The 72089-nt window shown below is 33.9% G+C and overlaps 1 protein-coding gene and 1 non-coding gene across 2 annotated transcripts; both read left to right on the forward strand.

The window, feature by feature from the left end:
- Positions 1-16358: 16358 nt before the first annotated feature.
- Positions 16359-30404, forward strand: LOC131609125 (uncharacterized protein At5g03900, chloroplastic-like). Its single transcript, XM_058880784.1, has 13 exons — positions 16359-16834; positions 18347-18454; positions 18527-18630; positions 18718-18801; positions 18983-19055; positions 19145-19210; positions 19510-19599; positions 21647-21712; positions 22031-22170; positions 22254-22340; positions 22432-22495; positions 26865-27008; positions 29871-30404. Exons 1-13 carry the CDS (start codon positions 16472-16474, stop codon positions 30012-30014), a joined length of 1533 nt encoding a protein of 510 aa, XP_058736767.1. The 5' UTR covers positions 16359-16471; the 3' UTR covers positions 30015-30404.
- Positions 30405-33834: 3430 nt separating this feature from the next.
- TRNAE-UUC (transfer RNA glutamic acid (anticodon UUC)) lies at positions 33835-33906 on the forward strand. The gene has a single exon. It is a non-coding gene; the product is annotated as a tRNA-Glu (tRNA).
- The last annotated feature ends 38183 nt before the right edge of the window (positions 33907-72089 follow it).

Below are 72089 nucleotides of genomic sequence, written 5' to 3' on the forward strand. Positions count from 1 at the left end.
TTTGCGAAAATATTAAAGTCAGTTCTTCCACCGTATTACAAAACTGACGACTCTGCTGGGGATATTTTAAAAAGAGGGGTTACCTTAGAGTTTTAGTTCACTTCTACTTTTGTAATTTGTTTGATTTGATTGCTTTATTTTTAAAGGCACTGCTTGGGAATGTTCTTGTGTGAAAGATCCTACACCCAGATCTAGTGTATCTTAGGTAAGTGACTATAGACTAAGGAGACTGTATGGCTCGTCTCGATATGGTTGATCTGGTGGCCACCATTAGTGTGACACTTTGGTTTATTCTGATGGCCTTTGAACGTTATCGAGGAGACATTAGGCTGCCATGTAGTGTCATTAAGGACTAATTTGCCCTTAAAACCCTAGCTGAACTTGACCTTGGCCTATTAGAAAGTAGTGAGATGGCTGGCTTTACCGAAGCTGGTCGATACTCGAAGCTACACTCATTGAGATCAATCTTTCAAGATGTTTTTGATCAGTCGTTCGAGCGTTGACTGGGATAATGCTTTAAAGAAAGATCCGTGATATGAGCTCCCTAGAACCCAGTTACTATTGTAAGACAGGTTGAACCAACTTAACTTCTATGGGGAGGGTACTCGGCCTATGGACTATGCAAGCCTTTAAGGACACTTGTGTGAGTTGCTTGTGTATGCTACTAACCCTTTGGTTTCTTGCAGGTTTTGTTTGTAGGACTTGTTTGTCCTTACTATCTTACGCTTTGCCCGACGCATTGTATCTGCATGATGTCATGACATCATGACATCATAACATAGCATGTTAACTAACCCTTTCAAGGATCTTAGGGATTTAGGGCGCACAATTTCAGGTGCTCTTATCAAGGACCAAATTCCTATCAAGGGGCAAGAGGATTTATTTTCCTCTAGCCATATGTCTTCCAGTTTAGAGGCACCATACCTATCAAGGGGCAAGAGGATTTATTTTCCTCTAGCCATATGCTTTCAAACTCAATACCAAGTATCCTGAATTAGAGGCTATGACCCACTGGATATGGTGAGCTTGATTCTTATAGAAGGATATCTAAAATGAAGGATCTTCAGTCAAAGAGGCAACCAACTCATTTTCTAATGTTGCGAACTAAATTCCCTAAAGATCCTTGAAGACATTGCATTTGCATTCATAACATCGCATAGCAGGTTTCTACCACATGTTTCTCACTTCCTCGCTGTTTATTTCAGCATAAATGGATCTCGAACAATCAGTCAAAGACCTCAAGCCCAGAATGCCCTGTTTCAAGATCTGATCCTGAACTTGTCCAAGGGGAAAGATGAGATGAAAGCACTCCTGACTAAGAAAGAGAAAAAGCCCAGAAGATCTGTGAGTGTCCTTAACATGGGAAGAAGATTCAGAGGCCCTGCTAGAAAAGCAAAAGAAGTCAGTGGTGATAGTGTCCTATGAAAACTTCTTAGATAAATAGCTTTCAATTTTAATTGGCATATAATTTATTTAAATGCAATTATATAATATGCAATTATATAATTTAATAACAAATATCACTAATAACTATAAATATTTACAAATATTTGGTTGGTTAAAATAAATATAAAAAGATATTGTGGTGATAGTGACCTGTGAGATAAATAAAATTTTAATTAATTAAAATTAAAATATAAATTATTTATAATTTTAGTAATAATAAATAAATAGAGACAATACCAATGACTTGGAATGTGAAACCAAACATATTATTAAGGTTTAAGTATTTTTTTATCTAAAAAGTATTTGTTTAGTCATAATTTGTCTTCTAACATTTCACTTCCAGTGCATCATGTTCACAAAGGACATGTTCACAATAAGAATTGTGAACTCAAAAAATGATAAGAAAATATTTGTTAATGTCATTATACAAAATGAAGTTGTAAACTTGTTAAAGAAGCTTAAAGATCCATAATAAGTAGCAAAAGAAGAATGAAAATACAAGATGTGTTAAAATGATTTATAGTATGTGTCAAAGAGTTAAAATTCCTTATACAATTCATATAAATGGAAAAAAAAACTCTAGCTGTATGTGAATCCAAATATTTGGGGCAGAAGTGGTATTGATTTGCTCATATGCATATATGTCCATAGGTCTAACCATAACACCAAGAGTGACATTCTGCCATTTTATGATTTACCAGTTTAGAAAAAGTGAAACTTTAGAAAATCTAAAATCTTAAAAAACCATAAACTATTTAGAAAAACTTAACAGTTTAGAAAAACTGAAACTTTAGAAAAACTTATAACTTAGAGAAACTAAAACTTTAACTAAAGAATATTCAAAACTTAGAGAATACATTTCAACTTTTAATAAAGTGTATTCTACTAATTGCACTAACTTTATGACAAATTTCAATTGTGAAAATCTTAAATTTCATCATAAGAGCCACTAAGTTCAGAATCTGCTTGGTAGTACACAATATCACCAGTATCACTAACAAAATGATCTTTCTTCAAGCTCCTTATAAATTCTCCAATAAGGTGAAATGGATGAGGATCAGATTTCTTTGGCTCTATAATATTTTTCAAACACATACCTAGTTACCTCTCTGTAATATCTTCAATCAAAGAAAATCAACAATCACATGTATCTCCAAACACATGCCTAGTTGTCTCTCTATAATATATTTCTTTGGTACCTTTTGCATTGTAACAAATAAATATATTGCAAATAGTAGGATCAGTATAAACTGACATGAGAAGCATAAAAAACAACCATAGTTTGAAATAAAGAATACCTCAATTCATGCAAAATGTAACATCAGGCTTTGAACTTTGATTAAGGTAGCAGGTTGTATTTATTGATGAGTTGACCCCTTGTCAATATCAACCATAATGCACACTCTGCAGCCAGGCTGGAATAAAGCAAAAATCCTACACAGTAGAAAAGCACAAATAACATGAAAATATGCAGAATTCAAGTAAGAAAAAAATAATTTATACGGTTGAGTGTGAAACCGTCCTAGGTGATGCTAGAATCTGAGCCGTGGATGTTGTGATATAACACACATATTTTAAACCTATTCTATGTACTTTATTTTGTGGAATTGTACAACATATTAATTTCTAGACTATTTAATTTGAAATCTCCTACAGATTTTTGTGAGGTTGAGTTCTACAATTAACCATAATCCTATCAATTAGAACAATAAGATAGAGTGCAATAACCATAATCCTATCAATTAGAACAATAAGATAATCAATAAATCTGCAAGCATCATTAAAAATCACTAAACACATTAGTTTAGTAGTTATAGTTATCATGGAAAAAGCATTAGGTGATTAGCATTTAGAACATGCACTTGGTTGTTCTTGAATTTCACCTCCAAAGTTTGTATAGATAAATTACTTAGCAATTTCCACAAACTGTAATCTCAGCAACAAAATTAAAAACCACAATTTTTTTTTGACAAAATTACTAAGAGATGTATAAGAAATATTTAGCTGCAAAAACCAGTTTATGTAATCAAGACCTATGTCTATAATATTTACCTGCTTTATGATTAACACATGACAAGTGATTCGCATTGGTACTTTTTAAAGAGGAGATAAAGTATAATTCGAAAACCAACTTGATAGAATTAGAATAGTTCACGGACTATTTAATATTTACTATACTTTTATAGTTTATGGAACAAACTTGATAGAATGAGAATAGTTCAAGGGCTAATTAATATTATTGAACAAACTAATGATTATTCACTTGCTATAGAGGGAATTTGTGCTTACCACAACAGTCTTGACACAGATGAGTAGAGCAATTGCAAAATTAAAAATATACAAAACTTCGAACAAAATCTGGTATGAGAAAAGAGAAAAGGGTTTCATTACAGCCTCTACTTAACAACTCTAACAAAACAAAATTTATATAAAACCAACAACACCCCTCCAGAAAAAAAATAGAAACATATAATAGTAATACCTTTTCAGAATACTCTTCAATACTCATCAAGCATGTGAGGTTTCAATTTCATGTTTTTAAACAGTGTCCCCAACAACAACACACTCCTTGCCCTCTTCCAGTCCCAACATCGTGCATACTGTCTAAATCACCACAAACTCAAGCAATTAACAAACTTTCAAGTAATCAAACACAAGCAATCATAAAATTTATCATATTAAAATGCCCCTATTGACTTAAAGCAAAACCCTATGTTGATAAAAACAGGTGAGATATAAATATGAGGGAAAGGGAAATTACGAACCAAACAGTTATGCAATGAAACCGTTGAGGAAAACAAAATCGCCACCAAACAATTGGGGGGAAACGAAATCACGGTGGAACCTGGATCCAAGCCAATGAGAAGCTCCAATTCGAAGGAGTGGGTTTACATGTCACTGTTGCAATGCTGCCAATACTGTTGCAATATCATTTATTGACAAAAATTAAGGAAGAAGATGATAGCTAAATACATTTAAAACAAAAACAATGACATAAAGAAAACGAAAAGGAAGCATTACATGGTACAACCCACTTCGTTGAAACTTGTGGCGATGAACTTTTGCTTCTTTCCTATAGTTTTTGGCGGAGATCAAAAGGTTCTTCGGTTAGGTCGGTGACAAGGATTGAAGAATGAGAAGATAACGGTTGATTAGGTTTTTATGGAGAAAATGAAAAGATTTTAAAAAGGAGGAGATGGACTTATTGGTGGAGATCGAGCTTGATCGGTGGAGATTGATGAAAGGAGGAGATTGGTGAAAGGAATAAGAAGAAGAAGAAAGAGGAGGGAAGAGTTAGGTCTGAAAAAAAGGAGAGATGTGAATGAGAAAATGTTGGAGACAGATGATGTGTTACGAAATGAGAGAGAGTGGGCATTGTTACTGGGTTTAAGAAATGTCCCAAAAACATAATATTAGGAAAGAATCAATAGGAAAAATGGAAAAAGGGTGTCATTTAGAAGAATGATGAAATCTGATTGGTGTAAATAAAATTTGAATTAGCAAATTACCATTATGATCATTTCTTAGTGCAAAGTTAAATTAAAGAAGGGAAATTTAGGGTGTTAATAGGCATGTTTTATTATTAGATAGGTAGTTGATTACCAATAGTTAGTTGGTTTAGTGGTGATTGACGTTGAACTTGGTAGGGAGGACCACAATTCGATCCCCCGCAACTACGATCGGGAGGGGACTGGAACCACTTGATGTTAGAACTGACCCTCGAACCGGACTAAACTGGTGGTGATAAACATACAAAAAAACTATGATATAATTTTATAATTGATAAATTTTGGAGTAAAATAAATTATTGTATTTTAAATATAATTTATTTCAAAAAGAAAAATACGTGTCAAATTCAAGAAATATAAAATTCATTCTTTATATCGCTTTCGTGTTTTACAGATTAGAGTCGTTGATTTTTATGATACATTGACTTTATAGTTTTTTTAAAATTATTATAAATTAATAGTGCATAAAGTATTTCCTATTCATTGCACTGCATCAAAATATTATGTTAATGGATATACATTCAATTATCAATAAATATAATATTATAAAATTAATATAATCATTTATTTATTTATTTTCCAAATATGTATAATATAGTCAAGTATGGTTAATTAGAAATAAAGAATAGATTTATCAATTTCAAGTATTTTAATAATAATATAATGAACACAAAATATAACATGCCCAATACAAAATCAAGAAGAATAAGTAGTAGAAATAGAGTCCAGATTAATAAAATTAGCGGAAAAGAGAGTATGAATCAAAATGATGATATAATAAGTGCAAGAACAAGTAAAGGTGAGGAAATGGCCCAAATATCTCTATTTCTGATAGAAACAATCGCCTCTTAATAATTGTTGAGCATCTTAGTAACTCTGCAAAAAATGAAGATGAGGTAATTTATTTTATAAATTCATGTTACATGTCAATTATATTTGGGGGGTTTAAATAATATTTTGTGACTAAAATCTGAGGTATAGCAAGATAATTTTTTTATGTTGTCTCAAAACATAAATTGAGTTTGTATTGTACAAACTATAATTTTCTAAAGATTGACATATAATATGCATCAAAATTAGAGTCTCTAATAGGCCTTTTTTAATTAAATCACAAATATATTTAATTTGTTGATTGATCTTTCAATAATATAATATTGAATTCTTCATTGATCGTTGTAAATTTTAAGCATTGATACGAGTCTATTAAATTAATAGTATGAAATAAAACTATAATATTTTTTCCTTCTATTACTTTTTATTAATCATATTCTTTATTCGACAATTTTTCCAATTACAACAAATATCTTTTTTCTTTTTTTGAGTAAGAGTTTTGTTTTTTCTTTAGTTAGATATTTTTATCAAGCTTTTTTCTTTGGAAGAGGTTAGAGTCTCAAATTTGAGGAGACCATACCTTATTTGTACGCCTACAATATCAATCGGACAACTTCGTCAGGTTTCTTTCATTTCTTAACATTATTTTTTTGAGACATTTTATTTTAATATAATTTCTTAAATATAATGTAGTTTTTCTATTTTCAGTATATTGCATTAGAGACCTCATTGCAAACAGAAGAAATTGAATTGTATGTAGTTAAGAAGTGTGAACCCTTAATTATATTTGGTGATGCCACATTCGGTCCAAATAATATTAAGTCTGAATTCTTGGCAAGAGAGGAAGAAAATTCGGGTGAACTGATTCCAGAAAATCTCATTCATGTTTATTTGGTAATTTATTGATTTTTCAAAAATAGCTCACATATAGTGTATTATGAAATTATATATTTTGATAGCAAAGATTGCAATTTAAAACTATGTTGTATGCATTGAATAAATATTTATTCTTTTATATTTATTATCATTTATATATTTCTAATATTTATGTATGTTATTTTTATGTTAATATTCAATATTGTGATCAATAACTTCATGTTCCCGATAACATTCAATATTTTGATAAGTAACAAGATAGCATTTGTTTCTATACACGTTGATATTCAAAAATATATTTGTGATACGTAAACTTGATTTGTATGTAAATAACGAGTAACAAACTCGTTCGTTCGTACGAGTTCTAGTACGGAACGCACATTTATTTTAGATGTATATTTTTTAATAGAAAAAAATATTAAAAGTAAGTATCATTTTGTGAAAAAAATAAGAGTTAATATTAACATTAAATTGTGTCTAAAAAAATCAAGAACAAAATTGAAAGCACCAAAATTAAATTGCGTCTAAACAATTATTTGTAACTTCATGTTCCAGTTAATATTCAATATTTTAATCAGTAACTTCAAGTTCCCGTTAATATTCAATATTGTGATCAGTAACTTCATGTTTCCGTTAATATTCAATATTATGATCAATAACTTCATGTTCCAATGAATATTCATTATTTTGATTAGTAATTTCATGTTCCCGTTAATATTCAATATTTCAATCAGTAACTTTAGGTTTCCGTTAATTTCAAAATATTTTTATCAGTAACTTCAGGTTCCCGTTAATATTCAATATTATGATCAGTAACTTCAGGTTCCCGCTAATATTCAATATTGTGATCAATAACTTCATGTTCCCGATAACAATTCAATATTTTAATAAGCTACTTCAGGTTCCCATTAATATTCAATATTGTAATTAGTAACTTCATGATTGATCAGTGGTTTTTACACGTTTATTTACCATTGATTTTAGTCGTCTTTGCTTTATATTGTCAAGCGTTTTACTTCATTCTTCTACATTTTATGCTTTGGTTGTGTATTTTACTGTTTGCAGGCTCAAAGGAATAAATCGAGACAAATCAATGCGAAAAAGTACAAAAAGGGGAGTTTCGAAGGAAGTGAAAAATCAAGCTACATGAGGTCTGACACGACTACTTGTGTCACCTGAAACTGGCCGTGTTAGGATGAAGCGTGGCCAAGAAAATGCAATAGAGATGAAAGTCACGGGGCTGACACGACTCGTGTTAGCAAGTGTGAGATCTGCAAATTTTTAGCATGTTTCTCATCGTGACAGGTGTGTAGTATTTTGATCATAACTAGAGCTTCGTAACTCCGATTGACGCGGTTCCGGTGGCAAAATTTCGCTGACGAAAAGGGCTACAACTTTGATGAAGAACTCAAAGCCAAAATATGAAGTTATGGGCTGACACGGGTGCCCGTGTTGGCTGACACGGCCCGTGTCAGCATGTGACGCTGATTTTATGATTTTTTCATATTTTTTCCATGGGTTAAGCTGTGGGGGCATTTTGGGTACTTCCAACCAACCTAAGTGAGTATGCACTATATAGAAGAGTTTTAATGATGAAAAAGGGGACTTTTGGCTAGGAGAAGACACGATTGAAGATTGGAGAAAACAAGGGTTTGGGAGAGAAGAAGGTCTTCATAAACGGAAGCAATTGAAGATTAACTTTCATCTCAATTCTTGTAATGTATCTATTTTATAATTTGTTTTCTTTGAACAATATGAGTAACTAAACCCTAATGCTAGGGGGTGTCCCTGATTTGACTCTGTAATGATTTTGAATTCCTGAGTTCATCAATAGATTTGTTTTCTTATTTAATTTAATTGTACAAGGTTTTTATGCTTTCTTTGTCGGACCAACAAGATTGATTTACGGTTAACAACCAGCTGGACAGCGGTTGTTAAGGTTTTTGTACGATTAGACTATAGTAGATATCACCTAGGACTAGGGATACCCTATAGTTACCGGTTAACTCTTGATAACATAAAGGCTTGATTTCATCATAATTCTCTAAGGACTTAGGAGTTAGGATGAATGTTCAAAGGTTTTCCCACTAAGGACTTAGGGGAAAATAATCTAAAGGGCGGTAATTAAAGGTTATGAACTTGTTGAAGAGATCTAAATCCAAGGTTATTACAGGAACAATCACACACTATACCCCTAGCATAATACTCATATTTGTCAAAAAGCCAATTTACTTTTCTGCTTATTTTAATTATTGTTTAGTGACAATTTGCAAACAAAACCCCAATATTAGTTTTTGTTTAATTGATCTATAATTTGAACTCGATATTACTACGCAGTCCTTGAGATCGACATTCGGGAAATTTCCCTATTATTACTACAGAGGCAAAATAATACACTTGCTATTTTACCGATCAAGTTTTTGGCGCCGTTGCCGGGGACTGCTAAAATATATAGTTTTGATTTTAGTTCAATTGAAATTTTGTTGCTCGTCAACTAAAATTTTGTTTTTGTTTTTGTTTATTTGAGTTTGATTTTAATATAAAAAAAGAAAAAAATAGCTAATTATTTTTGCTTCATGAATTCTTCTATACTTTGCTACTAACAAATTGTCTGAGTTTTTTTAGCTATGTATTGTTTTGATACATTGCCACCTGTATCTCCTGCATGTTGGTCGCCTGATTCAGGAGTCACCTTAGAAGAGGCGACTAAAATTTTCAAAGCATATAAGAGGGAGGTAAGAATCCTTATGAATGAATGTAAGGAAGCTAACTTTTATCCAGATAGGTTTATATGGAGAAAGTTACAGTTGGAAGAAGAGTATGTGGAACCAGAAGAAAAATGCTTAACATCAGATGAAGAGGATGCAATAAGAATAGAAGAATTTGAGGTAAAAAAGAAATATGGGGAAGAAGAAATAAGGAAACTTGAAGATGATTGAGTTTTGGATAAAACCATAAATTTAACAATTTGTGAAGAGGTGGACATCCAACAAGAAAATTTTCAACAAAAGAGTATTCCCAAAAACTATTTTTACAACAACGCAGATGAGAGACAAGAAATTGACAAAGTATTGGAAGACATTTATGCCTTGTTTAATAAAATTAATCTGAAAAGGATTTGGCAGCAACATCATCGGTACTTTAAGTTCATGGGATTGCTACCAAACAAAAGAAAGAAAAAAGATGACGTGTTCGTTGTGTCATATATGCCACCCTAACAAGGGGAATAGACCGTCGAGCCATGCGACGTTAAATGAAGCGCTTCGTGGGAGGCAACCCACGGTTTTAATAATTAATTTCTTTGTTTGTTTGTTTGTTTTATTTTCAGGAAATAAAAGAGGGCATCTCTAGTGAAATCTCGGAAGTGATCATTGGAGTGCAATACCCTCTGTGAGTCACCTCTCTCGAACTCGTTATGAAACATTGAGGCTAATGTTTAGTTCAAGTTTGGGGGAGGCTCTTCTCTTTGCATTTTATAATTTTTATGTTATGGGTATGATGTGAAACCATGAAGTGAATTCTGCCCAAATTTTGACCGAAATTTTAATTTTTGTTGAAGAGTTTTGATCTTAAAAAGCGATTGGGAATAGTATATAGAGATGAAGGGAGGATTGTTTAAGGACAGGAAGTTTGGAATAATGTGACAAGAAGAGGTTTGGTAAACACCCTTGGTTCCCTAAAAGAAATACGAGTCTAACGTGTAGATTTGCACCATAGTACTTGTCTCCTGAGAAGTACTCCTCGAGTAGTTTATTGATACTGTCTGGCATAATTCAAATTCACTTGCATGATGACTGATTGAAATAAAGAGATATAAAGCTGGCACCAAATGATGGAAAGGCGGTAAAAGGCAATCGGCTCGCTAAGTTGGGTAACCCTCACCCGGTCATTCAGCCCAAAGGAGATTGATCCCCAAACATCGTCCAAAAGGACAATATATAACTGCAAAGTTTGAAAATTTCATCGGTAATTAAAAGTAGCAAATGCTGCTAGTTTGGTGCCAGGAAAAGAAAATAAGAAGCCTTGATTCGTCTCATGCAGGTGATGATTATTCTTAAAAATGCAGTGCCTTAATATGATTGTCTGAATGAAAAAGAAGGAAAATCGGAAAGAGACTTAAGTGCAAAGCATAGTTGGAGAGGTATCCGAAAGGGGAGCTTGAGGTTTAATGTTTTAACAGAAACTCGTCGCGTCATGTGAATGCCGAACCAACTGTCTCTTGAGCAATACAAACGGATATCTCACGTATGAACACCGGTGTGCCTGGAAGGTCATTTTCTCTTGTAATTGTCGCTTGAGGTCAAGCAACGGTATAAGTTTGGGGGAGTTTGACCAGTGGTTTTTACACGTTTATTTACCATTGATTTTAGTCGTCTTTGCTTTATATTGTCAAGCGTTTTACTTCATTCTTCTACATTTTATGCTTTGGTTGTGTATTTTACTGTTTGCAGGCTCAAAGGAATAAATCGAGACAAATCAATGCGAAAAAGTACAAAAAGGGGAGTTTCGAAGGAAGTGAAAAATCAAGCTACATGAGGTCTGACACGACCACTTGTGTCACCTGAAACTGGCCGTGTTAGGATGAAGCGTGGCCAAGAAAATGCAATAGAGATGAAAGTCACGGGGCTGACACGACTCGTGTTAGCAAGTGTGAGATCTGGAAATTTTCAGCATGTTTCTCATCGTGACAGGTGTGTAGTATTTTGATCATAACTAGAGCTTCGTAACTCCGATTGACGCGGTTCCGGTGGCAAAATTTTGCTGACGAAAAGGGCTACAACTTTGATGAAGAACTCAAAGCCAAAATATGAAGTTATGGGCTAACACGGGCCGTGTTACCTGACACGGGCACCCGTGTCAGGAGGCCTGGGAGAAAAAAAAGTAAGTTTTAAGATGACAGAAGTCTGACACGGGTGCCCGTGTTGGCTGACACGACCCGTGTCAGCATGTGACGCTGATTTTATGATTTTTTCATATTTTTTCCATGGGTTAAGCTGTGGGGGCATTTTGGGTACTTCCAACCAACCTAAGTGAGTATGCACTATATAGAAGAGTTTTAATGATGAAAAAGGGGACTTTTGGCTAGGAGAAGACACGATTGAAGAATGGAGAAAACAAGGGTTTGGGAGAATAGAAGGTCTTCATAAACGGAAGCGATTGAAGATCAACTTTCATCTCAATTCTTGTAATGTATCTATTTTATAATTTATTTTCTTTGAACAATATGAGTAACTAAACCCTAATGTTAGGGGTGTCCCTGATTTGACTCTGTAATGATTTTGAATTCCTGAGTTCATCAATAGATTTGTTTTCTTATTTAATTTAATTGTACAAGGTTTTTATGGTTTCTTTGTCGGACCAACAAGATTGATTTACGGTTAACAACCAGCTGGACAACGGTTGTTAAGGTTTTTGTACGATTAGACTATAGTAGATATCACCTAGGACTAGGGATACCCTATAGTTACCGGTTAACTCTTGATAACATAAAGGCTTGATTTCATCATAATTCTCTAAGGACTTAGGAGTTAGGATGAATGTTCAAAGGTTTTCCCACTAAGGACTTAGGGGAAAATAATCTAAAGGGCGGTAATTAAAGGTTATGAACTTGTTGAAGAGATCTAAATCCAAGGTTATTACAGGAACAATCACACACTATACCCCTAGCATAATACTCATATTTGTCAAAAAGCCAATTTACTTTTCTGCTTATTTTAATTATTGTTTAGTGACAATTTGCAAACAAAACCCCAATATTAGTTTTTGTTTAATTGATCTATAATTTGAACTCGATATTACTACGCAGTCCTTGAGATCGACATTCGGGAAATTTCCCTATTATTACTACAGAGGCAAAATAGTACACTTTTTATTTTACCGATCAATGATCCCGTGAATATTCACTATTTTGATCCATATTTTCATGTTCCCGTTAATATTCAATATTTTAATCAGTAACTTCAAGTTCTCGTTAATTTCAAAATATTTTCATCAGTAATTTCATGTTCCCGTTAATATTCAATATTTTTATCGGTAACTTCAATATTTTGAATAATATAATATTATTATTGTTAATTTATATAAATATTAAATTTCAAATATTTACTTTTACATTTAAAATATGAAGTAACAAAAAATAGTTGATTAATTTTCATATTTAAATATTTGGGTCAACAATGGGTTTTTTTTATATATATAAACATTATTTTTATTTTAGCATCGTTCATAAAAATATTTAGACCCGTTTGATAATTAGTGTATAATATTCATTACTTCCTATTATATAATTAGTGTATTTAATTTTATTAGACCCGTTTGACAAAAATTGAGATAAATATTAAGATAAAAATTAAAATATTGAAAAAGATGTAATTTTATATAAAATTTCTATTATTGAAATATATATTTTCTCTATTTCTTTTTAATTACTTTTTTTTTGTTGAAAAATAAAATATTTAAATAATTGTCAATTTTAGAGTTTAACGCAAGAATATTATTATTTTATAAATAACACTCTTAATTATTTGAGTAGTGATAATACACTCCATTAAACACTCATACAAAATTTACTATTAAATAATGTGCCAATGCATAATTCATATATGAAAGGGACACTTTTCATAAGAAAATATGAGATGAATTTGTGTTGTACATGTCCAAATTCTATAGATTCCACCAAACTCATAGTCATAACATAGAGGACAACATAATATTTAATATGAAAGAGAATGCTTGATCTATAAGAGGAACATTGTGAAGTTATTAACCATAAACAAAGGAAGGGTAAAATACCATAAACAAAGGCCTATCTCTATTCTTTTCAAGAATAGATAAACTTACCAACACAGGCAAACGAGAAAAAGAATGCTTATGACTGAGAGGAAAATGACTTTCCTTTGACTTTTTCTATCTACATAGAGATATTTAATCCATGAGAGAGAAAGTGTCCGCACTATTATGAATGTTTATATGAAGTTTTTCACCATTTGGGAATATTTTCTAAGTATGATCATTGCAATAAATGTGTGTGTATGAAGGTGGATCTATTTTCAATAAATATTATTTTTTATGGATTTGAACACAGTGGAGTAATTCTTGCAACTCTTTCAAAAAAATAAATTGAATGACATGATTTTAATGATAAAATAGAGTGAGGTCGTTAGCAAATAAAAACATGGTTTTATCTAACCTTGTATGGTTAATACCTTATCATGGGTTCAAAACCACAATGTTTCCCTCCTAATAAAGAAAGTTACAGGTAACTACAACTTTTATTGTACTGTATTGGATAGGAATTTGTTTATGACATTATGTACTATAGTCTCTTTTATACTTTGAAATTGACTGAAATTAACCTCATATTAGTCTGTATGTGTCTGTTGGTTTTCAAAGGAGTTGAACATACTGGAGTAATTTTTCAAAGCCAAAAAGTGTTTTAAAAAGTTTTTTGTTTTAAATTCTAATGAAAGAATGCAACTAAAAAATCATTTAAAATGAATGCAAACCACATATATTGATACCAAACAAAGAATTTAAATATGTAATACTCTAGTTGATTTAGATAATTAATTAGGTTTTTCATTATTTGATAGAATCAACAAAAAGATAAAATTATGATAAATTGAGTAAAATTAACCAAAATTTTACTGCACAAAAATACAACGAAGAAAGTTAAATATACAGAATTCAATATTTGTGATTATGCATAATTTTTTTGCTCAATATAACTTAATAAAGTTGGAACTTAGTTTAAATATTATGCATAGAAAATATTGTTCCCAGAGCAAAATTTAGGTAAAGTTGCATAATTGTTTTTAGTGCACAGAGATAGGGCCGACCCAAGGGTAAGGCGGGCTAGGCCCTTGCCTTGGGCCTCAGTTTTTTTCTTAAAGGTATTTTAGGCCTCAAAAATTAAAATTCAGTATATTTTTTCGAAAACGAAAAATTGTGTATAGATGCTTCCTTAATTCAGTTGGTAAGGAAATAATATTTTATTTGGAAGCTCCCGTGTTCAAAACAGGCAGGGCAAAAAAGTTATTTCTCTAGAGTAATTTGATTACATAAATTATTATTAATAATTATAAAATTTATTAATTATATAATTTTATTTTTTACAAATTCATTTTTACTTTTGTTACTCTTACTTATATAAAATCTTTAAAAAATACAATAATTATTGTTTGATCAACATAATATGTGAGAGTTGACAAAATGACTCACTGTAAAAAATACAAAGATTTTTGTTTAATCTTGGAACTTCTTCTAAAAATCAAATATTTAATTATAGTAGATAAACAAAAAAAAAAACTTCATTTTAATAGTCGCTTTAGGCCTCACATTGCGTTGGGTCGGCCCTACAAAGAGAATTTTGTACCTCTTGAGTCATGATTTTATGTATCTCTTTTGAGAAAGATGAATCTTTACTCAAGATTTTTAAGGTTAAAAATGATGCATGAATTCTTTTCCAAGGAGATGGAACTTCTTTACAAATAACAATAACAACAAAAAAATCAAGCCTTATCCTACTAAATGAGGTCCTCTACATGGATCAACTTTTGCCATAATGTTCTATCTAGGGCCATGCTTCTATCTAAATCGTTAATCTTGAGATATTTCTTAATAATTTTTCTTATAGTTTTTATAGGTCTTTTCTATACCTCTAGTTGTTTGACTTCTCTCTATATGATGTACTCTCACTATAAAATCTACAAGTCTTCTCTGTACATGCCTAAACCACTTAAGTTTATTTTCAACCATCTTTTCTACTATAGATGGTACCTTAACACTCTCTCTAGTATTTTCATTTATAATCTTATCCTGTCTAGTCTTATCACACATGCACCACAACATTCTCATCTCTATTACACTCACTTTATTCTCTTGTTAATTCTTAACCGCCTAACATTTTGTCTCTTAAAACATCGCATGTCTTAGCGTAGTCTGGTAACATTTTCTCTTTAGCTTGAACGGTACCTTTGTGTAACATAAAACCCCCAAATCCCTCATTCATTTCAGCCACACAACTTGAGTTCGATAATTTATATCCCTTTATTTTTCTCCATCATTTTGCATTACATACCTAAGATATTTAAACGACATGACCCGTGAGGTGATATAGTCTCTAACTTTCACCTCTAACTTATAAATGCTATGCTTATCCTATTTTTGTACATATACCTCGTCTTACTTCTGTTAGGTTCCGTGAGTACATCCAAAATAAAAATAAAAAAGTAGAGGCTTATGGTTGAACCTTGATGTCAACCTATTATTTTAATATGGAAATCACTTATCCCTCCACTCTGTGTGTGCACACTCGTCAATACCCCTTCATACATATCTTTGATAGCTCGAATATATGCAATTCTAATCCATTTCTTCTATAGGACATTCCACAAAATCTCTAGACACTTTATCACTCGACTTCTCCAAGTCAATAAAATTAAGTGCAACTCTTGTTGATCCATCTGATATTATTCGATCACACGTCGTAGTAGATAAATTATGGGTTATTAGAGGAATCGATGTAAATGTAGTATGACGAACTTAGGTTGATGAGAAGTTTCTTATTTATTTATTTATTTATTATGATTTTTATGATATTTATTATTGATTATTTTATTAATTATTAATTAATTATGATTAAATATTTAATTACCTTGATAATATCTAAGATTTTATACATAGTTGATGATTGATGCTAGACCATATGATACATTCTAAAATCCACAACTCATCTGAATGAGTAAGAAAAGGCCTACTGTGTCAACACACAGGCCTCATCCTCCCGCCTTCTTTCCATCCCTCCACAAATGGCGACAATCTCCACATGCTTCACCATCACACCCACATCCCGTCTCCTCACCTTCACTTCCTCAACCTTCCACAAACCCTTCCCCAAACCCTTCCCTTTCCACCCGAACCGGAGAGTCAATTTAAGGACTTCGGCGTTTGTACCCAAGGCCGCCGTCGATGTCAGTCAAGCGATCAGGCCGGGCGGCGTTGTGGAAACGGATAAGATTCCTACTGATGTTAGGAAGCGGACTATGGACGCGGTTGATGCTTCGGGAGGGAGGGTGACGATTGGGGACGTGGCGAGTTTGGCGGGGTTGAAGTTGAATGAAGCTCAGAAAGCACTTCAAGCTCTTGCTGCTGATACTGATGGGTTCTTAGAGGTAGGGTTCGTTTTTGGTGGATTTTGAATTTGGTTTTTGATAATTGAATTTTGAATTAGTTTTTCTAATTAGCTTATTGTGTGTGTATTTTATGGTGTTCATGGTGTAATTTTTGGTTTAATTTATAGAAATGTTACTATTTCTTTAAGAGGAAAATGTTACGTTGAAAACAACAATGTGGGATACCAAAATTTGAGAGGTTTTAAATGGTTTAAGTGGTTCAGACGTAGCTAGTAGATATATTAATCATCTGATGAACATTATTCACTACAAAACTAAACGTGATTAAACTATATTTTCGACTATTCAACTTTACACGTAGTTGAAAGCTATGAAGCACAAATGCCTCTAGGAATAGGCGTGTCGCGACACGTCAGTGTCCAACACTTGTATGACACATATACGACACATGTTGGTGTCTAGCACTTGTATGACGCTCATACGACCCTTATGACACTCATACAACACGTGTCAGACATTTCAGACAAGTTTTTAAGTCATTGTCTGACACCCGTATCATACAACTGTTAGACAATTCAGACAAGTATTTCAAAAAGAATTTATTTATTTTCTTTGCTTTAACATATCTTATACATTTTTTTTTTTGACAAATATCACACATCTAAAAGAGTTGAACATCTCTTGAAGTAATGTTATCAATAAATAATTAAAAATATTATTTTGATTATAATATTTTTAACTCTTTTAATATAAGATGGATAAATGAAGCTCAAATACTATTATATATGTAGCGATGTTGGTGTCCTATGATTTTGAAATTATTGGTGTCGAAGTGTCCGTGTCCACGTCGTCTCCTGGTGTCCGTGTTGTTGGACTCCGTGCTTCATAGGTTGAAACTCTTGAATTGTGGTGACGCAGTCGGAAGCCGCCTAAAGGAATAGCAAGCGCTAAACCTTGAATGAAAACAGGGTTGCAAGCGCAAACCCTATAGATAAGCTCTGGAGTCCACCAGGAATAAAGAAAACTTTGGATTCTATATAATAAAAGAGATAATCCTTATGGCCATGCCAAAGGTCTTTAAATACAGAAAACAAATAAACCCTACTGGGCCTTATGGGCCTTTAATCCAAAACAAAATTAAATAACACAAATAAAATAGAAATTGCCTAAATATTAAAACTAAAATTGCTTAAATATTAAAATGTTTTTCGACGTGCGATTTCTTCTTTGATACGCACAATTCTCCTACATCAGTCTCCTTCACTTCATAATACTAAATTTGTGCTTTATTAAGTCATGTTGATGATTAATGTTATGCAATCCAATCTTGATATACTCATTAACCACTCATTGAAACATGTCAATGGGTGTGAACTGCACTCGCCATTTAAAAAGTTTTCGATTTTTTGTCCCAAATTGTTGTTCAAATAGCATTTTTGTTTAGTTTAATTTGCTTCTGCTTATTTGTTACTTTTAGGCATGTAGTTTGTCTGCGTTGAGTTTTTGTTTATTGAAGTAAGTTAAGTTGGGCCAATATGGTGTTTCCTGCAGGTTTCTGAGGAAGGTGACATTTTATATGTGTTTCCCAAAGATTATCGGCTAAAACTTGGTGCCAAGTCATTTAAGATTAAAGCTGAACCTTTTTTTGAAAAGGCTAAGGTATTGAGGATTGTCGTTAATGATGTTTTGATGTGATTGTTTGTTGTATTATGATGACATTGACTTTGTTAGGGTGCTGGAGAATACTTGATAAGGGTTTCTTTTGGGACAGCACTTATTGCATCCATTGTAATTGTTTACACTGCAATAATTGCTCTTTTAACTAGCAGCCAAAGGTACTTCATAACTGAGATATCTCAAATAGCAGTTTATCCTGAAAACTTTTGTAGTCTCATTGCGCTCATAATTTTTATTATTTACAGCGAGGAGGACAATCGCGGAAGACGTCGGGGCAGATCATATGATTCAGGATTCATTTCCTTCTTTAGTCCAACAGATTTATTCTGGTAATTATTTACTTCAATATTTGTGTTGTTTTTACAGGGGGAGATACTTATCTATGCATTTAAATATTACTTCAATATAGTTTCACTATGTAGCATACTTATCTAGTTTCATTCAAATTAAAAAGATATGGTTATTTAGAGAAATATTTGGTGACATATAATCTATTTTATATCATGGAAGGTACTGGGACCCATATTACTATAGGAGGCGAAGGGTACAAGTTGATGATAACAAGACGAACTTCATTGAATCAGTATGTGATGCAAATGAATTACGTCTTCTGTTCTTATTTTCCCCCCTGTTTCTAACAAAAACCAGTATTTTGATATGGTTTCTTGATAGGTCTTCTCCTTTGTGTTTGGAGATGGTGATCCCAATCAAGGAATTGAAGAAGAAAGATGGAAGTTGGTAATAATTGTGGACTGAATTTCGTGGTCCGTTGCCTTTGTTTTTTTATGGGATACATTTTTCCACTTTATTATGTTAAATCTCACTGATCAGCTTTAATTAAACATTTTAATACTACAATGATTATCTTAATATAGTAACCAATGATATGCGATGCTCAAATATTTTGCCAGCGCACGTATATGTGTATAAGAAAAACCACTTTATATTCTTTTTTGTTATTTCCTTTATCTTTTTATGAGCCACCTGAGCATGATTATTTCCCCTGTTTGCTTCATTTTTTTTTGTCTTATGCACAGATTGGGCAATACATAGCATCTAATGGTGGTGTTGTTGCAGCTGAAGAACTTGCTCCATATCTTGATATAGATTCTACGGAAAGAATTAAGGTGATTTAACAAGGATGTTATAATAAATAATTTAACTTTTTTGTTGTTCTGTGCCCATAGTTTCCAACCTACTTATCTTGGGCACATTTGACTAAGAAATGCAAATGATAACTTTGAGGATATTTGATTTACATTTTCTTTGGATTTCACTCTCTTGTTTCTTCATTTTAGATCCTTATGTCCTCCTCAGATGTAGAAACATTTCGATATCTTTTAGCTTGTCTATACTAATTTGTTGCTTTCTTATTGATGTTGACATGAACAATTCTTGAATTCTCGTATTATTATTTTGCAATTCTCTGCTGCCTGTATACAGTAGTGGTTTCTTAATTCTGATGTTATTTTATGCAGTGAATATTCCTCTCTGTTTTCATTTTTAAGTTTAACTTACGATAAATTGCATTTGCCTCCCTTGAGGTATTGCATTATCAGATTTCATGACATTTATCAGTATTACACTGCAATTAAAGTTCAAACTCCTCTCTGTTGCCCTCTCTTTTCCCCCCTCTACACTCACTAACCAGAAAGGATGACTCCATTAGTCGAATGAACCATGGACATATAATTTCAAGTCTGTTTTTGTTTGTAGGCCTCCTGTTAGGTAGCCTTACGTAAGGCACAGACCTAATATAAGTGGCTCAGCCTAGTTTAGATGTATGCTGCATTTGAATAAATAGAATAGGAGAGGGAAATGGGAGGCTTTCGGTTAATTTCTAGGCAGAAGGTAGTTGGGAGAGAAGATGGGTTCTCAATCCTATCTATTTTATAACTACTGCCAGTTGTAACTACCCATATCCTTCTATGTTATTCTACTCAGAAGAAACCATTAGTTCCTGAGTGTTTATCAATAGTCCGTCTCACTAATTCACCACCGACATTCACAGTACTGATGAATGTCATGTTGCAGTCTTAAGAAAATTTACCTTTGTGTTTTTTTATGATGTTTTGATGAGGAAGAACATAAGACATTTACAGGCTGTCTTGGCTTTATTAGAGGTGCATAAAGTGTTTGCCAATAAAAAGAAATGTAGTTTTAGGCAACACCAATTGGAATATTTAGGCTATATAATTTTCACACAAGGAGTAGCAGCAGATCCAAAGAAACTTGAATTGATGATGAATTGGCCCGTAGCAAAAGATATCAAGGCTTTGAGAGGCTATTTGGGCTTCACTAGGTATTGTAGAAGATTTGTGATAGATTAAGGTAAGATTGCTAGATCACTGACCCAAGTGCTACAGAAAAGACAACTTTCTTTGGAATGGTGAAGCATAGACAGTCTTGGATACATTAAAAAAGCCATGGATTCACAGTTCACGACTTTAATCAAACCTCCCAAAAATAATCAAATGGTCAACTGATTACTTCCTCTCACTCCTCTTTTTATATTGCTCGTAGTTTTTTAATAGTGAGAGCCGAATTCAGTTGCCCATCGTCAGTAGTAGAGTTGTTCTCCTACAACATCTTTCTCTGACTTTCTTCTATTCTAACCATGGCAAAGGCTTCTTTGAGTGGTGGTAGAGGTTGAAGGCCAAGGATCTTAACTTCTTCTAATTCTTTTTTAGTGTCCCGAAGAAATCAAATTCTATCTCTTTTTCCTTAATTTGGTCACACTTTTATCTTCAGAACATTTCCATGGAACAATATAAAATAAGCCTATTTCTTGCCGTCACTTGGCTGACATATTAAATTACTCGGTGATAGATTTGTTAGCATGCCGAATATTGTGCTAAACATTATTTTCTTTTAAAATGAGCTATTTTGCTTGTAAATTGCCCACAATGCATCTCTCGTTAATTGTTGATCAACTTAGTTTTGCATGAGGGTGGCAAGATCCTTTATTGTGTTTAGGTAAGTTGATTTTTAGAAAGGGACACATTATTGACATTGTAGCGCCTAACATATTTACTTTCTTTTTTTTATTGCTACGGAGTTTTCATTTTTTAAATTGTATTTATTTCTGTATTGTTACCAAATACTTCTCTAATTTTATATACTTCGCACTTATATCGCCAAACATTTTAACCTTTTGTCTTTGCATGTTTCCAGGATGACGAATCCTATATATTACCAGTGCTTTTACGATTTGATGGTCAGCCTGTAGTTGATGAAGAGGTATATTGACAATGTAATAAATTAAAAGACTAAAACTTGTACCCTTCATTTTTTCTATCTGATGGTGATTACAAGAGGACTGTTTTTAACTTGTCATTAAAAATCCTACTTTTTGACCTGTATTTGGTATAAATTATTTAATTTCTTTAAGGATGCACAGATGATTGCTACTATATATTTTGTTTTAATATAAAGTGTTAATTTCTAGCACTTCAGCAGTATACCTTTTGTCACTCGTATTTACTTTGGTTTCTGCTGAGTGATTTTTCCCGCTTTTTATCCTGTTTTATGTATGCTCGCATATTGCTTGTTATGCAGGGAAACATTCTATACAGGTTTCCATCTCTTCAGAAGACAGCTTCTCAAACGAGTAAGAGAAAAGAATATGTTGGAAAAAGATGGGCAGGTTGGGTTGGAGGAGTTGAGAAATTTTTCGAGGAGAAAAAATGGCAATTCAGGTTCTTTATTGTGTTTTTTCATACCAATTTATCGTTATTACCCTCTTGTTATTTAAACATAACATGGGTGAATGTTCTTTCAGCAAAACTACGTCGTCAGAGAGAGCAATGGTCGTTGGTTTGGGGGGCCTTAATCTCTTTGGGGTTATTGTTCTCGGAACTATGTTGAAGTATGGCTCTTCACACGACTTATTAGTCAACTTTTCTCATATATATATTTTTATTTCTGTATCCTGACTTTGGCTTTTCCTTGATCCAAAGAGAAGTGGCAGTTAGACCTGATAGCTTCATTAAATTTGTAGCCGACATATTTCCTCTGCTTCAGGTATGACAAGTATTTTCATTTCCAAACAATTAAGTTGTTCAATATTGAAAATGAATTGCAAATTATCTTTCTGAAGGAACATCTTAATGTAGGTAATTGTATGTTGTGTAGTATCATGTAATTACTATGGTAACTAGGAAGTTTGTGATTTTTTTATAGTCTATACGCCCTCTGATCCTGATTAAAAGCAAAAAACTGTCATATCTTTTTACTCAGAATATATGCAAGATTGTTTCTAGTTATACCACTGATAGGATCAATTTAATATCTAAATAGGGAAATAACAGAAACAGGATAATATAAGAAAAGACTGACTTTTATTTGAATTTCTCTAGAGTTCAAATGGGATCTAGGGTTACAAATAAAAGTAGAAAGCTGTAGAAAAAATGCAGAAAAGATAGAAAGAAAAAGGAGGCTCTTAGAGAGGCCTAGTCTCTCCCATGTGGTATATCCACTACTAATTTCTGCGTACCCTAATGATTGCTGCAGCCAATCATTAAATACTAAAACCTAGGAATTATTCTCCATTCATCTACTGCCAGCTGGCAGGCCCATGTGCAGCACCCACTATAAAAGATTCTGCTCTCTCTCCTTGCCCTTTTGTCTTTTTCTCACATAAACCTTACCATACCTATCAACTCTCCCCCCTTCAAAACTATCCTTGACCTCAAGGATGAAATCTGGAAATTCAGCCTGCATTCTATCAACTAATTCCCAAGAATTCTCAAATTCAGGAAGTTTCTCCCATTTCACCAGAACTTCCAACTCTCCCTGTTCATTCCTTCTTTCACTGATCACCTTTTCAGGCTTAGGTTCCAGCTGCCACTCTTCATTCATGCATGCTGGCAGGGGCTGTGATTCCAGAGAAGATGAGACAGTTTTCTTCAATAAAGAAGCATGGAGAACTGGGCGTGCCCTAGTGTCTTCAAGTAGCTTCAGTTTATAAGCTACTGCCCCTATCCTTTGCAACATTCCATAAGGGCCATAGTACCTAGGGCTTAGTTTTTGATTCACTCTCTTAGCTAACTTCTTCATCTTATAAGGTTGTATCTTCAAGGACACCTTTTCTCCTACTTCATACTCAACCTCCCTTCTATGCTTATTGGCTTGGCGTCTCATCACATCTTGAGCTCTAAGCAACTGATCTTTTAACTCCTTCAGCATAACATTTCTTTCAACTGTCAATTTGTTAAATTCATCCACAGCATAAAAAGGTGTGTCTCCTCTTATTAACATAGGTGGTGCCCTACCATATAAGGCATCAAAAGGTGTAGTCATCAAAAAGGCATGGTAATTGGTATGATACCAATATTCAGCCCAAGCTAGCCATTTAGACCATTGTTTAGGCTTCAGACCAGTTACACATCTCAAATAGGTTTCTAAACATCTGTTCACCACCTCTGACTGAGGGTGATATGCACTGCTGTATTTCAACTGAGTCCCAGCCTGCTTCATTTCACCCACAATCTTCTCTATCTCATTTGTTTGGTAGAAGGGATATCTATAGGGTCTCAGATTAGGAATAGTTGCTCCAGGCTTTAGGATGATAGCATGATCATGCTCCCTAATAGGTGGTAGCCCATTAGGTAGATGGAATACTTCTTCAAACCTGTCCAGTAATGTCTTCCATTCATCATCCTCTACTGCTGCATTTTCTCCTTCAGCTTGCACAGATTCTACCAGCATTCCTCTTCCTTCATCATTCAAGGCTTTCAACATTTCTTTCATAGAAGCTTGTTTGGTACTTAGTACAGGGTCACCAAAAATACAATGTTCAATCTCCTCCTGCTTCCATTTCAGACATAACACGCCAAAATTTGCTTCAATGCTGCCCAAACTGGCCAACCAATCCATCCCCAACACCAATTCAGCTCCACCTAACTCCATTAAGAAAAAATGTTGATTAAAGTCAACCCCTTGCACATTGAAACTCAGCCCTTCACAAACACCTTGATATTTAACCCTCTCTCCATTTCCCACCTCTATGACATAGGGAGGAGTCTCCATCAACTGTATGCCCATTCTCTCTACCAGCCTAGCATCAATGAAATTACTAGTTGCCCCTGAATCAATGAGGGTTATCAACTTCTGTCCTTGTACAGTAGCCCAAACCTTGAAGGATTTATTAGAAGTGAACCCTTGTTTGCTCTGCAGTGACAAATGTAAGGTTTTGAGTTCTGTCACTAATTCCTCCACTGCCTCAGTTTGAGTACTAACTCCCCAATTCCCCTCTTCTTCCTCACTACTAATCTCACACAGCTTGAAACTCATATGCTTAAATTTGCATATGTGCTCCCGATTCCATTTGTCACCACACTTAAAGCACAATCCCTTCTTGCTCCTCTCCTCTAACTCAGCAGGATTCAATCTCCTTCCTTTGTGTCTCTCATTTGCTCCTCCACTGATCTTCTCACCATCCTTCTTAGAGCCACCTGTTTCTGCAGTGTCTTTGCCTTTGAGCAACCCTCCTCTATCCCTCCACAAGCTACCCTTCTTTTGGCAAACTTCATTCTTCTCCTCAATTAATAGGGCTCTATCCATGAGGTCAGATAAACCTTGACTCTCATAGAGCTTTAGTTCAGCCTGAATCTCCTCCTTCAAACCATTCAAAAAAATGGAATCTAACATTATTCTTTCCTCTCTTCTTAAAGGAGCTACTAACCTCTCAAACTTCTCCATATACTCCACAACAGTCCCTTTTTGTTTCAAACTCAGCAGGGGGGCCATCGGGTTTTGCATCATACCCGGTTGAAATCTTCTCATCACCGCCATCTTAAATTCTTCCCAAGTCCTTAATGGTGCTTGTTCTTCCCACCATTGATACCAGTTCAAAGCCCTTTCTTCCATGGCTAGTACCACTGCATCTAGCTTGTCGCGTACTCGCACTCCATTCAAATGGAAATACCTCTCTACGCGAACCAGCCACCCAAACGCGTCATCTCCCTTAAAGATTGGGATCTCCAACCTTCGTCTGCTTCCTAGAAACCGAGACCCATTTCCGCCGCCGTGACGATGGTTCCTGTGTCGAGAATCACGTGACACAGTGCTTCTCTCACTTCCTTCCTCATCGTCGTACTCGTGCTCGCTCCCATATCTATGTGTCCTTCGTGGTCGATCCTGAAGCAGTTGGCGTATCTGCTCCATTGTGACTTGGGGTTTCGCTTGTTGTTCCAGAACCAGCAGTCTGATTTGATCTAAGGTTCCTTCGAAATTGTTCATTCTCTCTTCAATCATGTCAACTCTGTTTTCCATGATGCTTCTAGTAATGACCATTCACTGTGTAATGAAACCAAGGCTCTAGATACCAAATTGATAGGATCAATTTAATATCTAAATAGGGAAATAACAGAAACAGGATAATATAAGAAAAGACTGACTTTTATTTGAATTTCTCTAGAGTTCAAATGGGATCTAGGGTTACAAATAAAAGTAGAAAGCTGTAGAAAAAATGCAGAAAAGATAGAAAGAAAAAGGAGGCTCTTAGAGAGGCCTAGTCTCTCCCATGTGGTATATCCACTACTAATTTCTGCCTGCCCTAATGATTGCTGCAGCCAATCATTAAATACTGAAACCTAGGAATTATTCTCCACTCATCTACTGCCAGCTGGCAGGCCCATGTGCAGCACCCACTATAAAAGATTCTGCTCTCTCTCCTTGCCCTTTTGTCTTTTTCTCACATAAACCTTACCATACCTATCAACCACGTGAATTTCCTGTTAGACAAAAATATCCTCTATTCTTTTTCAAAATTTCCACCATCACTCTTTTCTAATTTAACTTCATATTCCTTTTCTCTTATTTCTTCCTCCTCTTTCCTTGTCCGCCCTTCCTCACTTTTCTCTTTGTATTTCTCTACCTCTCATTTTTGAGGTTGAACCCATTTTTTCTGCAAATTTTATGCGTTCCATTTTTGACTTTTGTACACTGACTCTGTATATATGAATTTAATCCTTAAATTAAATGTGAGATAAGATGAAAGTGATGAGAAAATTAAAATTATAGTATAAATAATATGCTCATAGCTTGGCAACCCATCTGCACTTATGCTGCACTAAGGCCAAGTTTGGATTAACTTCTACTTTATACAATTAAGTTGAGTTAAATGGGTGTAAGGTGCTGGTCCAGGGTTCAGCAACTATTTTTATAAAAAAAGTGATATTCTATTTTATACAATAACTCGTTTAAAAAACTTGTAGTTAATTGCAAGATTCTTTTGATAATTATTTTTCCTTGCGTGCTTCATGAGAATTTATCGAATTGGGGAGTCCCAAGATTAAAAAATTCTCTATATAGAGAGGAGTCTTTGTTATTGTTATTATCTGCAATGGTTTCACTTTTGTCTCCATGCACTGAATGATAATATATGCAGATTTATGCTGGTTCCTTCTTTGCAATTCCTTTGGTTCGGTGGTTTTTTGTTCGGAAAAGGAATTCTAACATTGAAAAGAGAAACAAAGCTAGGCAGCAGTGTGCACGAGTACTTGAATTGCCTGACATTTCATTGACGCAGAAGGTATGCTCATGTATTTTCCCTGCAAAATTAGAAAATTATGAGCATAAAATTCAAAACTTTCGTCTGTGCTAGATATCATGGATAGCATATTAGCACCGTCTCTAATATTTTATTTACTATTGTTGAATTTGTGATTATTTGTAAAGATGAGAGAAAAATATTATTGATAACAGTTATTTATTTGACATAAAAAATCAATTACCAATTCCTATTTATAGGGATACATAGACTCGATCCTAAAGTAAGAAGAACAAATCATGATAGTAATAACTTATATCAAATCTGATGCTAAAAGATATTCTAAGATACTTTGAATTAATATAAAAGATATTATAAAATATTTTATATTATTTTAAGTTTTTAACTCTCCCCCTCAAGCTGAAGCTTATTAAGCTTTAAGCTTGTTACAAATGATACCCTTTACAATAGAAAATCAAACCAACCACGATGAACTTTTACAAACTGCCTCCATACTTAGTCAGATGTTGTGCTCTGCTTGAAACAACTAGTTTAACTATTCAGATGTTGTTCTCTGCTTGAAACAACAATAAAATTGAAATGAATATTTCCTTGAGAAGGCCTCCAAAAACAAAATTTTAAAAAAATATAGGAAAATATTTGACATTTTTTGAAAAAATGAATTTGTTTAGAATGATAAAAGAGTTATTATCATTACTAAATTTTTAATTTTCAAAATAGTATAACAACCTAAAAGATATTTGGAAAATTTATGTAAGCCCTTCAAAACCCTCCAAAGCCCTCCTTCAATACAATTTTTGAGTTCCCCCATTTTATGGGGTTTTTGGTGTTATGAATAAACTCAAACCCTCCAAAACCCTCCTACCCAAAATCTTTTTATCATTTTCACTCAATTCCTTCTATTTTCCAAAGCCCTCCCCTCCCTTCCCCTCCAAACTCTCAAACATAGCCTAGAAGTCTACCATTTTTCACTTTTGGTGATTGTTATTTTGTTCTAGTCACCGAAATATCTGGGTCATACACCTTATATGTTGTGAGGATTTAAATCAACGTGGTCTGCATATTATAAAGAACGATTCCAGGATAACAGATATTACAGGACAGAAAGCAATGACCAAAAGTAAAAAGCGCTATCTTTATTAGGATTTAGGATTAAAAACACAATTTTCTTGGTCAAAAAAGATATTTATGCATTTCTTTAGAGGACCTATAGGCAACCTTGAGACTTAGGACCTAAATATTCTACCAAATTTAGAACTATTTTCATTCTTATTTCTTGCTTTATGATGGAAATTATGCCCTATTTGCAGTCCTCCTCTAGCTGCCTTAATTGCGGAATTTAGGGTATCTTTGCGGCTTCCGATACCTTCATTGTGTTGGGTGTGAGGGGGTGGGTTTAGTCCCACATTACCTAGAAATATGACCTAAGTAGTGATTGTAAGTGGCGGACATCCCTCACTACTTCTAAAGCTAGTTTTTGGAGTTGAATTAGTCCTTAAGTCTAGATTCTAGTATGGTATCAGAGCCAATTTTAGATCCATTGTTGGGTTTCCCTCTCATCACCCACACCCTAAGCCCATTGAGCCTAGGTGTTTCGTATTATGCCTTAATTGCAGTCTTCCCCTAGCCGCTTTAATTGATTTGTAGCATTTGGGATGCCTTCATTGTGATCTCTAGCACCTTAATTTTGCTGGGAGCCTGGGTGTGAGGGTTCCACACACATCCCATAAAGATATTGATAGGAGGGCTGGGCCCATTAGTTGTGCTGGGGATGTGTTAGTGGGTGTTATTGATAAAAAGCCCAAATAATGGAGAGTGTATGCACGTAAGAAAAAGAAAGAGAGCATGAAGGACAGGTGCTGCCATGCTGTCAGTCAGTTAGGATATTCCCAATATAAAAGGGCAGGAGGGGGAATTAGTTGTGCAGCAAATCAATTGTGTTCACTTTTACGGTTAGGCAGTGAGAGTCTTTTCTCTGACTGAGGAGCACTTATGCAGGTTGTATTTCTGTTTTCACTATTCCATTAATACAATAAATCTCTTCCATCTAATATTTCTCTTATACATGTTACCTCTGCACTATTATATATTGGCTAACAAGTTCTTATAAGTGGTGACATTTATCATCTTAAAAGAATGTTTTGTGGGGGTTGAATTAGGCCTTGCTTAGATTCTAAGTGGCCAGGCCGTGAGGTGGTGTGTTGCAAATTCTGCCTTAATTACAGTCTGCCCCTAGCCCCGCCTTAATTGTGGCATTTGGGTTGCCTTCATTGCAACCTCTAGCACCTTTGTTGTGTGTGACGGGGTGGGTTTAGTCCCACACAAGTAAAGATATGGCCTAAGTAGTGTGTATAAGTGATGAGCATCCCTCATCTTACTAATCAGTTTTGTGGGGTTTGAGTTAGGCCCAACCAGAATTCTAAGACTATGTAAAACATCTTACTAATCAGTTTTGTGGGGTTTGAGTTAGGCCCAACCAGAATTCTAAGACTGTAAAACATTTGACTTTAGTTTATCGTAATCTTGTTCTTTATGGTTTATAGGCATTCCTTTAAATTGCCCTGTGACTATGTAAATGAATTTCAGAAATGGTTTCCTGAATGGATTTTCCATTTCATTATATTAAAGAATTCTATTTCATGTACATATTATTTTTGGATGATTGCTCCACTGATATTTGGTAGTTGGGCTTGGTGGGTGCGAGCTGCTGATTCAGGGTTCAACCCTTGGCAGCAACATTTCTTTGTATTTTCTCGTAGTTTTTATATACTTACTTCCTCTGGTTCTTCATTTGTCTGGTTTGAGAAAAGGTAGCTAGCTGTGCATTGGGATTTTGCATTTTACTCTAGACATTCTTTCTGAGACAATGCTTTATGTTTTCAGATTTTCAACGCACGGGACATGGCTCAAAAGACAGTGATAGGGCAGGATCAAATTGTGTATAGTACTGACAAGGACTTTGTTGAGCAAGAATTTGAAGCTAACGAATGGGATAAAAAATTCCGGGAGCTAGAGAGATCTGATTGAGAAGGATTAACTGTTATACGGGTAAAACAGTTTAATCGCTATATATGAATTATGTATTTCAGTGTTGCATTGGAGGCAGTTGGATGATCACAGTAGAACAGTAGAATTTCGCTGCTTCAATGAAAGGGGTCATGTGCATGAAAATTTCAGGCTCCTTGTATTTATTTACATCTTAGCAGAGTTTAGGCTGCATTCTGTTAAAGTATTGGGTAATCCCTTGCAGCATTTGCTTGTGTATCATATAGTTCTAGTTCATTTCTTTTAGATATTGACCTATACAAGACTAATAGTAAAGGTTTCAGTAGGAAAAACAAGATTCCATGTAATACTTGGTATAATGGGCTTTATAGTTTTTTTACCTGATTAATGCAGAAGTTCTTATTGTGCAAAGGTGCCTTTTACTTCTTAGTTCGAGCCTTGAGAAAAGAAAACTAAAGAAAAAAGTAAACTATTGTGAAACTTTGGTTTGTTGAATGTTTATCATTTTTTTTTTATCTCCCAAGTTATTTTCCAAATTCAAATACACTAATGATTTAATTTATAATGCACCGTCAATCAAGCATAATAATAATTAAATAATGAAGAGTGAAGACCTATTTTAGTCATTCACAAAAATTAGAAAGTCCAAATTAATCAATTTAATTCTTTGTAAAATTTAATTGAGTCATGTTAGTCTCTTCCGCTTGGTTAGTGGACAACCCACTGTATTTTTCATATTTTAACTCACAAATAATCTTATATTAATATATTTTTTTATTATTAACAATATTTAATACATTTTGACCTCTGAAAAAAAATTCTATTTAATCTTTTACAAAATTATATCAATATATTTTTTTTATTATTAACAATACTTAATACATTTTGACCTCTAAAAAAAAATCCTATTTAATCTCTTATAAAATTTAATTCGGCCATGTTAGTCCCATATGTTCAATCATACTTTATAGTACCATCAAATTGAAACCAGGAAGCAAAAATTTTAAATTACCATCAGATACATTATAGATATACCATCAAATTTAAAATATTATAGTGTCATCAAATTTTAAAACATTATACTAACAAATAAAACTTTAAAATCTAAAACATCTGGTATCACCAAAATATAATCAACAAAACAAACAAAGTGCTATAAAATTGCAAAGAAAGTTGTAACAACAATTATAACTTAAAAACAAAACATTTGATAATGCCATCAAATTCAGGAGACAAACTAAATAAAGTAGAAAGAAACGTTAAGTTGACTGCCATTGTGTAAATTCAAGAGTAGACATAAATCTTGGACCACTATAATTTATAGAGATAACTCTATGTTTTTTCATTAAGTGTCTTCGATTTGAGCATTAAACTCTGATTCAGTTGGGTTTTTTTCACATTGCCACACCCAATACTTCGTAACTCTTTATCCTTAAATTGCTTGATGAAGTTTTTTCATAGATATGAATTGCATAATTTCTATGATAGGCACTTGACACTACTTATGGTGAACTATATATGAAACTCTCAAAGTTGTACCATTTTGAAAAAGGTCCATTTACTTCTTTTGTGAACTATATATATGAAACTCTCTAAGTTGTACCATTTTGAAAAAGAAAAAGAATCTAATTTAAAGACGGTCATGAGCACTAAAAATTAGGGTGTTATACTACTATAGTCCGTCATTCAACTAAATCTAAATCCTTTGATTAATTTTAAATACTCATTTCCCTTTATTTTTTTAATTATAAGTCACTTTAAAAAACATTATACTAAAATATATGTTATTTTACAATATTATAAAATTATCTACGGTATTTTTTTTTATACTTTTAAATATTTATCATCCTACCTCTTTTCAAATTTTAAATTTATCGTTTCCAATACTATAGAGTGTGTTTGTTTCATGGATAAAAATAATATTCCCGAGAATATGATATGGGAAATACAAAAATCTCATGTTTGTTTCAAGTTTTTTAAAATTGTTCTAGGTACTTTTTATTCCCAGAAATTATTTTACACATGACTTTTCTTATATTTATTCTCATGTATAAAGGGTGAGAATCTAACATTCCTATGAGAATAAAGTTAACTAACTACAACTTCCCACTAGTATTCACATTAATATTTATTTTTATTTTTTATAATTTTAAAATTAAATAAAATATGTAAACGTTCCCAAAAAATATTATTGTTAGCTAAACCATAGATAGGAATATTATTCCTAGAAATAAGAATCCTGGGAATATGATTCCAAGGAATGTTATTTCATAACTTGAAATAATCACACCCATAGGATTCATTTTTCCAGTCTTATTAGTAGGATCAAAGAAAATATTAATGAAAACAAATTTAAAAAAATATTTTTTAATTTCTCCTTCTCATACAAAGTTAATTACATTTTTTAACGGTTAAAAATCGAACCGGGCATCAAATCAATGAGAGTATTGAGTCGTTGGTTTATTGGTCGAACCACTGGGTCACTGGTCGAACCGCATGACTAAACCGGATTAGACCGGATAACTCGGTTCAATAGACCAGTCGTTATAACAAAATTATATAGGTATAAAACATGTCAAACCAGATGATTTAGTCTCTAAAAAATATAACTTAGCACTTAATTTTTTTGAAAATATCATGTCATAAATAAATTTACAAGTTTCTAATTTAAATTCAAATTTTAAACATAGATATCACACATAATAAAGTAGTACAAAATTATAACGTAGAACTGCAAACAAACTTTAATCGCAAGATAATCTACTTAAATAATATATAATTAAATAATTTATAACTAAATAATTTTTTTTTCATTGTCTACTAAATTTAATTTAAAGGAAGAAAAATTGCTTAAATGTTGGGATTTCCTTCCGTAATATCAAAATCATATGCAACAAAGTCAACCGTCCACAACATCTTTATTTTTCATTAAAATAATTAAAATGGCGTTGTTAAAATAAAACTAAACCACCGGTTCATAAAAACCGTCGATTTTTTCGGTTTTAGCGATTTACACCAATTTTAACCGGTTCATACCGGTTCAATGACATATCCGATTCAATAATTGAACCAGATTGGTTATCTAGCCGGTTTCCGATTCAACCAGTCCGACCATCCTATCCTGTTTTTAAAACACTACTTTTTAATATGTGACAAGTCCAAAATAACTTATAATAAAAATGGTGGGAGTATTATTTAAGAACAGTTATTACATTTTTTCTTTAATGCAACAATTATTAGATACTTTTTTTCTTCTCATAAAAAATATCACATATATGATCTGAATAATTCTTAAAGAATAATTAATTTTATTGATTTAAATGATAAAATAAATTTTGTTGATTTAAATGATAAAATAAATTTTATTTACCAAAACATTCCTATTAATTTGTGGAGTAATTATGTGAGTTAAGAGAGACAAATATTGTGGAGATACTTGTAATGAGACAGAGAAAGTATTTGAATTATTTAAATTTTTTTCAAATTATATTCTTAATTAATATATTAATCATAGTCTTACAAAGATATTTAACTCCACAATCTTTTAGATATGAGTTAACTCCTTATTAAATAAGTGAATCTCCATTCTGCAATCATAGTTTAGTATCTCCTATTCACTTGGACAATAAAATAAATTGGAAGTGAATTCTTCTTGAGTTGGAGTGCATTTCATTAGTAGGTTGAGCTTCAGCTTAGTATAAAACAAAGAAAAAATAAATTATTAAAAAGTAGAAAGTTTTTATTATGGAGATAAAATCTGTATTTATTAGGTTACAGTATGAATGTGACGAGAAGTTGTTTTAACAAGTATAATGTTTTAATTTTCGTACTATTGTATCAATCCGATGTCGTCCAGCGGTTAGGATATCTGGCTTTCACCCAGGAGACCCGGGTTCGATTCCCGGCATCGGAATTTTTTGACCCCTATTCACATACTGTTAACTATGAGACTGTTTGAAAACAATGTATGACATGTCCATGAATTATTCTGTTTATTTTTATTAGCTCTTTAATATAACTTATGAAAATAACTTTTGTTATAAAATAATTAACTTTTATATAATCTTGTCATGTTCACTTGCATTCAATGATTTAAGTACTCTTCCATTGTTAGAGATTTTAGACCACAACCAATTGATTAAAAATATTTTTTCAATTTTCAGTTTGAAAACTTTGAAGTTGTGATCCTACTGCATCTATGAATCAGTGCTTAACAACCAATATGTACAAAATAATAACTTAATGGCCTACTGCATCTACAAACAACGCGAATCAAGAAGCACGAAGTAAAAAACAAATTGAAAAGTGGTTTTGGGTGGAACAAATGATGAATATAAAAAATTGAAGAATGTTAATATATGACTTGTATTATCTTAACTCTTTGCAGTCTATTATTGTTTTTTCCTAATTGAGAATTAATCTCGTTACATATAAGAATAGTTAGTTTATATAGAATAATCTTCTGCTTAGCTTAATGTAAATTAGCGAGTTTTTGTGTTGGTAATTAGTTCCTAACATTAAAATTCCGTTAAAAAAACACCTACGTGACTAACGATGATGACATGGCGAACTTTTTATTTTCTTTTTCATTTTTGATATATTTCACATAGGCTAATTTTTTATTATTTAATTATTTGAGTATTAGATGTTAAATGCCAAAATGTTCAAATCCCTATATGTCTATTTCTTGTTGGCATTAGTCCCTAACATTAAAATTCCTTTAAAAAAACACCTACGTGGCTAACGATGATGACGTGGCGAGCTTTTTATTTTTGATATATTTCACATAGGCTAATTTTTTATTATTTAATTATTTGAGTGTTAGATGTTAAATGCCAAAATTTTCTAAAACTGATTCCATTAAAAAAGCCTAAGTGGCTAATGGTGATGACGTGATAGTTTTTTATTTTCTTTTTCATTTTTGATATATTTCACATAGGCTATTTTTTCATTAGGCTTAATTGTAACTTTTGTCTCCCTATTTAACATTTTTCTTGATTTTGGTCCCTCCACTTTAAAAACCACTATTTTAGTCATTATTTAAGTTTTCAAATGAATTTTGGCCTCCATTTCAATCTGGTGTCTATTTTTAGTGACATGGCACATTTTTTGTTGAGTTGACATGTAATATTTATTCCACATCATTTTAATCCATTAAATATTAACACAATGTTTATATAATTATATTTTACCAATTAATTTAAACCGAAGTGAATTAAAATTACAAAACTAGTATAGCACATATTTCATCAACGAAGAACACAAGATTAGGTTTTCTAAGAAACACAACCTACGATACAACCCACGATGAACCCTAACTAATACAATCCATCACCACGAAGAAGACAAGCATACGATACAACAAGGCATTTCTACGATTCATTTTCTGATTCGATTGGTATGGTAGACCCAAGTTACGTTTCGAGGTAAGTATTTCCAACGTTGCTTCTTTAGAGTTTTCTGATTTGTTTTCTGATTTGTTTTCTGATGTGATTCGATTCGCTTTCTGATTCGATCGATTTGTATAAGCGATTTCTACCATTTGTTCATGTGTTTAGTTTATACGAGTTGAATCCCCAAAATTTGCTTCTGCCATTTGTTTCTGCGTTTTGTTTGTATTTGTTGTGGTCCCAACTTCGTTGATCCAATTTGCAGTGCTCCCAAATTTGATGTTGCGATTTATTTTGAGTTGTTGTGGTCATTGAAATTGTTGTGGTCCCTAAAATTGTTGAAATGCCTGATTGTGTTGTGGTATCATTATTTATTTTGAAATGTTGTATTGTTTTTGAATCTGTCATGTTCTATTGCAGGCCATCCGACACCCAACTTGTCAACTTAGGTTACATCATCGGGGTCGTTTTGTAGATAATCCAGTGAAGTTTTATGTTGGTGAGCTTGTTAATGAAATGGATTGGGACTGGGATGTGGATTTTCTGTTCTATATGCAAATTGAAGACTTGGTCAAAGCTGAAGGGTACTGTAACCTAAAGTGCTTATGGTACTGGAACCCCAACTTTTCCTTTTCACGTGGACTTCGGCCTCTAAATAGCAACAATAATGTGTTAAGGTTAGTGGAAGATGTTAGAGGATTTAAACTCATTGACATCTATGTTGGACATAAAGTTGAAGAAATTTCTATTGATGATGTTATTTTTGAGGATGAAAGTGTGGAGGTTAATGGTGATGGAGCAAATGTAGAGGAAACTACTGAGGAAAATATGGAGGTTAATGGTGAGGGAGAAAATGTAGAGGAAGATGTTGAGGTTAATTATAAAGGAGCAAATGTAGAGAAAAATGTTGATGTTACTAATGAAGTGAAGAAGAGAATGTAGAGGGTACTAATGAAGAAGTTAGTGAAGAAGAAAATGTGGAGGTCAATGAAGAAGATAGTGAAATAGGTCTAGATTATAACATGTGTAGTGAGGATAATGAGGAAGATGATGAAGCTGACTTAGATGAGTTGGAATTAGATCATGTTGTTGTTGTTGATTGACAGACAATTCTCCCTACGATTACAACAGAAAAACCTTCAATGATGCATGGTATTTCTGATGACGAATGTGATTCGGATGTGCTTCATACTCCACCGGATAGTGATGACGAAGTTCATACGGAAAAGTTCCCAACTTTTAAAGAAACTACAAAACTGGAAGTAGGGATGATGTTTAAGGATAAAGTGCAAATCAAAGATGCCATAAAGGAGTTTTCTATGGAGATGAATAAGAATATTGTAATCAAGAAAAATGACAAGAAGAGAGTGGTTGTCAAATGCATTGAAGGTTGTCCATTTCATATTAGGTTTAACATGAAGTCTACCAACCAATTTTGGCAACTAGTTAGTTTCACCAATCAACATAGTTGTTATAGGACACCCAAGAATAGACAAGCGACAACACAATGGTTAACTTGCAAATTTGTGGATACCTTAAGACACACTCCTGAAATGAAAACCAAAGGGTTGATTGCAGAAGGTGTTAAGAGATGGGGGTGAAGCTGTCAAGCCATCAAGCTTATAGAGCCAGGAGAAAAGCTATATAATTGATTCAAGGGGCTGGCCGTGAACAGTTCAACCATCTTGGGAGTTATGTTGAGGAGTTTTTAAAGTCAAATCCAAACTATACTGTTAAAATTAAGTGTGATGATTCAAATGTTGGACCTGTTTTTGAACGAATATATGTATGCTTAAAATGTTGTAAGGCGGCCTTTGCAACCACTCGTAGGCCTTTAATTGGATCGGATGCTTGTTTCATAAAAGGGGATTCCAGAGGTCAATTAATAGGTGATGTTGGTAAGGATAGAAATAACAAGATTTATCCAATCGCTTATGTCGTTGTGGAAGATAAAACAAAGGGCTCTTGGCAATGGTTCCTTAAGTTATTACTTGAAGACTTGCACTCCATTCAACACATGGATTACGAATTTATATCTAATCAACAAAAGGTTAGTTTTATTGTTACATTATCTCTTTAAAATATGCTTGTATTAAAATTACTAATGCCTTGCATATGTCTTACAATTACATGACTTGCGTATGTATAGGGTTTGGTGCCAGCTATTCTAGAAACAAGCCAAAATGTTGAACATAGGTTGTGTGTTAAACACTTGTATGGAAATTGGAGGAAGAAATATTGTGGGATAGCCATGAAGGAATTGTTATGGAGGGCAGCAAGGGCCACAACAATACCTGGATGGGAAAGACCAATGAATTTGATGAAATAGCTCAATCCAAACGCTTGGAAGGACATGATGGATGTGCCTGCTGCTTGTTGGAGTAAATCGCATTTCAAGATATACACGGAGTGTAATTTGCATGTCAACAACATGTGTGAAGCTTTAAATTGAGCGATGTTGAAATTTAGAGACAAGCCAATCATTTCACTGCTCGAGGGAATCAAACATTACATAATAGTTAGAATTTCAACTCAAAAGGAGAAATTAGGTAGGTACAAAGGTGTAACAAGTCCTAATGTTCAAAAAGTCTTGGAAAAAACAAAAGGGAAGAAGAATGATGGATTGCAACATGGCATTCCGATGATGAGTTGGCTACATTTGGGTTTTCAAACGATGTTGAGACGTATTCTGTTAACTTGCTGCAAAAGAAGTGTGGTTGTAGGAGGTGAGACTTAACCGGAATCCCTTGTTGCCATGCTATCGCTTGCATATGGTACACCAAGAAGGAGCCCGAAGATTTTGTTTCATCATACTATAGGTAACACCTTCTCATTGTATTTTCCTCGGTCCTAACATTTTAAATTACTCATGCATGGTTTATATGTGAATAGGAAGTCTAGTATGTTGGCTACATATGGCCATATCGTTATGCCAACTAATGGTCCACAACTATGGCCTATTAATATTACTAACCCAATCAACCCTCCAGTCATGAGGAGGTCTATCGGTCATCCACATAACCAGGCAAATGATGAACCGAGAATAAAAAGTATACTTCCTAGAAGTCTTCGAACTGTCAAGTGCAAGAAATGCAAAAGTTTTGGCCATAACAAGCGAACATGTAAAGGGAAGAGAGAAGCGGAGAGAGAGAGAGATTCCTAAATATGGCAATAAAAAGGAGAAAAAAAGGTTGACAAAGTGGCTGGACAAACAGTTACTGAAGGAGGATCACAAGCACCGCCATCAATCCAAGAATAGTTACTTTGTTATGTTGCTGTTTGTTTTATGTTGTTTGTTATCTCTTTTGTAATGACCAAAATTTTTGGGTCATGCTTAAATTGTTATGTGACTGTTATATTTTGTGAAATACCCAAATATTAAGGTGCATTGTTATGTAAAAATTAGGGTGTTAAGTTTTGTGAAATGCCCAAACAGTAAGGTGCTTTGTTATGGTGGTATTATGGCCAAATTATGGTTACAAATTATGGCGTGAAATGCCAAATTATGGGTGCGGTTAAGCTTTTACTTATGCCAAATTATGGTGTTTTTAACCTTTAATTTATGGCCAAATTATGGTATTGTTAACCTTTAATTTATGAGAAAATTATGCTGTTGTTAACCTTTAATTTATGAGAAAATTATCGCAAAATTTTTTAGTATACACCAATTGCAAACTTATGGCAACAGATTAAAGTATACAACAATTGCACATTTTTAATACACAAAAATTGACATATGACAAGATACTATTACATTAGAAGAGAAATTAAAGTACAAAACAATAGACATATGACAGAAGACTATTACAACAGAAGATAAATTTACTACACAACAATTGCAACTAAAGTACATAGAAGAGAAATGCCATTGCATCTAATTTCACTTAAGACCATACAACCAACTTCATTTGAGTACATGTGTTGCCACCAATGCAAACACAAGTAATAATACAAACACCATACATAAACCAACAAAACAAGACATTAACTTAATCTTCATATTAAGCAAATCTTTACTATTCTTGGTGTCCCTAAATAAATTCGCAATCTCGTCATTCTTGTTCTTCAAAGTTCTAATCAAATCTTTAGCTCTGTTGCTCATGTCTTCATCAAACCATTGAAAGTAATTATAACTTTTTTTCTTCATCACCTTAAAGTTACCACAACCTTGAAATCTTCTTCCTGGATTCTCGTAAGTCCATGACGTCATCAATGGAGACTCAAGCCCACACCAACATTTACTCCCTCTTCTTCTTGCACCGGACTGATTTGTTGAGGCAAAGGAAAAATTTATCTCAGACATACTTGTTACAGACTCAAGCCCACACCAACATACAAAGGAGAAATTTGTTTCAGGCGCTAGATTTAGAGACTGAAGAAGAAGATGGGAAGACATTTTATGCTTCACCGAGGCGCTGTAGTGAGGATAAATAGGGGAAAGATTAGGGTTTATGTAAATATTAATATTGTTAAATATTATTTGCAAAAAATAAACATTAAAATAATTATGAAATAAAATTAAACGAACTATATTAATATTTGAATGACATGGTACTGACACGTCATAAAAAATAATGCCATGTGTAACACCCTAATTCCCCCTCAATAATTTTATAAAATAAATAGAAGGAATTAAAGCAATTAGACAATTAGGATGTCACCTTCATTCATCACATATGCTCATATAACAAGATACGCAATACATAATTATATATTCATCATATCTAAACTTCATTTCATTTACTCACAGCGGAAAAACATCAACAATTTTTACTCTTAACTCTTCAACATAAGTTATAATTATCATAAATCAATATTCAACAAACATCATCCAATAAATACAATAAAGTGGAGTTCTACAAGGGTTTTACTCCCAACATAACAAAACAAACGCAATTTACCCCAGTGTTACAATCAAAGCTGACACCGACTCATTCTACTCACTATGAAACAATCTCCTCGGCTAACCTCAATCTCAAGCTACTTCAGATTACCTGCGCGTTACCAACATAGGGGTAACATTCAAACAGAAGGGGTGAGATATCATAACAATATAAGAAAAGAAAGTGTATGATAACAAGTATATGAGAATAGAGTCATACACGATTCACCACTCACAACACATCCACGTCATTTATTAACAAGTAGTATACTATTATTTTACAACATCTAATCCATCATCACATCATCGATTATACAAGTATTCATCACCAAACAGCTCATCATCATTCATCATCAAACAACTCATCATCATTCATCATTATGTAAAATGCAACTAGACCAATGACTATGCGAATGCATGTGGTACAAATAGGGCATACACCCTCATCACAAAATTGCCAATAAATAGAGGCATCAACAAGGCATACACCTTCATCGTAATTTGCACTCAATCCACACGATGAGATTGAGGATATCATAGTTTTGCCAATCTAGGCCAACATCTTTTTGCCAATCCAGGCCAACATGTTTTTGCCAATCCAGGCCAATGTGTTTTTGTCAATCCAGGACAACTTAAAAATGCAATGTATGAGACTCAATAATGCGACATCATAAAATGCAACAACATCAACTAAACATCAGCGACAACAATTATGCAACCAGAAGGCATAAGCCTTCAACAAATGCCAACATAGGCCATCACTTCTTTGTCATCGCAAAACATCATCATACAAACATACACAATAATAACATAAAAAATCATGCAATATAAGTTCTATAACACATATACAACACATATCAACAAGAATCATCACTAACATATATCAATTTCATAGATTCTTCATTTTACGGTCAAAATACAAATTTTTACGAAAGACAACAACAACATCAAAATTCATGCTATATAAGTTCTACAACACATATACAACATATATCAACAAAAATCATCACTAACATACATCAATTTCATAGAATTCTTCGTTTTACGGTCAAAATACGAATTTTTACGAAACACAACAACATCAAAATTCATGCAATATAACTTCTACAACACATATACAACATATATCAACAAGAATCATCACTAACATACATCAATTTGATCAATTTCATCGAATTCTTCGTTTTACGGTCAAAATACGATTTTTTTACGAAACACAACAACAACATCAAAATTCATGCAATATAAGTTCTACAACACATATACAACATATATCAACAAGAATCATCACTAACATCAATTTTATCAATTTCATAGAATTCTTCGTTTTACGGTCAAAATACGAATTTTTACGAAACACAACAACAACATCAAACTTCATGCAATATAAGCCATACACTATCCATACAACACATAGCAACAAGAATCGTTATCAACATGCATTGATTTTTATTAATTCCATATAATTCCCCTTCAAAACCTAAGTTATCAATAAAACCCAAAAAACTCATTCCTACATACAAATCATCATACCCAATCTTATAGAGTTAGAACCACACCCTTACCTTGGATTAACGGTTCTCTACATTTTCAATGGAATCCTTGCCTTAACCTCTTTGTGCATCTTTTCCGCTTTCACGAAAACCTTCTCTTTTTACGTTCTCTCCAAATTCTCTATTTTCCATTCTTTTTTTCTTTCTTATTTTTATTTAACTCCTCACTAACTTTAAACTTCACTAATGGGCTTAATAAACACCCCCCAATATTCTTTATGCTAACACAACATAGGCCCACTAACTATTTACTCATTTACTCTCTTATTATTATTATTATTATTATTATTAATATTATTATTATTATTATTAAACCTCAATAATAATTCTTATTCAAATCATATTACATCATCTAGTTTTCTAATAAATTAAATCAAATGAATAATTAGAACTAATTATATTTATTTAATTCTGCAACTTTTAATTCACAGTCACTACCCTCTATTCTAAGGATACATACCCTCCGATATCACAATCATCATATAACATCAAAGAAAATTCATCCAATAAACCAACAAAATATCAAAATAACACTAAATCATTGAATAGTGAAAATCGGGGTGTTACACCATGTCATACAAAAACTCATCCAGATTCAAAGGGGGACCAAAATTCATCTGAAAACTTAAAAAAGGAACTAAAATAGTGTTTTTTAAAGTGGAGGGACCAAAATCAAGAAAAGTGATAAATAAGAGGATCAAAGTTGCAATTAAGATTTTTTATCATTTAATTATTTGAGTGTTAGATGTTAAATGCCAAAATTTTCTAAAACTCGAACCCTTCACCTCATGCATATAACAAACATGCCTTTCCACTGCACCACTTAAGCTTCCTATTTAACAATAGCAATGCAAATGCATATATTACATAATGCAATAATTTAGTTTGAAATAGATTTTGTTTTATTTTGAATATTAGTTTTTGTTTTATTCTAAAAAATGATAATATACAATAATTTATATATTAAATATATTAAATAGTTTGAAACATTTTAATTAATAATTAACTATATTATGAAGTTATTGAAATATTTGATAATAAATATACTAATTCAATAGTTGAAATATTATGAAATAAATATTTAATATATAATAATTGAATTATTTAATTATTGAGATATTAAATAGTAAAAATATTTAATAAATAGTTGAAATATATAAACTATTTAATATATAAACTTTTAATGTTTTAATTATTAAATTTATAAACTAATGAATATATAAACTATTTAATATTTCAACTATTAATATTTTAAACTATTTTAAATATTAATAGTGGATAAATTTATTAAATATATAAACTATTTAATACTCCATCTGTCCCATGATATATGTCATAGTTGGTCATTTCACACAGATTAAGAAAATGGAATAAATGAAAGAGAGAGAATCGTATTTTTACAAAACTATCCTTGTTTATTATTGGTATATTTGAATGATCATAAATGTAAAGTGAGAGAATAATAAATTAACAGTATTAATTAGAGGGCATAATTGGAAGATAAAAATTAAAATTGCATTGAAAACTTAAAGCGACACTTATTTTGGGACAAATAATTTTATCAAATGCGACACTTATTATGGAACAGAGGGAGTATATACATTATTAATATTTTAGTTATTAAATTTATCAAGTATTAATAATTCAAATATTAATAGTTGAAATATTCAATTATATTTTAAAAATATGTTTAAACATTTAAAAAAAATTCATGTAAAAAATTTCAACACAAAATATTTTGATACTTGAGATATTAAATAGTTAAAATATTTAACTATATTTACTAAATAGTAAGGATGAAGATGAATAGTAAGGATGACGATTTGACTGCTTGTGTGACCAGCCCACGCGCTTTTATTGGTCTTCACTTAAGTTGGTGGACCCACTTTGACTTTACTTTGAATTTTATCCACTAACTCATGTTTTCGTTTTTGTTGATTGGTGGTGGTACCTCTATCAGCTTAAGTATGTAGCGCGTTTGGCAAGGAGTATGTGTTCCTAAACCATAGGACAAGGGTTTAAACCTTGGTGTCCTCATTATTTTTTTTCCCAATTTCCTTCTTCTTCCCCATTCTTTTCTATTTCTTTTTTTAATTTTATTAATCAAATAAAATAAAAATAAATAAATCAGGATTAGTTTTTTAATTAACCTATTAATTTTCCCTCTTAATTTTATTTAACTAACTTTATTTAATTAATTTCAATTAGGGCATTTAATTCCTTTAATTAAAAATCATAAAAAAACAATTATTTTCTTTTTAGCTTTTGATTAATTTTGACATGATTTTTGATTAACCTAGGGTTTAGAATTTGATTAAATTTTAGGGTTTTTTTAATTAAAATCAATTAGTCATTAGGTTTTAATTAAAATTAATGTATATAATTAATTAAGTAATTAGGTTCATTAAATTAGATTTAGGTTTTAATCAAAGTCTAGCCCTAATATCATCATAGTCCCTTTGATATAAAGATCATAGTCCATCGATGACCCTTCGATGTTGCCTACGAAATATGATCTAGTCCCTCGAGTTGCTTACGAAAATGATGATAGTCCCTTTCGAATGCTAAGATATTTCTACATGCTGCCTTCTATGACCATACGACGACCCTACGCTTGTCCCTTCACATCCAATAGATAAGACTACCTACCCAGTAATGGTATGGATAGTACTATCTCTTAAAGAAAGCCATAAATACAAGAAAGACCTTACAACTTAGGGTATGTAGTTCCTAATTGCTTGCTCACAACCGATTCAAATCTTCAAATACTTTTCACACCTCATGTTTTTTTTAAAATTATCTTTCAAGATAATACTTGGTATACGTTCATACAAGAACTATTACAAAGTTAATTCTTTTACAACACTTTTTTTCAAAACATCTTTCAAGATAATACTTTGTATATGTTCATACGAGAACTATTACAAAGTTAATTCTTTTACAAAAATGTTTTTTTAAACACACACCACATTTCAAGCAAATCAAACGAGTTAAACAAAAGTGAGCTAAGCAATTAAGAGCCCATGGATAACCATGGATACAAAGGGTGCTAATACCTTCCCTTTGTATAACCTACCCCCCAAACTCAAAATCTTTAAAAAGATCTTTCCTGTTCTTTTTGCCTTTCCTAATTGGATAAAATAAAATTCGATGGCGACTCTTGCTAACCGCAATATGTTTTGCAAAAAACAAAACAAAACTCAGTTCTCCCACTGTATTACACCCCTTTACCCACACTTTTTTCAAATGTTATCATTTAACACCTATAGGGATCAAAGCTCGTCACGTCAGCACCGTTAGCCTGAAAAAAAGATTTAGGGACCCCCCCCACTTTTAGCCTGAAAAAAAGATTTAAGGACTCCCCCCCACATTTTTTTCAAATGTTATCATTTAACACCTATAAGGACCAAAGCTCGCCACGTCAACACCGTTAGCCTGAAAAAAAGATTTAGGGACTAATGTCAAGAAATTCAAGGTTGACAACAAGACTAGTAAATGGACCACCGTGTATTGTTTTGGTAAAAACATCAGCAATTTGATTTGCAGAGTCAATAAGCATGAGATGGATGATTTATGTCAATAGTTTGTCTCTCACGAGTTGATAGTTTAATTAGCTTAGGGTGAGTCCATCAGCTGAAGGCGATTATTCCTTCGTTCACCTCTTAGATAACTAGACTATAGAGGAATATACCCTATTTCTTTTGATTAGATCCTGAGATGTCAAAATGTCAATCACTATTGAGTGTTTTAATGGAAAAAAGAGTAAGGATAAAATTTAATGCACCTCATGATGGCGTTCTTTGGGAAAGTTTATTTATCATCTCTTTATTACACGCGTCTTCTAGGTGTAGAGAATTTCGCGTCTCTTATGACAGTTACCTCATTAGGTGAATGTATGACTTGTGTCATTGGGTTTCCCATATATTGTTTCGGAAGGCCTTTTCTTTTCTTCTTCTTTCCCATTTCCCTTTTCTAGAAAATTACACAAACCTAGGACACCGATGGAGAAAGTGAAGAGTTCACTTTTTTCTTAGGGTGAAAGCATCTTGTCTTTTATTTTTCTTCCCCCCAGCGACCATAGGAAAGATAGCTAAACTTATTCACGTTCGAGACATTGTGTCTCTGTATTCTACTGCGAATACGATCAGCGGGTTTTGTCATGACATTAAATTCTCCAGCACAGGTCATGAGGAGGATGTGATTATGGAACACTACTCAAAGGAAGAGAGGGCCAACATGGATACCTTCGGCAAGCCGTTCGCTCCCTATTTTTATGCCCTCATTCCCATCGATCATGAACTGAGGGTTTTGATTCCATTAACTTCTTTTGAAATTGACTTCCTGACTACTATCTATAACACCCTAAATCCAAAACTCTTTATTTATAAAAACTTATGGATAAATTTCTCAAATGGTGTTACACACATTCTCAACAAACATCTTTATTCAACAAAATTATAAAACATAGTAACGGGATTTCAAACATCAAAAACATCTTTAATTGTTTCAAATATAAAACCCGTCCTTTTAACAGCTAACTCAAAACTCGAAACACAATATAGAAATATATAATCCACCACGATGTTACACTATTAGAATGACAACAAAACTAAAATAAACTCAAAAGCAATAAACCACGAAGAAGGCATCTATGTTATCCTCCAAACTTGACAGCAGTTAAGACTCCCCTACCCGAGTATCTGTATCATAGGCGTAATGAACACCATAGGAAGTAAATAAAGGGTGAAATAAATTTATAAATGTTAATGGTGCATAAAAAAAGGATAGCTCAACAATATCATTCATCAATCACATAAATCATTCACAATAATAACTTCATTCGCTCAATAACTTCATTTCGAATAAATAATTTTTAAAATCAACCGTTGGATTGAAACATACAATTATATAAATCATACCTATAAAGTTTGAGATTATTCTTTAATAATTTACTAAGTTATTGAATTACTTCAAAATTAATGCTAAACGAAAGTTCGTTTTAACGTCAATCTTTGGATATCTTGATGGTATAGTAAATCATTATAGATTAATCTCAAATTTCATAGGTATGATCTATATGATATTATTGTTCAATCTAACGGTTAATTTAAAAAAATATTTATTTAAAATGAAGTTACAAGCTAGTGTAACTCGTGTGTGTGTGTGTGTGTGTATATATATATATAGGACATATCATATGAGAATGACATATTTATATGAGAACATGAGAATGAATTTGAACCATTAGATTTTAAAATAAATGGTGGAGATTATCTTTCATTCTTTTTTTTTCTCTCCTCAATTATTAAAATAAATAATGGAGGAGAGAGAAAAAAAAATGAAACATAATCTCCACAATTTATTTGAAATCTAATGTTTCAGATTCATTCTTATGTTCTCATATAAAAATGTCATTCTCATTTTTATGTTCACGTTGCTAAAACAAACCTTCATAAAAATACGTTAGTGTATTTTAGCAAACCCTACAGAAATTTGATAAAATACACCCACTTATTTTTTCTGAAGGTGTATTTTAGCTTTAACTAAAAAAATGGTTAAATGCACCCTGATGTGCATGTTGCTAAAATAGACATTCATAAAATCAAGTGAGTCTACATTAGCAGATCGATATATATATATATATATATATATATATATATATATATATATATATATACAGAGAGAGAGAGAGAGGACGTATACTATGAGAATTCAATTTTTATGTGAGAACGCGAGAATATAAATCATTAAATTTTAAAATAAATGGTGGAAATTATGTGTCATTCTTTTTTTTTCTCTCTCCTCCATCATTTATTTTTAATAATGGAGGAGAGAGAAAAAAAGAATGATTCATAATCTCCACCATTTATTTTAAAATCTAATGTAACACCCCGAATTTAGAATTTGTATTGTTTTGATGAATTGTGGTGAATAATTGTGAATTTCAATATTTTGATGATGTTTGTTGAGGGTTAGAGGTATATGTCCTTGGGATGAGAGGATAGTACCTTGAATTAAGTAGTATGTTGAGTTGGTTAATTAAATATAGTTTAATTAGTAATACTATTGTTAGGTTAAATAATTAATTAGTTATTTTTACTAATTAATGGAATATTTTATTATTAAAGAATAATAATAATAATAATAATAATAATAATAATAATAGTATGGTGTACAGACCATGAGGGTAAGGTAGTCATTTATGAAGTGTAAGTGAGGACAAGATGGGAAGACCATAGAAAGGGTCCAAGGGTTAATCCAGGAAAAAGAGTTTAGTTGTTTCATTATGTATAATCAAAGTTTAGAGAAGAGGCAAAGGAAGGCAGAGTTAGGGCAAGAAGAGGAGAAAGAAGAACCAATCGTAGAAATTGGGAAGAGAATCAAGCTAGTCAATAATCAAAGGTAAGGGGAGTTATCGTAATTCTTATAATTGATCTAAGATTTATATGCTTGTAGGTTGGGTTTGTGTTTGTAATTTTATAACGAATTTGATGATATTGATGAACTACTATGATGGATGGTTTGGTTTATATAATCTATGTGATGTATGATATTGTAAATTGTTGTATTGGTGAATGATAACATGAACTAGGGTTAACTCCACAATTGTTGAGGATTTGAAGGTTTAGGGTTTGATGAAGAATAATGGAATAATGATGAACATGTGTGTTTTTGTGATTAGAATGATTGAACCAAGTTAGAACTAGGTTAATAGACCTTAAATCACAGAAAATTATTGATTAAAATTAGTGTTTGGGCAAAGATTTGGATCTGGTATGATGCAGGTCGCGCAGAAATTTTCTGCAGAATTTTTGAGCGTGCTTAGCGCAGTATTTGGTGCTCAGCGCGCTCTGAAAAATAATTTCTAGAAGAGGGCGTGCTTAGCGTGGTCCCCGAAAATGAACTTTTTATTTTTGAAAAATGATTCCAGAATATGGTAACTTATATTTTATTAGAATTTTTGAGAATTTTTTGGAATTTACTGTGCACGTTTGGGTAGGTTTATGAGGCATTTTGTATGTAATTTGGTACGATGAATTCTGGTGTTTTGTGCTTGAATTTGGTGAATGTTGTTGAGTTGATTGATAACATGATTAATCGAGGTCTGTGTGTTGTGTAGACCAATATATTTATGAAGTTTGTATAATTGGAAATTATTATGCTTTGATATAACATGATATATGCTTTCTATGATGAATTAAAGTCATTATGACAAGGATGATTATATGATGATATTTGTATGATGATGATGATTATATGATGATGATTATGTGATGGAGAATATTGAAGGATAGAAAAACACTTAGAAAGGGGGGGGGGGGTTTGAATAAGTGTGACTTTAAAAACTCTTAAGATAAAAAACAATTGCACAATGATTTTTATCCTGGTTCGTTGTTAACGAAACTACTCCAGTCCACCCCCTTAGAGTGATTTACCTCACTTGAGGATTTAATCCACTAATCAACCTTGATTACAATGGTTTTCCACTTAGATACCTTCTAAGTCTTCTAGAGTATTCTGATCACACCTTGATCACTCTAGGAACCTTTTACAAATTAATGTAAACAAATTCTTACAAGAGTATTACAATGCTTCTTAATAAGCTATAATCACAACTGTGATATTTCTCTTAAGTTCTAAGCTTAAATCTCACTAAGATATTACAAAAGTAATGTGATGTTGAAGATGAAGTTTGAGAGCTTTTGAATTTGATAGCGTTTCTGTATTTTTGTGCAAGAGTTGTGTATTCAGCTTCTCATCAGAACTTCTATTTATAGGCGTTTTGAGAAGATGACCGTTGGGAGCATTTAATGCGTTGCGTGATCCGTACATCATTGCATTTAATGTTTCACTCTTTTGTCAACTACCTCGAGCCTTGCTTTTCCTGCTTTAATTGACTTTGCCTTTAATAGCTTCTAACGTTCCTTTTGTCAGTCAGCATAGCCTGCCATCTTGTACTTGCTTCTGATTTGATCTTTGTAGATACAACGTTTGAATATCAGAGTCATTCAGCTTGGTGCAGAGCATCTTCTTGTCTTCTGACTTTGAAGTGCTTCTAGCGTGATACCATAAGAACTTCAGTGCTTTTGCTTCTGAACTCAAGTTCTTCTGATGTCTTGCGAGAGCATGTTCTGATGTTGCATACTTGAACCTTCTGAGTCAGTGCTTCTTGCGCTGAATTGTGCATACTCATCATATATTTCCTGAAATGGAAAATGCATAGGATTAGAGTACCACATTGTCTTATACAAAATTCATATACATTGTTATCATCAAAACTAAGAATATTGATCAGAACAATTCTTGTTCTAACAATCTCCCCCTTTTTGATGATGACAAAAACATATATAATTGATATGAATTTGCAATCAGAATATCAGATGACTAAAGACAATTACACAGTTATAGCATAAGCATATAAACATAGTGTAATACGGTGAACTGACTTTATTGAAATGTCGTGGTAAGCAAGAGTCGCCACCGACTTTTATTTTATCCAAATTATTGAAAGGCTAAAAGAACAGAAAAAACCTTTTAAAAGAAAACTGAGTTCGGGGGGTAATTTATACAAAGGGAAGGTGTAAGGCACCCTTTGCATCCATGGTTTTCCATGGGCTCTTAATTGCTTTGCTCTTTTGAAACCAAAAGTTTAGAAATGTAGAAGAAGAAAATAAGGACTTTAGCTCGTAAATGAGCGTAGCCTTTTTGAAGGTTTATGAAAAAGTGTAAGAAAAAGATTTAAGCCAGAGCAAAGCAATTAGGGGCAAATTACCTTGACATTGTAAAAAGAGTTCTTTTAGCCTTTCAGGGCTATCCATACCATAAGAGGGTAGGAAGTCCTTTTATTTGGAGGTTGAAGGGTCGTCGAAATTATCGTTCGCCATAAGACTGTCCCTGCCATAGGGGGGGCAGGTAGTCTAAGGGAAGGATCAGAATAGTCATCATTATTAGGCAACCAGGAGGACATCTCAGCAATAATCGAAAGGGACTATCACATCATCGTAGGCAACCTCGAGGGACGAGATCATATAACCGAACCGAAGGCAGCATCATTGGGGACTTATGATCTTTTGTGATGAGAATTAACTGAGGGAAACATTGCTGAGGTGTCCTCGTATTCGAGGGACTTGACTATTCTGCACTGAAAAAAAGGCAACAAGGCAACATGCAACAGGCAACAGAAGAGGTTACTATAAAAGGTGTGTGGGTGCACAATCACGTGGTTCAATTCAAGTAATTATCTTATAATTAGTTATTCTAAGTTCAGTTCAGAGTTGCACTCCCTAGAATTACTAACCACGCAATAATAATAATATGACAGTGTTAAGTGCCTTCAAGGCCACACAATACAACCAGGAGCAGTTACATAATAAGCCATGGGGAAGGGGAGAAAAAGCAATAAAATAAAACCCCAACCGAGCAAATAGTTTGACACAAGTAATAATTAAAAAGAAGAAATTAAAAAAAAACATAATGAGTTTTAGGGTTACCGAACGTTCGAGCTTTGACCGGTTGGTTAACCCTGAAAATTAATAAATACATGGAAAAAAGAGGGTAAGTGTAGGACGAGTTCATTAACAGACGAAGGCAAACCCTAATGTATATTTTACAAGGCAAAAATAAATATTTAAATCAATAAAGAAATCTGGACTTAGCTTCTTGATTGGCGTGGCGCGTATCTGAAGAATCCTGGGGTAACCTTGAAAATTTGCACAAAGAAAAGAAATTTTTAGTGTATGAGTGATCTAACGACAAACCTCACAAACCCTGATTCAGGGCTCAAGCTAACCATGGTTAATGAAATAATAAAAAAAACAAATTAATTAATTATTGATTTTCAACCTAATTAATTAAATTGGCAAAAATAAATTTTCGATTAAATTGTCTAACCCTAATAAGTATTTTAATCAATTAAAAGAGATATTAAACTAATTAAATAATTAAACAAAATTAATTTAATCATTTAATCAAATAAATAAAAAAAGAAGAGTTATTAACAATTAAATAAAATTAATTATTTAATTATAACATAAATATTAAAAATAAATGATTATGATTTTATGAAAAAGAAGAGAGAAAAAAAAGAGATTAAAAGAAATTTTATTTAAAAAATAAGAAAAAACAATTAAATAGAAAACTAGTTAATGAATAAATAAAAAATAAAAAAATTGGAAAACTTAGCTGGTAATCCTGTGTGGTGCGTCTGGGGGGTCTATGGTTGGGGAGCATTCTTGGAGCGTTAGATCTGACTACATGAAGATCCAACGGTAGTGGTGCGATGGCGCACCAAGAGCCTCTTCTTGCGACACACAGGGAACCTGGTAGCATGTTACTTTTGAAAAAAAATAATGTTGGGATGGGGGATCGAACCCACACCCCTATACTCACACAATACCATAGCCAACTCAACCACACGCTTCTGCTGTTCAAATAACGCATTGATGAAATAATATAGAAAGCCAAGTCATTGAACGAAACACGCGCGCCACATTCAAACTGGCCAATGGTATTACGCCACACCATCATCTTCAACCTTGGTTCTGGTTTTGTTTACTACGTTTAGCTAGGATTTAGCTACGTACATTTGGTAGTTAAAACACCTGCCTACATCAAAACTTCATACAAGCCATGAAAATTAAATACAAAAGCATGGATGAGTTCGTCTATTCATCGCGAACCCAATTATACCTGCAATTAGGGTTAATTCGTCCTGTATCAAAAAGACCCAATTTAAATTCTAAAACCCTAACCATGGCATATCGTAATATGAGCAAGCAACGATCTAATTAAACATTCAGAAACATTCAGAGCACCAAAACGCACAACCAGATGCAGTCAAAACATGTTTATCCACAACAAATCATAGAATTCGAATTCAAAATTTTTGAGAGAAAACCGTGGCTTATGGGGGATGGTTCTCAATGTTTCACGACCTTGTAACAATCGGCACAGCTTCAGGAGTGATTCAGGAATGTGAATTAATCTTCAAATCTCCCTGAATGTGGCTGCAACTTTGGACCCGAGTTGGTGGTTTTCTTGAAATTTCAAGAACTCGATTGGAGTTCTTCTGACTGCCAAAAACCTCCCTAGGGGTCTGCAATTGTTCCCTATTTATCATGGAATGAATTAGGTTAACAATATTTGATAAAATCTCCTTGAATCCTTGATTGTCAATTTGAAGAAATTGATTGAAAATATGATTTTCAATCTTTCTATATTTGCCAAATTCCAAAATTTTTCACTCAATCTTGGGGAGCACGAAGTTATATGGAATATGGGAGTAAAGGACGATTGGATTTGATTCAAATTGGTCCCTTAAACCATATCTTTGATTTTCTATTGATTTATTTGTTTTTAATCATTTTTAAATAAATAAAAATCCATAATAAATCCAATAAATAAAAAAATTTTGTGGAAATTGGATTGTGGACTCTTAATACCATGAGGAAGGAGATTGGATCATAAAGAGTGGGGCCTCTTTGTAAAAATATTCATTTTGAAGCCTTTTTCTTCACATTTTTCCCCTTGAAATTTCCCAACTCTAACAAGGCATATCTCCCTCAATTTTTAAGATATGGAGGAGTTCTAGGATTTTTTGGAAACCTCAAGATGTCCTCTACAAGACACTTTGGAAACTTTTTTGCATTTGGAGATTTTATCTTGATGATATGGGCTTTGACAAAAAACTGCTTTTGGTTGACTTTCAAAAAGGACCTATAATCTTTTGATCCATATCTCTCAAATGAAGCATTTTTGGACTTGGCTTATGAGAGACAAAATTGTAGAGAATTCAATTTTCTTCAAATTGAGATTTGGATGGAAAATTTCTGATGTTCCATGTAGGAGTTATGGCTGGTCAAAGTTCAGTTGACTTTCTCCTATGAAAACCCTAATTTAGAAACTTTTGGTTTTGTTGATTTTTGATCTTTTCTTGATGAATCATGATCAATCATTGATCAAATGATGAATGATACTTCAAAATAAGGTTGTTGACAAAAAATCAGGAGTTTTGACTGTACTTTAACCACAGTTGACTTTTAGGTCAAACTAGTCGACTGTCGACTTTATGAGTAATTGAGTGGTCAATCCTTGGAATTGAAACTTGAATCTTGTCATGGAGATAGTTTGCATTGGAGCCTTTGATTCATTGATTTTGCTTAGAGAATTTGAAACCCTAATTCCTTGATCCATTGTTTAGGAGAGTGTGTCTTTGAGTCTTGAGTCTTGGTACGAGCTTGGGAAGTAAAATGAGATGGGCAAATTTTGGGGTATGACACATAGTGTGTGAATATGTCTCCCCCTGAGATTAACAATCTCCCCCTGAAATAAATACTGGAAGAATTTATAAATAAAAGACTTCCCTGAGTATTTTTCATTTCAGTCGAGACGTTCACATTTTCCTAGAACTTTAGAACATTCAGAGCCTCTGCTTCTTGCTTCCATAGGACAACTTCAGAGCTTTGAATTTCTTCTTGAAACATAGCATGCTTGATTGTATCAGAACATTCTTGAATGTACCAGAGCATCATCAAAGCATCTTTACATCCTGAAATGTTTCAGAACAAACTAGACGACAAAAGTCAGAGTATGAATGAATCAAAACATTCTTTTAAGAAAGAACATGTATCAGAGCAATGCTAGAAAAACTATCAGAGCAAACTTTGATAAGTTCTTAAAAAGAATATGTATCAGAACATATGAGGGATAAGAATGTGTTAGAGCATATTCTACCACGAGAATATCAAAACATTCTTCCTTCTTGCTTCTGATCTTGAAGCTTCAGAGCACTAAGCTTGCTTCAAATTCCAAGAACATGTTTCTTTATAGAATTGCTTTTCCCCATGTATTTGCTTCTCATGTTGAGCTTTTTCAGAATATCTTCAATCCTGCAAAAAAATCTCAAAGACATAGAACTTGCAAATAATGTTAGGAATGTTGAGACTTAATCCCAGCAACTGATATAGTAAACCAAATCAATTATCACATTTCTCCCTCTTTTTGTCATAACATCAAAAAGAATATAAAAGATTCAGATGAAAAACAAACAATATGAGAGAAGAAGATAATATTTCATTGATTCAAAAAAATATCAGAAGATACAAAGATAGAAGCAGATGCAAGAAACAAATGCAAGAAACAAGAAAACAACTAAGACTAAAGGACTACGACTAGCCTAGCTTAGAAACTATCTTGGCCAGAAGGTTTTGAATCTCAGAAGTGCTTGTAGACTGCGTCTTCATGAATGAGTGAAACTCATTGTGAGTATCTTCATGCTTATCCAAACGAGAAGCAAGATCAGCTTGATTCTTTTGAAGAGCCTTCATGGCGTTCACCAGAATAGAAGGTTCATCAGAAGAAGCTTCACAGCTATCATTCAAAGGATTAGCATGCTCAACAGTAGTATCAATCATGAGAACATCATCTTGATTTTCCTGAACAGGAAGTTTCTCAACAGTATGATTCTCAGCACTTTGCTTCTCAGCATCAGCTTCTGACATAGAAGCATCTTCAGCATATTCTGGAGCAGGGATATCAGAATCTTCACTCTCAAGAGCTTGAAGAATCTCAGCCAGATTCTTTGGAGGTGTAGGAGCAGCAACTTCTGAAGGATATTCAACAACTGGATATACCATATCTGGTGCTTTCTCTGAGGGATTCTCCCTTAGCCAATTGAATAAAGACTGAAAGTCTCCAGTCAGAACAGTGAATTGAGGCTTCCACACAACCATAGAAAGGCATGGTTCATCTTCCAGCTCATCTACAAACTTCTTCTCCTCAAGAGATCTCCAATTTCTGATTGGATGATAGTACTTACCATCATCAAGCTCCAAGCAGTAACCAGAAGAACCAGATGCCTCAGCAACGCATCTCTTCTGGATGTTCATAGCATCAAACTGAAAGTCCTTCTTAAAAATTTTCCATAAGCCTCGAATAACAACATGATCCAACTGGGAGTCATGAGCAGCTCTCAAATTTTCCATCCTAGTTCTGAACTTGAGCTTGAATAAGTCAAAACAGACATCAAGAGAAGGTTCAGGAGGATTAAAGGTGAAACGATAATCAGGGTATAGAAGGCAATAGGGTTTGGATTTTCTTGAAGGTAAATAATGAGTTAAAGGAGATGGAGAATCTGCGGTGAAGGTGGATGAAGATGAATTTTCAGAAGGTGTTAGGGGAATGGCATTTAGTGGTTTAGGGTTCAGAATTTGTGTAGAAGGAGGTGGTTGGTAACTGTTTGGGATAGAGAAGGAATTTTGGGGTTCAGAAGGAGGAAGCTTTTTCTGAGAGGAACAGACAGAAGCATCTGCACGAAAAGCTTTCTTAAGACGCTTATCAAGGTATTCATCAGATTGTACTTTGAGAGGATCATAGAGTTGCTTCTGCTTCTTAGCTAGCTTAGCATTAGGTCCTGCTTCTGAGGCCTTTCTCTTCAACTTATTTTCTTTCTTCTTCTGTTCTTTCTTTCTCAACTCATCCAGAGATGGAAGATTTCTCCCTCGAATCCATGCAGGATCAACAGAGGTTTGAGCTTTTACACATGACTTCAAATAGCACTTAACAGACTTGTCTAGCTCTTCTTTGAACATGTGAGAGAAACGCTCAATTGGGATTCTTCTAGTCAGAATGTCTGGAAATATTATTGGAATAGAAGTTACCTTCTGAATCAGTTGCATCCTTTGTAAATCAAAGGCATTCAGAATGTGTCCTTGAATGACAGTTAAGAACTTGGGCGAACCAACAGCTCTCAGAAGATCCATCAAGTCACTTTCTATAAGAATATCTGAAATCATTCTGGCAAGAGGAATAGTGTTCTTCTTGAAATTTGGATTCTTCTTACGTTCTTCATCTCTTGATTCTTCAATATTTGTCTTCAAATGTTGAAAGAGAACGTTAGAGAGATTAACTTGTAGACCTTTTCCAATGCAGAAAAGTACATACTTCTGATCCTGATTTACATATGTTGCAGTAAGAGATCGCTTTCTATGATAGAGGGATCCTAAAATAATCTCAGCCCAAACTGTATAGGAAGACTTCAAAGAAGTAGTTTGATGAGATGCAGATCTAGAAGAAGACAATTCTCGATCAACTTTCTCCCAATCAACTCTACCAGGAAGAGCACCTGTGATTCCATCTGAGTCATCAAGACCATACAACTTCCTTATCATATTCTCAATCACAACAACTTCATGCCCTAATACGAAGGAGATGATAGCAGTTTGAGTAACTGTTGCATGAGTCCAGAAATCCATAACCAAAAGAGGATAAACTGGTCCAATCAATCTTTCAAAGTATTTTGAGCAACCTTGCACCAGCATTGCAGCCTTGGTTTTTAAATCATTCTCCAACAGATTTTCAAAATCCACCATTGTTTCACATAGAACTTCCAATTCTTCATGTGGAATAAAACAAGTCTTCAAGGGATGATATCCATATTTGTGTTGAACAAGATGTGCAGAAAACATTTTGTTTTGAGTACTTGAGGATGAAAGCATGAATTCACTCTGAGATTCAGTTTAGAAACTAGGGTTTATGCAAGAACGAGAAGGAGAGAAATGAATGAAAGAGACAATGAATGAAGAGGGAGAATGTAAAGAGATGAATTGTTATGGAAATGAGTTTATATAGAGACGGATTTGAAATGAAATGCAATATGCGTTTGAATGAACATGATTACAGAAAAAAACAAAGAATCAAATGCATTTAATGAGAAATGACATTAGGAGAGATAACATAATATTTGAAATGATTTGCACAGTTACCTAGGGCGGCGTCTGCTCAACTGCACGCGTACTTGTCCAAATAGAGTGAACACGTGTTCAATCATCTAGAAAGCTGGTGACAGCTGCCTTGCTTTAAAAGAGATTCTAAATCAACTTAGATAATGAAACGTTAGTAATAACAGAATCATAACTTCTAATTGATCAACATCAGAACTTCTTATAAGAAGATAAAACAACTTCATTTCAGAACTAATCCATACGTCAGAACTTCTCATCTTTTTATTCTGGGCATAAATCCATACTGATATTCTTTAGAATGAACTTAAACCTATCTTCAGCAAGGGGTTTTGTAAAGATATCAGCCCATTGATGGTCTGTATCAACAAAGTTCAAAGATAGAACACCCTTCTGAACATAGTCCCTAATGAAATGATGTTTGATCTCAATATGTTTAGCTTTGGAATGCAAGATTGGATTCTTAGATAAAAAAATAGCAGAAGTATTATCACAGAAGATAGGAATGTTACTCTCATATATCTGATAATCTTCTAGCTGACTCTTCATCTAGAGCATCTGTGTACTACATCCAGCAGCAGCAACATATTCTGCTTCTGTTGTAGAGAGGGCAATGGAAGCTTGCTTCTTACTGTACCAGGAGATTATATGACTTCCAAGAAATTGACAACTTCCAGAAGTACTCTTTCTTTCAATTCTATCTCCAGCGTAAACAGCATCACAGAATCCTACTAAGTTGTATTCTTTAGATCTTCTGTAGACTAAACCAACATTAGTAGTACCTTTCAGATACCTCAGAATTCTCTTAACAACTATTAAGTGAGATTCTCTAGGATCTGATTGGAATCTTGCACACAGACAAACACTGAATAAAATATCAGGTCTAGAAGCAGTGAGATATAGAAGAGATCCAATCATACCTCTGTATAACTTCTGATCTACCTTTTTACTTACCTCATCCTTACCTAAGACACACGTTGGATGCATAGGATTTTTTGCTTCTTTGCTTTCAGAAAGATTAAACTTCTTCAGAAGTTCTTTCACATACTTGGTTTGATGAACATACGTTCCTTCTGATGTTTGATTGATCTGGATCCCAAGGAAATACTTGAGTTCTCCCATCATGCTCATCTCAAACTCAGCCTGCATAGACTTAGCAAAATCCTTTCCAAGTGTAGCATTAGATGTTCCAAAGATAATATCATCAACATAAATTTGGCCAATTAAAAGATCCTTTTTAAAGGTTTTACAAAAGAGAGTAGTATCCACTTTTCCTCTAGTGAAACCATTATCCAGAAGGAAAGAACTTAATCTTTCATACCAAGCTCTAGGAGCTTGCTTCAATCCATATAATGATTTCTTTAATTTAAAGACATGATCTGGAGACTTAGAGTCTTCAAAACCAGGAGGTTGGTGGACATAGACTTCCTCATCTATATAACCATTTAAGAAGGCAATCTTAACATCCATCTGATATAGAGTGATGTTATGTTGAGTGTCAAAAGAAGTCAATAAGCGAATAGATTCTAATCTGGCCACTGGTGCAAAGGTTTCTGTATAGTCAATACCTTCTTGCTGACTATAGCCCTGAGCCACCAGTCTGACTTTGTTTCTTACAACTTCTCTTTTTTCGCTTAGCTTGTTTCTAAAGACCCACTTCGTACCAATGATATTAAATCCTTTTGGTCTAGGAACAAGATCCCCCACGTCATTCCTTATAAACTGATTTAGTTCTTCTTGCATGGCAATTATCCAGTCTGCATCTTCTAGAGCTTGATCAACAGAAGTTGGCTCGATTAGAGAAACAAGACCTAATTGACATTCTGCATTGTTCTTAAGGAATGCTCTTGTTCTGATATGATCTTCTTTCTTTCAAAGAATGACATCTTCTAAGTGAGCAGAGATGAGTCTAGAAGATCTTATGACAGTTGGCTCTTCAGAAATTATGAGATTCTCTAAAGAAGCAGCAACTTGATCTTCTGATCCTTTGCTTCTGGGTTCTTCAGCTTCTGATACTTTTCTTCTTGGTTCTCCAGCTTCTGAAATTGAGATATCTATATCTACAAAATTCAAGAACTGCTTTGGCTTTTCAAGAACTCTTTTTTTCTTCAATTGTTGAGAGATCAAGATTTGTGTTGGTGAAGAAAAAAAGAGTGAAATGGATGGTGGTTTAGCTCAAAGTTTGTGAGGTTCAAGATGTGACTCACAAACTTTATGAAAGAAAAAGAGCTTTGGTGAATTTGGTAGGGATGAGGAGAGAAATTGCAAGGGGTTTGTTGGCTTTCCAAGCTTTAGAAATGAGGGAGTAGAGACCTCTATTTATAGGATGGGAGCAAGAGTAGTGGCAATTTGGTCTTTTTGCATTTGGTAATTAACTTGTGTTTAATTGGTGTTTAAATGGTAAAATGGTATTTAAATGGTAAAATGGAGCTTAAATGGGTTTAATGAAGGGAATTATTTTTGATGAGGTGGAAAATTGGTAAAATGACAAAAATGATCAAAGAAAAAAGTGTTTGGTGCCAAAATGATGTCATGCTTCCCTCTTTTTTTCAAATTTCGTCCAGGGAAATCGATTTCCTATATGGGTAAATCGATTTCCATAGTGAAATTTTCAAAAATCCATTTTCTTGCACTGTTTTGATTTTTGCCCGATCTTTTACCTGTAAAATATAAACAAAAGAGGCAAAATACATATTTTTGGATTTTGGTTAGTATAAAACAAATAAAAAGCTAGAAATGCTTGATGGTTCCCCTCAAAGACAAAATGATACCTCAAGATTGTGATCTTGATTGATGATTGAAATGCAAATGATGTATGATCTTAGGGTCAAAAATTGAGGTATGACAGATACCTTTATTTAAGTTTCTTCTATCCGGAAATGTGAGGGTTAAAATCCTCAGCTCGACGTAATTGAAGAGACTTAAATATAAAACACACAATTTTTAAACCTAAGGTATGATGCGATGCTAATGGATGCATCAAGTATGATTATGGAATAGAGAGGAATATAACACCACTGGGGAGATAAGAAAGGATTCCACTGGGGAAAAGGTATGTGTCATCCAGGAATAAAACTTGGACTTCACAGGAGAAAGAGACAGTCAACAGAAGCGTTCAAGAGTAAACATGACTGAATTTTGGAAAGGACATCCAGAAATGGCACTGGATAGAAAGGATCACGATATTCAAGGATAGCAGTGAATAAAGTGAAGATCACAACATCCGAGAATAGCATTGAATGAAGTGAGAACATGAATATCCAGGAATGGCACTGAATAAAGGAGTCACGATATTCAAGAATAGCAGTGAATAAAGTGAAGATCACAACATCCGAGAATAGTATTGAATGAAGTGAGAAAACGATATCCAGGAGTGGCACTGGATAAAAGGATCACGATATTCAAGAATAGCAGTGAATAAAGTGAAGATCACAACATCCGAGAATAGCATTGAATGAAGTGAGAAAATGATATCCAGGAACGACACTAGATAAAAGGATCACGATATTCAAGAATAGCAGTGAATAAAGTGAAGATCACAACATCCGAGAATAGAATTGAATGAAGTGAGAAAATGATATCCAAGAATGGCACCAGATAAAAGGATCACGATATTCAAGAATAGCAGTGAATAAAGTGAAGATCACAACATCCGAGAATAGCATTGAATGAAGTGAGAAAATAATATCCAAGAATGGCATTGGATAAAGCGATTCAAATGGTCCTTCAGGAATGGCACTGAAAGAAGTAAAAGAGAGTCAACAACATTTAGGAACGGCACTGAATAAGGTGAGAAACTCACGATATCCAGGAATGGCACTGAATAAGGTGAGAAACATCTTTCAGGAATGGCACTGAATGAGGGAAGAATCACAACACTCAGGAATGGCACTGAATGAGATAAGAAATCACAATAGCCAGGAACGGAACTGAATAAGGTGAGAAACATCTTTCAGGAATGGCACTGAAAGAAAGAAGAATCACAACACTCAGGAATGACACTGAATGAGGTGAGAAAATCATGATATCCAGGAATGGCACTGAATAAAGGAATCACGATATCCAGAAATGGCACCAGATAAAGTGAGAAACATCTTTCAGGAATGGCGCTGAAAGTAGAAAGGGACATCTAGGAATAGAACTAGATGGAGAAGACAAACAAGTATCTGTTTTTGGTAGGTGCCAAGTGAGTTGGACTTTGATCTCAAGGTAAAATGTTGATAACAACAAGACCTCGGAAGAATGTAAATGAGTACGAATTTGTTTCTATGCAAAATTTTTTTATGAATGATGAATGCTTAATGCAATGCGATAATTTGTGACGATTGAGGTAGACTCTTTTGTTAGGCACGATAGGAACTCTGATTCCTCAACGCGGGAGCTCTGCCAACTCTGCTTATGAAGAAGATGCTTGGACACACTTCTTGTCACATTGGTAACTGTATCAGACTGGTGATCCTCTGAGAAGGACTGGTGAACTGTGCTTGGGGATTGCTGAAGAAGATTGCCCCTGATTCATTAATTGTTGCAAGTTAACTGATCATGGCTTCAGTTGAACTGTACTGGGGATGAACTCATCATGGCTTCAATTCTTGAAATGCATGTTGGGACGGCTTGCCCCAGTATAAGTCTTGAAAGGATATTCTGATCAACAAATCTTTAACTGAACATCTGAACAACAGGATCTTGAAATAACCTGCCCCTGATTGGATCACTGGTCAAGTTTCTCGACTGTTTGAACTTCCTGAAAAATGAGTGCTTACTTGCAAATAAAATTTTCATTCAAGAATGATAATTTTAATGCAATGCTCAAGGCATATTTTTGAAATCAAAATCATTATTGGAATGATGTTATATATGTAAGGCAAATGGAATCACTGGTCAAAACATGAAGGTTAAGATGTTCAAAGTGAAAGATAAAGCAAAGATATGGTATCAAAACAAATGATTTGTAAATCTCTAGGGAGTCAGCTTACACAACCTTGTTGTAGTATGCTTTCAAACAAACCTTGCTTCAATTAGGTCTTTTAAAGGTTGTAACATGGCCAGGTTCACGGTTTCAAAAACAAAGGATATAAGGCTCAAAATTGATTGTACCCACCCCATCTTCGTGATGATCTCCAGTCCTAAAACTCAGTTAATTCAACTCATGCATTCAGGTTTCAAGAGACTTCTGGAATTGCACCTATTGTAATGATGATAGCTCACAAGCAAAGAGAAATTTTGAGATGGCCGTAACTTCTTCCTTTTGATAGTCACAACATTTTGTTGTTTGAGGACTTTATTGACTTCTCCTTTTTCATCTTTTTCTTTTGATATCCCTAACTTTTTCCTGAACTGTCTATTTTTGAACTTACAGTCAGCGGGATGCCCTTATTTTTGCCTAAGTCATCTTTTGGTCTTGACTTAGCAGGCTTTTTTTTTTTGATACATTTTTTTTTGAAAGATAGTGACTGCCTTGCTTAATGATTGATGAACCATCATTGGCTTTTGATTGACATCTCCAACACTTCTTTGATGTGTGCGGAGGAAAGCTTGTGATTGAAGCCTTTGTTGAAAGGTGTACTGAATGATTCTCTTAAAATAGAATGCACAGCCAAATTAACTGAGAACTACCCTGCCCCAGGTTAAAAATGCGGGTTTTTTCGTACAGAAAGAAACACCAACTTTGAAGGCTCAGAGGGGTTGACAAGGGATTAACTTCCTTATTTCTCTAGTGTTTGGGAATTGAAACAATGCCTGTACATCATCTGCAGAGTTTTATTTGAAAGCATACAGTTCAACAACTTGGGTATTTCATTGTCATCATCTTCCCTCCAATCTTTGCATAAAACACAAGTTTGATAGAGAAAGAAAACGGAAGAAAAAGTTTTGTAAAAGAAGGTATAAACATAAACACAGTGGATAAAAATGAATTCAAAATATGCAATGCTCATTTCGTTAAAATCACCATTCAAAAACAAACAAAGTCTAAAAGTAAACAGCAAAATAAAGGAAAAAAGCAAACAGTACAGAAACAAGGCCTAGTGACCGATCAGCAACAAAGATGAGCTATCTCGTCTGAAACACTTGGCTTTAGGAAAATAATTTCCTTTGACCTGTCTTCAGCCACTCTTGTCTGGTAAAGGATTAGTGACAACATGAGGACCCATATCCTTGAAAGAGAGCATCTTTGATCTCACCAACTCTTGAACTCTAGCCTTCAAAGCATAACAATTTTCCAAATCATGGCCAGCACCACCCTGATGGAATTCATAATGAAGATCAGGTCGGAATCCTTTTGAGGGAGGATTTCGAGGAGGCGGCATGGCTCTTGTTGTGATCAATCCCTTTTGAACCAATGCGAGATATAATTCAGTGTAAGACATAGGAATAGGATCAAAGTGAGTCCTATCGCGGTTCTGATTCTGATTAGCAACCTGAGGTTGAGGAACTCGAACTTGCATAGGAGCGACAATGGCTACATAAGGTTGATCACCATTTTGAGGTCTACGACGAGATCCCCTTCTGTCATCTGACATAGCATTAGTCTCATTCTCTTTCTTCTTGTGGAAGTTTCCATAAGGTTTCTCCGATCCACCAGAAGATTCAGCAACATGAGTAACTTTCCCATTCTTGATTCCCTCTTCAAGTCTCTGACCAATGGTTACCAGGACTGTGAAGTTGGAAGATACACTGCCAATCATCTTCTCCCAAAAGAAAGGTGAGAGAGTGTCCATGAACATGCCAGTCAGCTCCTATTCAGCTAAAGGTGGCTCCACTTGAGAAGCTAGCTCTCTCCCGCGTTGAGCGTACTCCTTGAAAGATTCTTTCTCTTTTTGAGGCATGTTTTGCAGTTGTCGGCGATCAGGTGCCATGTCCAAATTATACTTATATTGTTTCATGAAAGCATCAGTCAGATCTTGGAAGCAATGAATGTGACTCTTCTCAAGTCCCATATACCATTTCAACGAAGCTTCACTCAAACTATCCTGAAAGCAATGAATGAGAAGTTTGTCGTTCTTGGTATAAGCGGCCATCTTGCGGTAGTACATAGTCAAATGGCTTTTTGGGCAAGTGTTCCCTTTATATTTCTCAAACTCAGGAGTCTTGAATTTTGCAGGCATGACAAAGTCGGAAACCAAACACATATCCTCAGCAGCAACCCCAAAGTAATCATTTCCTTCCATGGCTCTCAGGCGCTTTTCTAAAGTATGATACTGTTGTTTGACATCTTCAATATCTCCAGCATCTCCTTGGCTTCCATTATGGGAACGGGCAGCTTGATATTCAAACAGAGGATTCACATAAGTAGGCTAAGCAACAGTGTGCATAATAGGCTGAGATTCAGTGAATACAGGAGCATGAAAAACTTGGTTTGAAGCTTGACCAATCACAAGTTGTGAAGATTGACCAATACCAGGAGTCTTCTCATAGGGAAGAGTGTAACCAGGTGGCAAACAAAACTCAGGCCATGTAGAAGGTGGTTGTTGAGTAGGTTGAGGGTCAACATCAGCACTTGAGACTTCAACAATGACAGTCTTCTGAGGCGGTTCTCCTCTAGCAATCAAAACTTGCAGCATCTCAGTTAGCTTGGTCATGCCTGACTTCAACTCATCAATTTCCATCCTGACCTCTGCATTGTGTTGCTCTTGGTATTACATTCTCAATCTGACGTTGGCTCTAGTTCCGTACTTGTGTGGAGGAATCAGCTTGACGGTAGACAGACAAACTCTGAAGATGGAGACAGACAAGGATAAGTTTTCTGGACAACCTGGATGTATGTATGCAAATGATGCAATTGCTATTTTTTTTGTTTTTTATTTATTTTATTTTCAAGGAATTCAAGTTATTAATTTGTAAACATCAAAACATGAAGGAGGTAAATCCTACATTGGATCAAAGCTTTGATCAAGTTATCATCAAGATCAATCATCCATTTTGGTAGATTAGAGTTTTCACCCCATCAACACCCAAGATCCATTGAGTTTGATGAAACTTATGATGTTTACAAAGAAAGACCTATGAGTTCCTTGGAAATCAAATGAATGCATGGATGTATGGTTTATGCATCAATCACAATGAAGATCACACATGGTCGCACAAACAGGGTTCAAAGGTTCGACGTCACGACCATGGAGTCAAAGTTAAGAACCACCCACAAAGGTATGTACTAGGGAATTGTGTACCTGCCGAACGGGTTCTACAAAGGTTCCCAGAGTTTTCAATCTTCTATCAGATACTACCGGCACGCACAATTGCTCATGGGCGCCAATAATATGCCTAAAAAGACCTCGTCTGAGCGTAGTATCGCATGACAACAAGCTCAAATTGGTACTTGATCTTGTTTCTGCACTACATCCTAAAAAGGCTTAGATGGGTTAAAAGGGTTCTAGGCCATTCAGCTTCTACGGACACTCACTATTGAAAGTAATAGCGTTCTTACGATAGTTCGTAACAACATCTACTACCTTCCATGAGGCCTCCACTGATTGGGGTTCCACCATATGATGCTCATGTTAAGGATTGCTCCTGACATGCAACTATTGGTCTTACCACCTGTCGCGGGCGAAAAATCGTTTTGTTCCTCTTTTTTCGAGATGAGACACCTGATGCCTTCTTTGGGCTCGAGTGCTCAAAAAAATGATTTTTCTTTTGTACCGACCAAACTTTTTATTTTTTCTAAAGTAGGAAAAGGAAAAAAGCTGCAATAACCTAAAAAGTGGGGGAGAGATTCCGGGTAAGAGGGTTGGTTATACGAAGGGAAGGTATTAGCACCCAACGTATCTATAGTACTCTATAGGTTTCTTTGTTTTGTTTATTCCATTCTTGTTGTGGTGGAGGTTCTTGTGAAATAGGTGGGACCTAAGGTGTTTGTTTGATTATGCTCGCAAAGATCATCGCGATCCTCTGCATACATATCCCTTAGAGGGAATCAGAGCATCTGTAGCTCGGGGTCTACGGGTGCTAAGGTTTGAATGGTTTTTTTTTTGTTTTGCTCGCCAAGGATCGACCTTGTGCCTACGTATTCTCAAAGGGATGTTGAGAAAGTCAGAGCAATCGTAGTTCCCACTTATGCTAGTGGAAGCAAAGGAAAATAGACAAATGTCGTCTAAATGCTAGATGTATCTAATCTATGTCATCACATACATCTGTTTGATTTTTTGTTTGAAAATCTTTTCATTATAAGCCCGGGGCCATGCCACTTAGGGTGCTTAGAATGATAAAGATGTTTTTGTTGTTTAACCAGCCTTGTGGCAAAAACTTTCAATGAAGTCAGCCTTGTGACAAAAAGTTTTGATTAATCAGCCAGCCTTGTGGCAAAAGTTTCAATGAAGTCAGCCTTGTGACAAAAACTTTGATTAATCATCCAGTACGGTGGTAAAACAGTTTGATTGATTAGCCAGCCTTGTGGCAAAAAGGTTTGATTTTTGATTGATTGATTGTTTGTGATGATATAGAAGAGATACTCCTAGCATAGAGATGAAAAATGTCTAATCTCCTAGGGTATTTGTTTTGGATATTTGGGATGCTTATAAGAAGCCCGTGGGTCCTTGTACGAAGCCCAAGAGGAGGCTATCCGAGGGTCCTTGCATTGTAAGCCCAAGAGGAGGCTATGGGAGGGACAATCCAGGGTCCTTGCATTGTAAGCCCAAGAGGAGGCTATGGGAGGGACACTCGTTTGTACAAAGCCCAAGGGGAGGCATGGTATAGTTGGTTTGAGCTCTTAGAGCGATTTCACCGGGAAACCATACTCTATGTCCTAACCTAAACTAGGGAGATTCTTTGCACGAAGCCCAATAGGAGGCTATGGGGAACCTAGTGTTGTACTAAGTTGAACAAGCACACATATCACACATATGAACAAACATGAACAAGTATGAACAAACATGAACAAGTATGAACAAGCACATATATATGACAAAGTATGTGTATATAATGGAGTTTATGAAGGAAATATACCTGTAAGCATGATCCATTTGTATATACAGGGCTCGGGACTCATACTCGGGGAGAGGTCCACTTGAGTTTATTCAAAGCTATGTAAACAGGTATTTACAAAAGGGCTTGGGACTTATACCTACATGGAGGCCCATGTTTTTATTTTTGGGAAGATTTAAAGAAACCTTCATTTTTGGTTTGTTATTCAAAGTTAAAAAAACAGATTGATTGAGATATGTACAAAAGGCGTACAATGAAATACCTAATTTCATGTACTGGAGTGGGTATGTACAAAAGGGCTTGGGACTTATACCTACAGGGAGGCCCATGGTATATTTTATGAAACATGGTTGATTATTTATTTACAGACGCGTTGTTTGAAAAACTGTTTGAAAGTTTTTATTCTGAAAGAGTTTTCTGTACAAAGAAAAACTGTAGAAAAAAGGAAAAAAGGAGTGGGTCTTATACTCTCTAATATTCGAGAGGCCCCACATCGTTTTGAAAATCAATTGATCAATTAAAAGATTTAATCAATAGTTTCAAAAAGAAATGGTTTATTGTTTTGAAAAGAATGATCGCTCGTCTTAAAACGATTTGAATTTGACAAAAGTCAACTTAATTAAGTTAAAACAAGTTTTAAAGCTTAATTAAGACCTAAATGATTAGGGTTTGATCACAAAAAAAATATTTACAAGTGATTAGGTTAAAAATTAAATGAAAAAAACAATATTTAAAGTATTTAAAAACACTTAAAAATGTATTATTTTAAACCTAATTAAAAACATATTAAATAAATCTTTTTTTGTGATTTTTTTTTTATATTCATGAAATATATGTGTTAAATAAAGAGTGTACAAAAAATGAATGAAAAATGAATTAATTTGATGTGTTAATTAATTAATTGAAGTTGTAAAAGAAAATGAAAGAAAATAGGTGCTAAAAAATTGGTTTTGTCTCCACAAGGGTTTGAACCCACGCACCCACGCTTGCTAACCAAAACACTTGCCAACTGAGCTGCGCGCGCAGCTTGTAAGTAACACGCTTCCATTTAATTATATTTTAAAACGAACCATTTGAATTTCTGAACAAAAAATGGCGCCAAGAACACCTCCCTAACTTGATTTTGAATTTTCTGAAAACTGAGTTGTTTTGATCAATTAAAGGGTCTATCTCACTTGGTTTTTCACAAGGAACATGATGGTGCCCTCATAATTCATTTATTTTCACTCTAAGGGGGTCAATTTTGTGGAAATCGTGAAGAACCCTAATTCTATGATTCAATCTGAAATCGTGTATGTGCATGATAAGTTGCAATTGATTGAGGGCTAATGATCCATACATATGCAGAAACATGATGGCAAATCAATTTTTCATTTATGATGCATGTATGATGGAGTTTGAAGTTCAAGAGAGCTTACCTTCAAAAACGGCCAACTGAGAATTGAATCCTGATCTGGAGGTGTTACAGATGCTTTGTGATGATCTGGATAGCTTCAATGATGATTATGGAAGGTGTCTGGATGTCTGGAATAAGCTGAATTCATCTGAGCATGGTCATGGCACCCGATCTGCAGTTGCTTCAAGCATGAATCGAATTTGAAGATGGAGGTGTTTCAGATCATGGATGATGGTTGGGATAGCTCATATATGGTATATGGAATGTGTTTGGATGTTTAACTTGGACAGAAATGAGCTAGCATGAAAATTGGCATGATAAGGCTCATTATGTGTTCATAGGGAGGTTGAAATGCAATTCTGAGTTTTGGGGTAATTTGAGGTGTGTGAGTGGTTCAAACACTTCCTAATTGATGTTTAGAAGTTGTTGGAATCATCACCTTGGCCAGAACTTCAAGGGTTTGGAGGTTGGGATTTCTACCTCACTTTGAAACTTGAAACTTGCAACTTAAGAAAGAAGAGAGAAAACCTATAATTGTGAGGTTTTGGTGTGAATTTGGAAGTGATTTGAACCTCTATTTATAGGCCATGGATTCTGAATACAAGGCTCTTGCAAGTTGCTTCAAAGTTTGATGATTTGGCTTAAGGGATAGAAAGGAATCTTTTACATTAAATGCATATGGTTAAAGTTACTAAACCATGGTTAAATTCCAAGCTTCCTATCCTCTTCCATTCTGATCTTCAAATCAGAAAATATCATTCAATTATTGCTTCTATGCATCATTACTTGGTCCATTTGGCAATTTGACTCATAACTTTGGCAAAATGACTTGAAATTTCAAGTGAAAAGTTCACTAATGGCAAAATTCAAAACCATAGCTACACTTCAAATTTTTTCATGCTCTTGGACATTTTGGAAAGCTCATATTACACACTTCAAAACCCTAGTTGAAAGTTTCTTCAAGATCTTTAAGGAAATGGGTGAAAAAGATCCATGAACTTTGAAGAAAATGAGATTTCAAGTGAAGTTTTCAAAAAGTACCAACTTTGAAGCACCATATCTCTTAAATGGTTGATCTTATGGAAAAAATTTATATGTGTCAAAGTTGTTTATTGGATCAAAATCTACAACTTTCATGTTGGAAGTTTTTTTCAGTTTGTAGGTGAAATTTTGAGTTATTCCCCTCCAAAGTTTGGAAAAAACCATGAAAAACACTTAGAAATTTTTCTAAGTATGAAAGTCAAACTTTTGACTTTTTGATTCTTGATTGATTTTCTTGATTTTTCTTGATCAAATGACTTCATATATCATATATTGATGATTCAAAACTTCAAAAGTCAAGGTTGACCAAAATTCCCGAAAAGTCAATGGTGATCTTGTACAGTTGACTTTTTCAGACGAATCGCGTTTCTGGAGATTTCAAATGAAACAGGCTATCCTCACCATATGAATGGTATGAATGGATCATATTGAAGCATTAGAGGATATTGAGCCATGGTTTGAGTTGTGGCACCATGTCCTGATTAAAAAGTCAGTTGTTCAGTGAATTAGGTCAAAAACCCTAATTGTCGACCTGATGAAATTGATGATTGTGGATCTTGAATTGAGATGTAATTTCCATTGGATATTATCATAGGGATTATTTGAAGATGATTGAAACCTTTGATTGACTTCCTGGGGGTTTTTAGGGTTTCCCAAATGTGATCCCTGATTTCAGTCCCTGATAGTTCAAAACCCTGATCTGAGGATTTGTCTGATCAATCTTTGTGTAGGAGATATTATGAGCCAATGGATTAGGTCAAAATGATGCACTTGAGGTCTTGATGTCATGTCCCAAGCCATTAGGTCAAATTCTGAGCAAAAGTCAGGAGTATGCTATCTTCAGTCAAAACCCTAACTTGGTTGATTCAAAGCTGTTGAGCTTGTGAAGTGAATCTCTGAGGACCAAATGTTGATTGTTGATGAAGATGATTCATTTTAGATGAAGGGAGAACAAAACCCTAATTGATTGTTACTTGTACTGATGAGTGATTTCCTGATTAAATCCTGCTGAGTCACAAGTAGCAAACACAAGCTATGCAATTTGTTAGAGATGCAAATGATGCATATGCAAATGATATGAGGTGGTATCTTAGGTCAAAAATTGGGGTATGACAGATGCCCCTATTTAAGTTTCTTCAACCTGAGACATGAAGATTGAAAATCTTCGTTTTGATAGGGTGGAAGAGACTTAAATATCAGAAGACGCGAATTTTGGACCTAAGATACCAAAATTGCGAATGATGCAAGGATATCTTTACCGAGGGATATCAAGAACTGACTCCACTGGGGACAAGAGATCGGGAAGGATGTCTCAATCCGTTTTAGGAAGAGAATCCGTTTTTTTTTCTTTTTGGGAAAGCAAGTGTATGCTTTACCGGGGAATGATAGCTTTGTAAGAAAAGCTTACCTATCGACATTATCGACTATCAGCATGGGGATAGACTTGTTTAATAATGCGAAGGTGAAAGGTATGAAACTGTATTACCGACTACCAGCATTGTGATAGACTTGACAAGGTAAAAAGAGTTTCAAAGGTTCGGTTAATATTACCGACTATCAGCCTTGTGATAGACATGTTTAATAATATAACCAAAACAAAAGGGTTACCGACTATCAGCCTTGTGACAGCGGTTTTGAAGACATGATCAATTATCAGCCGAGTGATAAAATGATTCTGGAGACTTTGTTAGGGAAATTACTGGTTATTCAGCCTTGTGAACAGTAATAAGGCCCTGATTGTCAAATGGTCTTCATGATTGATTTCCTAGAGAGGAAAAGTCTTTTGAAAGAGACATAAGCTGCTCAGATGATGAGGCTATTGCTTATGGTCTATTTTTCACGACTCTGTTTGGTGGAATCGGAATTTGAATTTCTGGCAAAGACAAGGTTCTAACCAAGAATGAATTGGAAAGAGACAGTCAAACAAGACTTTGTACCCATGAGGAATGAACTCGAATGGGGATTTTCTCCTTCGTTTTGAGAGGAGAAACTAAAGCAACCTTCTTCCACGAGGAATGATCTCAGTGGGGAACTGGAGAAAGAAGATGTTCTTTCTGCTTATGGGTGACAACCTACTTGGAGAGATGACACACCCATACCTGTTTCTTTTTTTCTTTTTTCGCTTTTTCTCTTTTTTTTTTTTTTTTTTTGAGGATAGATATATCCTAAACAAGTG

Source organism: Vicia villosa, linkage group LG6 (assembly GCF_029867415.1).
Source record: "Vicia villosa cultivar HV-30 ecotype Madison, WI linkage group LG6, Vvil1.0, whole genome shotgun sequence".
NCBI lineage: Eukaryota > Viridiplantae > Streptophyta > Magnoliopsida > Fabales > Fabaceae > Vicia > Vicia villosa.

What these genes read in the sequence shown, in the direction of transcription:
- LOC131609125 (XM_058880784.1), top strand. Translation starts at nt 16,472, where the DNA reads ATGGCGACAATCTCCACATGCTTCACCATCACACCCACATCCCGTCTC. An exon ending in CTTTTTTTGAAAAGGCTAAG is followed by an intron (nt 18,455 to 18,526) that starts GTATTGAGGATT and finishes TGACTTTGTTAG; the next exon opens with GGTGCTGGAGAATACTTGAT. An exon ending in AGCCTGTAGTTGATGAAGAG is followed by an intron (nt 21,713 to 22,030) that starts GTATATTGACAA and finishes CTTGTTATGCAG; the next exon opens with GGAAACATTCTATACAGGTT.